Source organism: Rhinolophus hipposideros (genome assembly GCF_964194185.1).
Source record: "Rhinolophus hipposideros genome assembly, chromosome: 19".
NCBI classification, from domain to species: domain Eukaryota; kingdom Metazoa; phylum Chordata; class Mammalia; order Chiroptera; family Rhinolophidae; genus Rhinolophus; species Rhinolophus hipposideros.
This window is the reverse complement of record NC_138065.1, coordinates 4068238-4129185: the sequence shown is the minus strand read 5'-3', so window position 1 is coordinate 4129185 and position 60948 is coordinate 4068238. Positions and strand designations below refer to the sequence as shown.

The 60948-nt window shown below is 43.0% G+C and overlaps 2 protein-coding genes across 8 annotated transcripts; one reads left to right on the top strand and one right to left on the bottom strand.

Moving 5' to 3' along the window:
- Positions 1–1669: 1669 nt before the first annotated feature.
- PSMB4 (proteasome 20S subunit beta 4) lies at positions 1670–5870 on the top strand. 2 transcript variants are annotated; one of them, XR_013991700.1, is made up of 8 exons: positions 1670–1842; positions 2018–2224; positions 2495–2641; positions 2850–2931; positions 3316–3432; positions 3652–3740; positions 3945–4025; positions 5833–5870. XR_013991700.1 is itself a non-coding variant. In XM_081025670.1 (7 exons), exons 1-7 carry the CDS (start codon positions 1679–1681, stop codon positions 3955–3957), a joined length of 819 nt encoding a protein of 272 aa, XP_080881796.1. In that variant the 5' UTR covers positions 1670–1678; the 3' UTR covers positions 3958–4069. The 2 variants fall into 2 exon arrangements, 1 of the variants encoding a protein (XP_080881796.1); XM_081025670.1 differs by lacking the exon at positions 5833–5870 and having other exon boundaries at positions 3945–4069.
- On the bottom strand, positions 4896–45947 carry POGZ (pogo transposable element derived with ZNF domain). Of its 6 annotated transcripts, none has more exons than XM_081025664.1 (19): positions 45619–45947; positions 33169–33293; positions 32057–32215; positions 24366–24541; positions 23351–23459; positions 21764–22054; positions 21464–21682; positions 19400–19506; positions 18403–18740; positions 17896–18050; positions 13418–13518; positions 12815–12961; positions 10389–10523; positions 10120–10289; positions 9832–9972; positions 9327–9383; positions 9035–9147; positions 8753–8777; positions 4896–8621 (listed from the first exon to the last, which is right to left on the bottom strand). In XM_081025664.1, exons 2-19 carry the CDS (start codon positions 33290–33292, stop codon positions 6950–6952), a joined length of 4239 nt encoding a protein of 1412 aa, XP_080881790.1. In that variant the 5' UTR covers position 33293; positions 45619–45947; the 3' UTR covers positions 4896–6949. The 6 variants fall into 6 exon arrangements, with proteins under 6 accessions (XP_080881790.1, XP_080881793.1, XP_080881791.1 ...); XM_081025667.1 differs by having other exon boundaries at positions 21464–21655; XM_081025665.1 differs by lacking the exon at positions 45619–45947 and adding an exon at positions 44432–44513.
- Between the last annotated feature and the right edge of the window lie 15001 nt (positions 45948–60948).

Below are 60948 nucleotides of genomic sequence, written 5' to 3'. Positions count from 1 at the left end.
AAAAATATAAAAGAGGCTTAACTGGTCACATGTAGATAATAATAGGGGCAAAGTCGTCTTAAAAGTCATTAAAGAGAGAATCAAGCATTTATTCTGCCTTTCTTATATGAGCTTAACACTTAGTAACCAAAAGGTAAATAGGGTGTCTCTTTATGAACATATTCAATCTAATGAATGCAAATAAAATAATAGAATGAGTATCATTATTTTGTAACACCAAATAAATTAACTGAACAGCAGCAATTGCTAACATCACAAAAAAGAGAGACGACAAGGCACAATGGGCCTCCTGATGGAAGAACACACCACCACCTATACTCTTGCCAAAGGCATCAAACCTCAGTCTTCTGGATTGAATTGCTGTGCCCACATACAGGAAATGCAGAGGACAGAAACACATGTTTGGTCACACTCTTAGTATGCAATCAGCAGAACCCACAGTACAGGCAGAACGTAGGGTACACGGGTCAAACATCCTGGGGTCTTTAACATACAAAGTGATACAAAAAGAAAGGGATGGAGGAGGGAATCAGATTAAGAAACTCAAAATACATATCAAATCAAAGAAATGAGAAAGACTTAAGTATAGTATCCAGAGAGGCACACTTGGATGATAAAACTATAAAGAAATACAAGGGAGTGTTTATCATAAAAGTCAGAATAGTGGCTAATCTTTGGGGAGGGGAGACAATTGTGATTGGTCCTGGGGTGGCTGAAGAAGTTCCACTTCTTGGGCTGGGTGGTACTTTCTAGAGTGTTTGCCTTATCATTCATTAAGTCATACATTTGTTCTGTGTGGTTTTCTGCATGTGTTTTGGTTTTCAATTATAAAGGTATAAAATATCAAATCAGGGACTTCTAATTCCAGATATGGTAGGCTGATAATGGCTGACAAAGGTATATCCACACCCTGATCTCTGGGACCTGTGAATGTTACCTATTTCAAACAGGTGTGTTTTTTTGTTTGTTTTGTTTTGTTGTTGTTTTCTGAAAGATTTTATTGGGAAAGGGGAACAGGACTCTATTGGGGAACAGTGTGTACTTCCAGGACTTTTTTCCAAGTCAAGTTGTTGTCCTTTCAGTCTTAGTTGTGGAGGGCGCAGCTCAGCAGCTCCAGGTCCAGTTGCCTTTGCTAATTGCAGGGGGCTCAGCCCACCATTCCTTGTGGACTCCAGGAATCGAACTGGCAACCTGTGGTTGAGAGCCCGCGGGCCCATGTGGGAATCGAACCCGTACCTTTCCAAGTTAAGAGCATGGAGCTCTAACGCCTAAGCCACAGGGCCGGCCCCTCATGGGGCGCTTTTTGACGAGGATCCAAAGACGACAGAAGCAATGCGGCCTCCTCCCTAAGGGTCAGTATCTTGAAGTGGACCCCATACCTACCTCCCACACCGCTCTCTTCTTCCTTGAATTTGTGCGTCATAACCCTCTGACCTAGTCCATAACCCTCTGACCGAGTCCATAACCCTCTGACCGAGTCCATAACCCTCTGACCTAGTCCACACTCTACTGCGGAGTGATCTGACGTCGCGCAATTCCCACTCTGGTCCCCGTGGCTGCTCAGGAGGACGGTAGGCGCCCTCATGACCTCATCAATGTGGCGGCCGGAAGCGGCTCGCAGGAAGGAGAGGTGTGGCACCCCAAGGTCACTTCCGCTTCCGTTGGCGCAAGCGCGCTCATGTCTTCTGCTACCGTGACTAAGATGGAATCGTTCTGCGAGTCGCGGTCCGGGCTGTGGGCTGGGGGTCCGGCCCCGGGGCAGTTTTACCGCGTCCCGCCCACTCCCGGCTGCTGGGTGGACCCGGCGTCCGCGCTCCACGGCGGCCCGATTACGCGCACTCAGTAAGTTGTGGGAGGCCCGGCGCGGCCGGCGGGTTCCGAGAGAGCCGGGGATGGCGAGGGGCGAGCTCGGGCCGCAGAGGCCGGGGAAGGGAAGGGGCCACGGAGAGCCCGGAGCGGAGCCCGCCGCGCGGGCAGCGCACTCAGGCCCTTCCCCGGCCTCCCTCCCTCTGTCCAGGAACCCCATGGTGACCGGGACCTCCGTCCTGGGCGTGAAGTTTGACGGCGGCGTGGTGATTGCAGCAGACATGCTGGGCTCCTACGGTTCCCTGGCTCGTTTCCGGAACATCTCCCGCATCATGCGAGTCAACGACACCACCATGCTGGGGGCTTCCGGAGACTACGCCGATTTCCAGTATTTGAAGCAGGTTCTCGGCCAGATGGTGTAAGTCTACTGGAGAGCAGGCGAAGTTCCCAAGTGCGGAGGGGGATCCGCGCTTTGTTTCGTCCCCTTAAGAAGTGCTGAGGTGGGGGCACTTGAGGCTGCAGCAGCGGCCAGGGAGGCTTGTTGGGGGTCGGACAGGGGGCGTGCAGTAAATAGCTTTCCACATCAGGGAGTGTAAAGTGGGGATGACTGTGTGGACGTCTTTTTTTTTTTCGGGGTATGGAAATCCCGACTTTCATGCTGTCCCTTTTCTGACCATCTTTTCCTAAGGATTGATGAGGAGTTGTTGGGAGATGGGCACAGCTACAGCCCCAGAGCTATTCACTCCTGGCTGACCAGGGCCATGTACAGCCGCCGGTCCAAGATGAACCCCCTGTGGAACACCATGGTCATCGGAGGCTATTCTGATGGAGAGAGGTTGATTTGAACATAGATAACTTATTTCCTTGACAATCTAACCTCTGGTGCCTGTGTAGGGTCTGTGTCTTACCCCTGAGCAAATCCCGCTTCTAACTCAGATCCCATGAAATCCCGCTTCTAACTCACACCCCATGGCCCGCATCCTTCAGCTAAGATACAGGAACCTAAGGTGACATCAGTTCTTTGACGTGTTGTGTCCTGTTAGCTTCCTGGGTTACGTGGACATGCTTGGTGTCGCCTATGAAGCCCCTTCGCTGGCCACTGGTTATGGTGCATACTTGGCCCAGGTAAGCAGTCAGTTGAGAGATGCAGGAGGGGGAGAGACAGAAGGTAGTGGGGCTTAGTGGGTTGTGTGCTTGTTCTTCCCTTGAAATTCTGACGTGAAGAAAAGGTTAGGATCCCTACTGCTGGGCAGATGGTTCTCTTTGTGGTCCACTTATGTTCCAATGACAAGGTAGTACGTTCAGGAGTCAGTAGATATGTGGAAAGAGGACACCCTAGAACTTTCTTTTTAGGTAGGTCTTAGCACAAGTAAAGAGAGTTCCTACTGGTAAGGCAACAGGTGGAATGTCACCTTTCCACTGATTTGTGCATATTGCACCATGGATTTGAGACAAATCGCTTGGTATTCAGCCCGATATCTCCCATGTTTTTTCCCCCTTAATCTCTAGCCTCTGCTGCGAGAAACTCTGGAGAAGCAGCCAGTGCTGAACCAGACTGAGGCCCGAGAGCTAGTGGAACGCTGCATGCGAGTGCTGTACTATCGAGATGCCCGTTCTTATAACCGGGTGAGGAGGGGTGTGAAGAAAGGTGATGGGGCTCTAATTGGCAGGTTCTGGGTACATGCAAATGCCTGGGGTCTCTGTGGTTTGAAGAACAGATTGCCCCACGTTACTGTCTCCTCTTTTCATACTAGGGCAAGACCTTCTACTTGACCTTTGACCAGGCCCGAGACCCATTTCATGTGGGGGTGGGCATTTTCATTGAGAGCTCTGCTTTCTTTTCAGTTTCAAATCGCTACTGTGACCGAAAAAGGTGTTGAAATAGAGGGGCCACTGTCTGCAGAGACCAACTGGGATATTGCCCACATGATCAGGTGACTGAAATTAAAATTACAGTAGAAAAAAACAGGTGGTAGAGGAGCTGGGAGGCTCCTTGGCTTGCACTAAGCTGTGTTCTTCTGAAATCTCAACCCAGAAATTGTCTGGGTGGAATGTGTTTTGGTTGGAGGATAGAGCTGCTTTTGGGAATTGATTCCTCTCCCTATGGCTTCACAATTTTATGCTCTCTTCCTTTTTAGCGGCTTTGAATAAAATACCGGAGGATTATCCAGAACTGAAGTTGTACCCTTCTTCCAACTTTGAACTTGGCTGGTTCAAAGGTAGACTTTTCTTTTTGTAAAATAAAAACAACTCTTGAAATGCTTGCCGACTGGTTGTATTCTGTCTGACTAGGTCACACCAAGAGTGAAACCACTAAGTACTGCCATATGCCATCTCCCTCCCTGGTCAGAGAACCCTGGGGCTCTTGGTTTTTACAGCAAATAGTTCTCTGCATGACAATACAGAAAACCCACTACCAGCTTCATTTGGGTCTGTACTGAAGGCAGCTTTGTGTAGAAGCCAGGCGTAATCCTTGTGTGATAACATAATTGGCCTTTGTGTTTAGTATTTTTCCACCCTTGCGCTAGATTCTAATATAGTTTCTGGTTAATGTTGGCTGCAAATGTGGTTTTAGTTAAAACACCATTTCAAAGATAGAAATGTAGCATGTATTAGAGCTGCTCTGTATAAGGTTACCCCCAGGTTGGAACCTACAGCCTCAATCCCTCCCCCGTCCAACCTCCATATGGAGAATACTAAGTAATTTCAACATTTAACCTAAACGTGTCTAAATCTAATTTCTAGTGCTGTCACAAAACCTCACGCAAGTTGTTCATTAAAAAGTCCTAGTTGCGGTTGTGAGACAGTTGGGGGCATTAGCGAAATTCCACCCCTGGAATGGTGTTAAACCCAATTTTAAAAATACACCATAGGTAATTCTGATATATATTCTCTAAACCTTTTTTAAAAAGTAGTGTAGTTAGCAAACCCAAAACTGACAGAAATTCAGTGATGAGAGAGATGAGAAAACAAAACATCCCTCCATTTCTGACATCCATGATCACGAGTACATGTAAGCAAAAGAAAACCATGAGCTTTCAATTTGAATATTCTACACATTCAGTCTCAACACAGAAATTATTCAATAAATACTTGTTTATTGATTAAACTGAATTATAAAAAAAAAACAAAAAAAAGTCCTTCTACTACTAAGCCATGCAGGCGGAGTCCACAACGGTAACTTCCTGGCCAAAACCCAGCTGACCCCCTGTTGGTATTATGGTCTTAAAACAATGAGCCATTGAGAAGTCCTAGTGTGCAGAGGCCAGGAACTCAGCTCTAATGCTGGGGCTGCAGAGACTACCAGGGGGAGGATTAGGTCGCTGTAGACGGAGGTGACCATAGTTCTTGATCTTTGTGAAAGGCAAAGGGTTGACTTGAAAGTCCATATTCTGTCAGTGGCATCAGGCGAAAAGCTGGGGAAGGGAAACCCAGAAAGATCCTCCGTTCAGTTTTCAGATGTACAGAGCTGGCCAAGCTGTTTATGGGAGGGGTCAGTCCAGTTCACTATATTATAGTGTTCTGGGGGTTACAAAACAAACAAAAAAATGGGGGTGAGGAGAAACAGGTGGTAACAAACATCACACCTGTACCACCAGGCCCATCACATCTTGAACGTTTGCCAGTCTGTGAAAGCCTATTAAAATAGGGTTACCTAGAAAATAAAAACAAAACACATTGTTTATAAACCCATATCCCCTCATTTTATTAAATGTTCCACTTATGTACATTCTAAAGACGAACCATTTACAAGCCTGCAGGTTGCCTCCTCGGCTCACAGGAGGCAACGCTGCCGAAAGCCTCAGGATGGACAGAAGAATGGTGTAGCTGTGGGAAAAATGGACTTGGATTTTTGTTCCTTTTCTCTATGTTATAGTACATTTTAGTTTATAACCATGAGTACATACAATTTTTTAAAAAATCCCTCATGCAAACTGTAGAAAAAATTTTTTCCTTGAAGCTGGCAGTGAAAAATAAAATTCCTGTCTTTTTCTTTGTGCACATCCCCGTATGTTTCTTCTTCAGGTCAGATTCTTCTCTAAGCATTAAGAGAAACGGGAAAGCCACAGGGTAAAAGCAGGACTTCAACAAGTGGTCTGTCTTTCAAGTTCAACACTTAAGTTCTTGCACAATTCGCTCCTGGCTGTACGACATGTGGTCTCTTGAACAGGCACGCTGTCCACTCAACAGATGAAGTTCAAGGCGGGGACTGCCCCTGGGGGGTCTGCAGGATGAAGACCCCACACTGGGAACAATTCCTGCCCTAACTCTCGTGTGGTCACCTCAGTACCTCTTGCTTGCTAATGACTCGTGTATGAGGCTTTGTCCAGGGTGATGGTGTGAGAATGGGCGCAGGGGCCAAGGATGGCAAGTGCAAAGGATACTGATTCTGTCGTGTTTTTGTTGGAGGGTGGGTGGTGAGGGAACAAATTCTATTCATCATTCTGGATGACTCAAGGTGGTTTCATGCATTTTTAAAGCCACAATTTTATATCTAGAGTTGCTGTAGAAACCAACATCTCTGGAGAGGGAAGGTAAGAAAGGAGGAGAGAGTTCAGTGGGATTTTTTTTTTTCCATTTTCATTTTTATATAAAAGTGTTAAGACCACAATGAAAAAAGTTTTTTATCCATATATAATAAACCAGTTTGTGAGCTACATAATTTTATCTTTCCCATCTTCAGAAATGTTCTCACATTGACAATAGTTGGATAGCATCATGCCGCCGTTGGCCACACAGTAAAACAAACTAACAAACCCAGATGTACTATGATACAATTGAGGTAAAAGGGGAAACAAAAAGTTTAACATTCACCCACGAAGTATTTTTTTTCCTTTTCTTGATTTTGTCAGAAAAATACCAAACACAGTGATTTCAATTTTTAAAAAAAGTCACAAAAACCTGTTTTTAGCATAAGTGAATGACCAATGGGCCAGCTCCTCGGCTCAGACGTGATTACTATTGGTTTTCCTAATAATCCACAAATCCACAGGGAAATTAAGTCATTATCAGGGGCAGCGGTGGCATAAAATTAAAAAATATAAACCAAATACCCCACCTGGTATACCCCCTTTTCCCTAAACCCCTCACCCCTCCCTCACACTTTCCCACCCCCAACTCCACACCCCCACTTGACCCCCCCTCAAATCTCCATCAGATCTAGGTCAGCTTCTTCAAAGCCGTAGAAAGACTCGGTCTCGCTTTCACCCTCAAAGAGCTGGTGAAGGCTCTCAGGCTCAACTGTCTCTTCCGGAGATGACCTGGGCCGCGGAGTGGAAGCCGAGGGCTCCTCAGACTGTTCCCCACTCAGCTTCAGCTGCTCCTCCAGGGAGGCGATTAGCTCCTCCTGCATGTCAGCATTTCTCGTGGGGGAGTTCATGTTGCCATCGGGGCCAGGCAGCACGCTGGCCACCAGGAAGGACCGCTGCACCAGCTCGGGACAGTCCCCAATGACGGCCAGCACCTCGGCCAGCCAGGCCAGCACCAGCTGCAGCAGGACACCAGAATCACAGGCACTATCCGCCATTTCCCGGGCCTGCTCCTTCCACTTTTTGTGCAGGAAGTTCTTGACCGTTCGTTTGATGCACACATCTAAGGGCTGGATTTTGGAGCTGCAGCCTGCTGGGACCACCGCGGGGAGAGTGCTGGAGGCACTGAGCAAAGCCAGCACCTCCTCTGACAGGTGGCTGCGGTGGCAGTCCATGACCAGCATGCCTTTGCTGCGCTGGCAGGCCGTGTGCTTCCGCCACACGCGGGTGGCCCACAGCTCCATGATCTCGTCGTCACTGTAGCCGCTCTCCTTGGCCTCCAGCAAGATGGAGTCCGGCATGTCAGCGGGCCGGTCCACGTGTCCTCGGTAGCAGACCAGGGTGGGGAGGACCGTGCCGTCGGCCAGAATGGCCAGCACCACGTCACACCACGGCTCCCCCGTGCCCACCGTCTGCAGGGCGTTCTCCTTGCGGTCGTCACTGCTCAGCACCTCCGTATCCAGGAACAAGGAGATCTCATCAATGGCCACGATCATAGCCAAGGAGAGGTCCTGGTTGTGGATCTGCCGCTGGACGAACTCAATGAAGAGTCCCGCGCTCTCCGCCACGTCCTTCGGCAGCGTGTGCGCCACGGCGCGCCGCGCGTGGGGCGTCAGGTGGTGCCGCAGCATGAAGCGCACGGCCCACTCGTAGGAGATTTTAAACCCCCCCTCCAGAGCACGTCCTATTTTGGTGGCCTTCTGGAACAAGGTCTCCTCATTCACGGGCAGCTGCTGCTCTCGCTGGGTCAGCACCCACTCAGCCAGTTTCTCTTCCGCCTCGAAGCTCAGGTATTTGCCCTCTAGGTTCTCCCCCTGGGAGGCCTGGAAGCGCCGCAGCCAGCGGCGAATACGCCGCTGCGGGTTCCGGAAGTGCTCGGCCGCCTGCTCAGTGTTACAGCACAGGGCGAACAGCACCGCGCGGAGCTTCTTCACCGACAGCTGCTCCTTCTTGCCAACCCCACCGCTGTTCCCGCCCCCCGCGGTGGGCTCGGGATCCTGGGTGGCGGGGCTCCCTTCGTCCTGCTCGTCCACATTCAGACATTCGGCCCCCTCTGCGGCCAAGGGCGGAAGGGCTGAGGGCTGGGGCGGGGTGGAGGTTGGCGGAGGGGTGGCGGTGGATGCCGGGGACGGGAGTGCCTGGGCCACGGGAGGCGGCAGCTCTGCAGGATCAGCTGGGGCGGCCCCCGCAGACTTCACAGTGGCAGCTTTGTTAGGGGGGAGGGAAGGGGGAGGGTACATGTTCTTCAAGTTCCGGTCATGCACTCGGTCACGCGTCTGGCCAAGCCTAAGGGTCAGCAAAGACAGGAAGACTAAGTTAAACCAGCAAAACGAAACAACAACAGTAATAGTAATTAATAATAATAAAGACCAAACACACTGCGAAACAGAAACGAAACCATGAAGGGAGTCTGTTACCTTGAGTGAGATATCCAAGTCAGTCCTGTGACAAAATGAGACAATAAGAAAAAGTTAGCTCCGTGGAGAAACGAGCCTTCCAAAGACAGTGTCTGGGATTTCAACCAGAAAAGCAAAGCGACTACCTGCTCAGTCTTATACACACTTCAGCTTGGATCGCTCCCACTGGGTGGAGTATGTGGAAAGAGTGGATGGTCAGGCCCCGCAGGGATGCTTCTGGCGCACTGTCCCCTGTATCCTCCTCGCTTTTTCTTGCCCTCCCAAGCCCCCCCTCCTACTTACCTCGCGGCAGGATGCTGCTGGATCTGTGCGAGGGGTTGAATACCAAATGCTTGGCCATAGCATCTCCCACAGAGGTAACAAAGGTACAGGACGTGCAGGCCAGCTTGATTCCACTACGAGAGAGAGCCAAGAGAACCTAAGACACACGCAGCAGGGACGCTAGGGGAAAGCTAGGAGGCGTACTTAATAAAGGGGCGTCCCTCCTTATCACATGCCCACCCTCCCCGAACAGTTACAAGGCGCCAATGTAAAAACTTGAAAAATTAAGAGACCGTCCGTCACTTTTCCTTACCTCACAGAATTTTTAAACAAAGCCAAATACTTGGGGCTCTTCCGTGGAACATGATTGCTGAGAAACAAAGAAACGGTGGTGTGAGTCCCAGGGCTCTGCAGGTTGGACTAGAGATCAGCACCAGACAGAGGCCCCATCGAGACCCCCTTCTCGGCATCCTAGCTCAGCCCAAGCCCGTTCTCCTATCGTATTCCTCTTTTCACTAACACGCTTGTGAGCCACGGAGGCCTGTAGAAATGCACACTGGACCGCACAGGCTGGGGGGGGCCCGGCGGCTGCGCTCCTAACGTGCTTCCGGGAGCGGGGCCGGTCCTTGGACCACACCTGGAGAAGAAGTCCCGCCAGAGCAGAGCAAGAGCAGCCAGCCATGTGAACACAGACTGGCTGCTTCCCCTGCTCGGTGAGGGACAACAGCTCTAAGAGTGGAGGAGAAAACATGCTGTGTGAATAGGGGAGGGTCCTGAGGGAAACTCCCAGAGGGAAACCCTGGTTACTCGTGACTTACTTGATCATGTGGTTGGCATACGCTCGAGAGCAGCACGTGCTATAGCGGCACAGAGAGCAGTGAACGTAAGTTGGGAAATGATTCGGGAAATCCGGGATCTCAAAGCTGCACTCCAGACACGTCTGCCGGCCCATGACACTCCTGTCAAGCAACAGGGAAGATGCTCATCACTGCCTCTGGAGCCCCACCTGCAGGGCCTTCCGACGACAGGCGGGGCGGTGCACACGGCTGCCCCACTGCACCGGCCACAGGCACCCATCCCCCCAGCCTCCAGCAGGTGGCACTGACATTTTCCGGACTGCTCTCTTCTGGATGCTGCGCTGGACAGGGGGGTAGAGGAAGACGGGCAGAGGGTCTGTTGAGCTCAGCGATCCTGCCTCCTGCAAGGCGCTGGCAGGTGCGTCACTGGAGGAGACGGGGACAGTTCGTGGCTGCCCTCGGGAAGCCCGGATTGTCACCTGTGGGTCAAGCAAAGGGACGATGAGACATGCGCAAGCACAGACTGGAAGGCCCTCCTCCTCCTGGGTCTGTACGGGAAATGGTGCCAAAGGCTCTACCTTGGTGCCTGGTTTCAAACCTTCCAGCTGTTTGGGTTTACGGAAGGTTTTATGGTGCTGAAGCTTGTGTTCAATTTTGTCCTTGGCGAAGAGAAACTGCAGCCGGCATTTGTTGCAGTGATAAACGTTCCTCTTCTGAATGGGGGGAAAGAGCAAGAGTCTTTTAATGGTTCCCAGTGAATTTTCTTTCCTGAGAAGGCAGGCCAACCACAGCATTCCTCCCACCTTTCTGTTGGTGATTTAAGAATAAGAAAGTAATACGTGACCCCACAGCCAAACGCTAGAATCCCCACCTCCCACTCTGCCAAAAAAAGGTGGGCTCAAAATCAGGATGACTAGTTCCCCAAACCATGTCTCCCTAAGTCACTCTGGTCGCCTGGATGAGTGGTGAGGCTTTACCTGCCCCTGCTTTATCTTTACAATAAGGACATGCCACCTACTTCTGAACAGTGTTCGTTCTCAGTTTTTTTAAATGCAAGAAAATGTACATGGTGAAAAGAAATCATACTTCTTATTCTATGCTCCTTCATATTGTAAGTTTGCCTTCAAGTCTGGCCCTCGCTCCCTTTGCACAGAAACAACGCGTTCCTCGTTTCTTTGATGGACGGTCTGCATCTAATGATGTAACAGGCACGTATGTCTCGGTCACCACCCTCTTTTCCTTTTACAACATAAATGGCGGTGCTCTTCCACACCTTGCTGGTTTTCCTGTTAACACACCAGCTGACACGGAGATGCCTCCCTGTGGGCCAGACCCTCTGAGGATTCCAACGGCCGAGCAGTGAGGTCCTTCAACAAGACCCATGTCTGATTCTCTCCCCTAGAAGGGGAGGCTATAACCTCTGAGTTACAAGTGACAATTTCCATGCCGCTACATCAGAGGACGACCAGCAGTCACTACTGTGCAGATGAGTGCGTGCATGTGCGAGCGTGTGCTCGTGCACTCACGTGTACCCATCTTGTTCTCCATGTTATGCCCTCTCTGTTCCTTCGCTCTCCTCTAGCAGCTCCTTTCTTGCAGCATCTTACAAGGCCACGTCTATTCCATCTTAAAAACAGCCACGACAAATTCTCCCTGGCCGCCTCTTCCCCAGGTCACCCTCGGTCCCCGCCTTCCGAGACAAACTGCTTTAAGGAAGTGGCCTCCATTTCCTTCCCTCTCATCATTTGTCCTGCTGAACCCCGAATTCCACCCCACCAACCAACAAAACGCTCCAGTTAAAGGTCAGCCCCTAAGTTTCTACCTTCTTGATACCTTCCGGTAATATTTTGATCACACCCTTTTCTTCAAAACACTTTCTCCTTCCCTCAGCTTCCACTACACCAAGATCTGCTTTTCCTGCTGGGACTATGGTCCTGGCTTTGTGGATGGAGACTTAGGGCCCTAAGCTTCCATCTTATTCTCAGTGGTGGGGATGAGAAGACGGAGGGATGGCGGCATGGCACTTACACGTTTCAAATCCACTGGATTCATGTAACGATGGCTCCTAAGCACCTTTCCTACAACCCAGGTTCTTCTTCCAGGCCGACACGCCAGCTACCTGCTCGGTAAGCAGCCACAGAGCATCGCAGACTCTGCCACCTCAGGACACTCGTGTTTCTCTCACTACATAGTCCCACCACTCACCCACGTGCCCGTGCAGAATCTCAGGCACCAGGTTTTAACTACTCCCTTGCGACCTTCACCTAATCCGCCCCTGAGTCATAAATACCACTTCACTTGCCAGCATCTCGCAACTCTCCCCTTTTTCTTCATTTCCAACGCCAAAAGCCACTATCGTCTCTCTCCCAAACAGAACAGGCCTTTGGCTGGCTGGTCTCCCCAACTGTAGTCTTAACCTCCTTCAGTTCACTGTCCTCAGTGCAGCCCGTGTCATCATAACTAAAAGCGGATTTGAACACGTCACTCCAGGACTTAAACACCCCTTTAATGGCTTCCCAATGACTTAATGATAAGTTCTAACTCCTTTTCACAGTTACAAAATTCTCCACAGTGTTCCCTACCTTCCACCCTACTCCGTATCCTACACTCCAACTGTTCTGAGCTGTTCTCAGTTCCCGGAAGCGCCACTCTCTCGCCCGTGCCTCTGAGCCTGTGCCTCTGAGCACACTGTTCTGTTTCACTTCTCTGGCCCATCTTTGCTCGCCCTTCCGGTCTTCAACACCCTTCCTGCTGGAAGCCTCGCTCGGCTCCCAGAACAGGTATGTGCTTTTCTGTATCCTGTATTTCCCCAACACAACATTCGTCATGCTTTATTGTACTGTTTAGTTTCTCGCTTGCCACGTAGCCCAATGCAATGCGTATAACCGAAATTCAATAAACTTTTGCCAACGTATCTATCTTCTTCTGTACAAAAATAACTTGCCTAGCTTAGTAGCTGTAAGTTTAAAAAATGCGAGTATGGGAAGCGCTCGGTGCCTGGTACCTGGTGCCTCATGTAATGCTGCTGGAAGGCATTGCCGTTTTTGAAGACCTTCAGGCAATAGGGGCAGAGCAGGTGCCGTGTGTCCTCGTGGATCATCCGGAAATGGACGTCTACCTCAGAGTAGAGTGACGAGCGGTACTGACACACCTGAGGCACAGGACAGGGGACGTCAGCTAAGAGGGAAGCGAACAACCGAGGCCCCAACAAAGAGGAAGCAACAAAAACATTAAAACGTGAAAGAATTTTCCTGAATGTACAGGAATCAAATTCTTATTCTGACTTTGTAACACAGGCCTCTGTTTGGGATGAATTCAGCCGCGAATTGAGGTAAAAATGGGGAAGGACAGGGAAGTCTGAGAACAACCCAAGTTCTGTGACTAGAGGAGCAGAGTTTTCTCTGTCCAGCTCCAAAGGGCAAGTTCAGGAGACAGACCCTCCCTAACTACACATATATGCTCCTTTATGTTTTCTCCTCCTTCTGCATCTCCTCAACGTTCCTGAAACTGAGTGTGTGCGGTAACATTCAGCAATGCTCACGAATGGATTCTTTATATTCAGCCTGAGAGCAGGAGGGCTAATGCTCCCTGGAGAGATGGGCCATACCTGGCAAACGTAAGGCATCTCTCCAGGCTTATGAGTGTCCTTCATATGCTGGAGAAACAGCGGCTCACTCTCGAACGCCCACTCACAGATCTTGCACTTGGCTGTAAGAAGAAAAGCAATAGATAACTCCCCCTGAAAGTAAGAGCACACTCCTCCCAGCTCATTGGGTTTTCTCAGACTTGTCCATCTTCATTCCCAGTAGTCAGGAAAATCATTGAGTCTCTTCACATGTGTGTTGCTGGTAACAACTGAGCTTGCCTCAAGCTCCGACTTCTTACCAAAGCTCCATTCTAGATCGTGAACTGTCTGCAACACCTTTCTAATGGGACATTCTACCGTCAATCCTCTCCTGCTTCCCACTGTTTCCTTCCCACTGTTTCCTTCCCTCACCTACTCCTGGGCTCAAATCTTGAGCACTATCTGACTCCAAATCCCTGTGTTCTGTCACCATTATCTCAAAATGCATCTAGGAATTGTCTTATCTTCATTCCCTCAGACAAAAACTCGGTAGAAGTCCATATGATTGCCTACTGCTAATTGGCTTACTTCCAATACCTCCTGTTTCTCCAATGAATACAGGGACAGTATCTAGTTTTTCGTACCATTGCCAAATGAATTCCTTCAAAATACGTTACTTACTCCTCTGCTTAAGGACAATGATTACCTCTTATGAATAATTCAACAAACATTTATTGAACATCTACTGAGTACAAATAAGAATTTGTCCTCAAAAAGCTGAGTCATGAAGAGAAGTTCTTGCCTTGTTATGAGTTATTGTTCCAGTATTAACAAATTTAAGATAACTGTGAATTTGCCATTTTGTAGAGCTTTGTAAGGCAGCAATTCTGGATTTTTGGTAAACATTTTAATTGCTACACATTTTGAATTACATAAGCAAAATAAAGACAGGTATTTGTATTTTTCTTACTGTCACTGGAATTATTGTCACTTTTTTGTAACTATGGAAATTGTAAATTTGAAGCTTTGAGCACTTATGGACAATGTCAAACCCCTGTCCCCCCCAAAAATGAATGAAATCTAGATAAGTCCTTAAAGTAAAATAAACAAAAACCCCCAAGTTTTCAATCTGGGGTCCAGGGAAGAGGTCTCAGGAAATGTAGGGTATCCTCTGAAATTATTTGCAAAAGAGGAAAATGTCTCTTCTTCTGGGAAGAGAATTTACAAGTTTTGTGTTCATTCTCTTAAGGGTCTACAACCCACTTAGAACCACTGCCGAAAGGTACATTAGGTGTTAGGAGGACACAGATACAGAAATAAGACATTCTGCCTACAGGAATGAGGAAAAGCTGTAAGATACGTAAGCTGCACCTTGAAAGGAGAATGGGGGTTTGCAGACATAGGAGCCGCAAGAAGATCAAGAGCAAAGGCATGGCGGTATGTAAGAGCCTGACGTGTTTGGGGAACAGTAACCAGTGGCATGATGGCATTTTCTCTCGTTTTGTCTCCCTTAGCTCTTGATTCCATTCGCTCACCCACCTTCTTTAAATAATTTTTTTCCTTTTCTAGAACACTTGCGAGCATTGGTGTTTCCCAACCTTCTGTCCAAGCCTTTCTTACTCCATGTTTTCCCTGGGCATCTCCTTCAACCTCAAAGGTGTTTCCTACAACCTACACATCAGCTCCATTGTTACCCCTGTCGCACATCATCAATAGCGACGCTTACTAAGCAATTTCTAATGCAAAAATACCGTGCTCACAGTTATGTGTATTCCCTCACACCCAGAAAATCAGTGAGACAGGAACCTAAGACATCAGTGGGGTTAAGAGATTCCGGTAACCTTTCTCATCCGTTCTGCAGGAAGAAGAAGGTGAGGAACCAGATGCAAGAGGGAGAAGAGCTGACTTTCCCAAGTGGCTGCCCCAACACTGGCCCGGCCGGCACCCTCTCCCTCACCTCACCACCTAGCAGTGTCTCACTTTGAGAAAACAGGTGTGAGTACTACAGCTCCTGCTTCCTGTTCTCCAAATAACGGGAGGATGGGGTCCTTATGCCTTCCTAAGGCTCGTCTAACCTCATCACTCCATGTAGTCCAAGATTTTATCCAGCAGGTCGTTTCCCGTCTCGAGCCGTTTCCACACAGGATCCGCCCAACACCTGGGCAAGGTGAAGCCCCTCGAAACATCTGCTGCTCAGTCCTACCTACCTCTCTCTCAGTGTACTGCCCTTAAACAAGAATGAAGAGAAACACAATGCTGTTGTGATTCTACTGCTACCGTAATTAAACATAATGAGCCACTGATGTTTGGAGACAATTCAGGAAATCCGACAGTGGACTAGGTATTAGGTAATACTAAGGTTTTATGAATAATTCTCTTAAGTCTTGAAGATACTATGACTATATTGAGAAAATTATACTTATGTTTTTAGATACATACTGAAATATTTAGGAGCAAAATACCATTGTATCTATAATTTAATTTTAAAACACCAGAAAGTGAAAATAAAAAAAGTATTTTCAAAGTTAAAGAAAAGCAGTGGGTCCCAAAATATTAACATTAAAAACCACACTACTTGCATGCAGAATCCGCTATGGGTGCAGGAAAAGGATCCAAGAATAAAATTGATATGTAAGCTAACGGTCGGGGATGAAAGAGAGTAGTAAGCCAAGAGAGAAGGATCGATGAGCTTCTGCACTGCCTTTTTTTTTCCACAAGGAAAAACTTATCTTTCCTATGTATAGTCCGTATGTCCTCACAAACGGACTAACGAAAACCCACCGACCAGATTCTGTATTAACTGAGTTAGACATTGTCACTGGGAAGGGCAGGTAAGTTATGTGGGCTGCCTGTCACTGACGGTGAAGAACTCTGGGTCTTAACCAGACCGAGCTGGTTCCTCTGCTGCTACACTGCAGTGCCGTTATGGCTGATTTCAATACCCACTCTTCCCGCAAAGGCGTCGCCCTGTGTCCCACTGTGCAATATGGTAACTGCCGGTGACGTATGCTCAGGGAACACCTGAAACGTGTGAGCCCAGACCGAGATCTGCTCTGAGAGTACTAGTACATCCACCAGGTTTCCACCAACTTTAAAAATGGTTTTAAAATTCTTTCATTTTTAAAATTTTACGTAGTTGGCACCCAATATTATATTAGTTTCAAGTGTATACACAGTGACTCAACATTTCTATACCTTATGATGTCATCACCACACTGAGTCTAGCAATCATCTGTCACTGTTCAAATATATGAAAAATCTGTTAATGGGAAAAATTCATTTTAAAATCTTGTTTCACCTTTATTTAAAATGGCTACTAAAAACCTTAAAATTAGAAGTGTGGCTCACAGTATATTTCCACTGAGCAGCACTAGCCTCAGCCACCCATGGCAGCCCCAGTCCCCTTGCCGCTGTGACCAAGGCCAAGGAGGGAGGAAGGGGAAGCATTCGCCTTGGGAGAAACAGATTCTGGAAACACACAGGAGGGTACAGTCTGTTCTTCGTCTGTGTGTGTGAGTGCAATGCCTGGGACTCACACAGCCACTCTATGGGCCAGAGACAGGAGAAAGAAAGGTCGAGAAGCAGAGCCCTCAAGTTCTGGGCATGAGGCCCTCTCAGTGAGAGGCTATAACAGACGTCCTTGCTGTTGAATGTCTTTCTAGGCAAGGTTTTTAATTTGCAGCAGAAGCATCCAGAACACGCGCATATTTCTGGTCCCTCTGTGCTTGCTCATGCCATTTCCCATCACCTAAGAGCTTTTCTTCTCTCTATCCATTAAAACCTTCCTTGTATTTAAAAGACTAAAAATTTAAGCATGACTTTCTGGGAAACCCAGCCACAGGGATCGTTCCTCCTGTCTGAACTATTGGACTATTGAGAGCACACGACGCCTATGTGTATAATAAATATACTGTGCTGTTCTCACATTTCCCCACATGTACATAAGTTTTGTTTCTGCGACAAAACTAGAAGTCCCTTCCAGGACACAGGAAGTATTCTAGAGGACTGGGCTCAAATTCTCACAATGTCACCCTACTATGACTTGATTTTTCTGAGCTCGTGGCCAGCCCATGTTCCCTCATCTGTACAGTGTAGGTAACACTCCGACTCACACTTCACTGAAAGCACTGTCTCAACGTAAAGTACTTCGTAACATTATCTTTAATCTTACATACAAACTACCAGGGGACTAGCTAAGATGGAGGTCCAAATGTAGGCGCTCCTTCTATAAAAGGACTTCGGTAATAAACCCATTACAGGTATCTCTCTCCAGTGGTCCTGAACCGCAGCCCCGACTAATTCAGGATCTGGCCCTAAACTCAAGTCGTGCTGAACAGGACAGAGGTCAGGCTTGTAAGAAAACCGTGTAAGTGAAGTAAGGAACTGATGACACACATACCAACAACTTCCTCTACAGTGTTACCCACGTGACTACAAGTAACTAAAACCGGCTCCCCCTAGTGCCAATTACTGAGAAAGAGCTAAGTGCAGCCCTCGAGTTGAAGAGTTTCCAGACTTACTGGTTGATTCATAGGGACTATGGACATTTTCCAAGTGGCACTGGAGCTGGAAGGGAGTGGAAAACTGGCGATAACAGTGCTGGCAGATAGTGTGACCATCCACCTCCCCGTTCTGCTGATCGAGTTCTACGTGGTGCTTCATATGGTTCATGAACCTGCAGCAGCACAAAATACAGAAACCATGTAAAACTCAGTAGCCTCGGAGACATGACAGAATCACAGAACAGACATTACCTGCTCCCTCTCCCCTTAGTTCCGGATAGGGAACTAAGAGTTCTGTGGAAGGAGATACACGGGTCTCCCTGACTCTACCCAACGGTGTCTTTTATTTATTAAAAGATGACTACAGTAATAGCTAAGGTACTCGCTATTGATTTTATAATAATGATAATCCTTAGAAATACTGGATAACAGAACCATTCCCCAAAGGGAAAGACTTATTAAACAGGTAAGAAAATGTCAGCCTTCTCTTCTCCAAGGTAACATCCAAGGCTCTCTGACACTCACCGAATGTTGTTCTTTAGCCTTTTGGTACAGTGTGGGCATCGGAAAGACGTGGCGACCTTCGGGAAGTTTGTGAGTTGGGCTACTTTGCCACCATCCCGCCCATAGTAGAAGTCATCCACCAGCATGATGAGCTTGGTCTGGACAGCGTCACCCACATTCTCATTTGGCTCTGGGACTTTTGTAGGTGGTGACAGCGCAGGAATTGGTGTAGAAGAGGGTGTGGAAGCAACAGGAGCTGTTTTCTCAGGGGACGGGGGCTTTGCTGCTGAGGGGACACTGGGTTCAGAATCCAGAGACTTTCCTTTCTTCTGGTATTCGACCATTTCGGGGCAACAGTACTATCAAGAAAGAAGGCATCGATCATTCTGGCTCCCCTGGGGTCTAGGGTGTGCTACTCCCCCAAGTCCAGAACATTCCTTGGTAAGTTTGGCTCTAGGTATTCTCATCCAGCTTTCGCTCTCCAATTTTCCACAGCATTTCCAAGATTCACTTTTTCTAGTGTGTATATATTTACAGCCACGTGCCACTCCAAACACCGTATCTTGTACTTCTCTTTCCTGCCTGAGCTCCTATAACCACTCACTAGCTTAACTTGGTTCTGAGCCCCCTGGCAGGAGGAAGTTCCGACCTCTGCATGTGAACTAATGTCAAAACACAAAGGCTAGAAATGCAACTGGTTAGCAGCTCCTGACTCATCTGACCATACAGCCAACTTGGTTTAGGTTCTGATTCTAACACACCTGTTCTCCTGGGCAGTTTCAAGACCCTACCATCACTAAGGAGCCAAGGTTGCATATGTTCTGATCCAGCTGAGGGTCTTTAAGTGTATCCTACCACATTCTCAAACACAGCTCTTCCAACACAGTCCCAAAGAGAAAGTAACCCTTAAAAAGCCCCCATCATCGTAGAGCCCCTGCTTCACAAGCTCCCAATATGACAGGAGGTATGCAGTGGTATCCCTTTAAGTTGGATGCCCATCACCGGCCATATCACTTACACACATGTGACCTCTCAAAGCTTCGGTTACACGGAATTGAGCGTTACACCGTGGACATCTTTTCCGTCCACCATCTTGGAGGTCAAACACGGGGACGGAAGAGGTCACTGGAAGAAGTGAGAAGCATTGATGAGATTAAGAAGATGATACTGGAAACAGATTACTGGCCTTTTGGAAAAAGGTTCCACACTCCCTGAGGGGCCTATCGAGGTTGGTCAGCAAGCACGAGATCATTAGGAGGCACGCTGCTTTCATCCTTTCTCCTACTTCTAGGCCAAGGGTCAGCAAGCTATAGCTCATAGACCAAATCCAGCCAGCGGCCAGTTTCTGTTTGGACCATGAACTAAGAATGCCTTTTACTCTTTGTTGTTGTTATACAGTTTTTTTTTTCTTTAATTGTGGTAAAATATACATAGCCTACAACCTACTTCTCAACCAATTTCAAGCATACAGTTCAGCTGTGTTAAGTACATTCTCAGTGTTGTGTAAGCAATTTCCAGAAGTCCTTTCATCTTGCAACACTGAAACCCACTAAAAAACTCCACATTCCCCCCTTTTCTTAGGCCCTGGCAATCACCATCCTACTTGTGTCTCTATGAATCTGACTACTTTAGGTACCTCACTCAGATAATGGGAATCATATAGTATTTGTCCTTTAGTGACTGGCTCACTTATCATAATGTCCTCAAGATTCATGAATGTTGTAGCCATGTGTCAGGATTTCCTTCTGTTCTAAGGCCAAACAATATACAACAACAATATACAACGGTATGTATATACATTTTGTTCATTCATTCATAGGCTATCAGACACTTGGGTTGCTTCCACCTTTTGGCTATTTGTGAATAATGCTGCTATGAACATCGGTGGACAAATATCTGTTTGGGTCCCTACTTTCAATTCTTTTGGGTACGTACCCAGAAGGGGACCTGCTGGGTCATATGGTAATTTTGTTTCATTTTTTTGTAGTAAATATCAATAGTAAAAATCATGCTATTTTACATTCCCACCGGCACTGCGCAAGGGTTCCAATTTTTCCACACCTTCACCAACACTTGTTATTTTCTGTGTTTTAGACAATAGCCACCTTAAATGGGTGTGAAGTCTTACCTCATTGTGGTTTTGATTTCCATTTCTGTAATTATTAGTGCTGTTTAGCACCTTTTCATGGACTCAATGGTTATAGTGTATCTTCTCTGGAGAAATGGCTAGTCAACTCCTTTGCCCATTTTTAAATTGGGTTGTTTGTTCTTTTGTTGTTGACTTGTAGAAATTCTTTATACATTCTGGATATTAACCCCTTACCAGAAATACGATTTGCAAATATTTTCTCCCATTCAGTGGGTTGCCTTTTCACTGCTGATAGTATCCTTTGATATGGTCTTACTTTTCTATTTGTTTTTTGTTACCTGTGTTTTTGGTGTCATATGCAAGAAATCACTGCCAAACCCAACGTCATGAAGCTTTTCCCTTGTGTTTTCTTCTAAGAATTTATAGTTTTAGCTCTTCTGTTTAGTAGGTCTTCGATTCATTGAGTTCATTTTTGTATCTGGTAAGGGTCTACCTTCATTTTTTTTGGATGTGGATATTTGGTTTTTCCAACACCATTTTTACGTTTTTAAATGGTTGAAATAAAAGCAAAAGTAGTATCTTCTGCCATATGAAAATTATAGGACATTCAGAGTCCCTAAGTACTTCCGGTGAAACTCAGCCACGCTCATTCAGTTACACACTGCCTGAGGCTGCTTTGCATACAATGCAGAGTTGAATACCTGTGACACAGACTATGTGGTACATATGGCCTAACCTACTTACTATCTGGTCCTTTACAGAGAAAGCGTGCCGACCCCTGATCTAGACCGCTGAAAACCCTCATGTTCATATCCTTCTACACCTGAAAACCTCTCGACCAAATCCCAACTTTCAAACCTTGTTTGGAAATCCAGCTCCTCGATGAAGCCATCCTTTGATGGTCCCACCCACACCTGCTCAATCAATCCATTTCACCCACCTACAAAGCACGTCCACAGAATTCCTTGTTGCTGATTCGCAAGGTTACTGTACCTTTCACTGAAGACTCAGGTCCGCTGGTTCTCTGAGAGCCATGGGCAGAGCTGTTGTTGGATACCACCATCGGCCCGGGACTCTGGCCCAGGGAAGGGATGGTGTTAAGCGTATTCACCAGTTTGGCCACTTCATTGCTATTTTCACCTGTAACTCCAGGTCGCTTCACAGTGACAAAGCTGGTAATGCTCACTGCAGGTGGAGAGGGAAAGGAGGGAGCTATGTTGGCCAAGTGAGAATCATCTGTTCTCCACCCACCACCCCGTCCCAGCTCTGCTGTCTCCTCTCCCCAAGCCTCACCTAGCTTGGGATTCGGGGTCTGGTTGGACTGGCCTGGAGGCTGAACGGCTAGCTGCCCCAAGGAGGTCGGAGGTGTGGCGGTGGGAGTGGTGGAAGTACTGGGAGTGGACTTGGTCTGCTGGGATTGGGACTGTGGGACGGTGCTTCGAATGGTGAGAGTGGCTGGGATGACGGTGGTGAAGGTGTTGGTGGTGGGCCTCACGGGCATGGTGGAGCCTGGCCTCACTGGGGTCATCTGAGAGAACACCTGGGGGACTCCAACTGTCGGCTTCACAAACTGGGTACCTGGGGCTTCAAAAGAGAGACAAAGAAAAGTACCACATCTTGATCAACAAGCTCACCTAGAATACATCCCCGTCTCCACTGGAAATATCGGGATAGGAAGAGGTTATTTCCCCAAAATGACTGGTGACCATCAGAGCTTATCAAGAGTAGCACAGAGTCTCATATCTGAGAAAGTACTAGGCATTCAAGCCTACTACTAAAAGAAATTAGCCTACATAACCAGTCTTAAAAACATTTAACTGAAGAAAGAAGATTCCCATCAACTCCTCCCCAAAATCCCTTACCACGCTGCCTTTTCTAGTCTAAGACTACAACCAGGAGTAGCTTGACTTTGGTACTGCAAGAGAAAGAATGGGCATAGCATAGGAGGCAATATGGGTATGTACAGGCCCAAAGGGCAGACTTGGTCCTGGAAAAAGCAACCTTGCTTTCTCAGAATACTAAAGGAGTCTTCCATTCTTATGTAATAAACAAACTCAAACAGAAGCCCAACTATTCGACTAGTATGTCCCAAAGATGAGAGTCTCCTGGCTCAGCTATAGACAATTCCACTGACATATGAGTATATTTAAGAAACATCAGAACTACATAGGATCAATTCAAAGACTGAAGGCAAAAAAAAAACAAAAAAAACAACAAAAAAACTACCTCTGTGGGCTCTGAGAACAATAAAACTTAGGAAGACAAACTTATAGAGACACCCTTACAACAACTCAACTAAAGTATTCTTTTTTGCACCTGAATTGTAGTAAATTTAGACACTAAATAAAGAACTGGGGGAAAATTACAAGATTTTTTAAAAATTATCTTTCACTTCAGTTTCTTCAAAAAAAAAATACTAACTAGACAATATTTATCCTCAAAGGGTATGTCATTTGTTTAACTTACATCTACAATCTATGCTATAAAATTAAAGCAAAATAGAGTTTATAATCCCACCACATATATGAGTAGAATTATAAGGAATACAAAATTTGGGAGTTTGCATTAATAATATTACTCCAGGATAACAAACTTAATAGCTGACTAAAAGGTGAGAAATAGAAAACGGACTATATAAATAAACCCAGTTTTACTACCTCCTACAGGGTGGTAAAAAGTTAAAAAGAGAAATAAATAAAACCACCACCCTGGCCAAAGGTTAGAAACAATATTCAAAAAAACGGGCTTAAATCAATATGAGGTTTATAGTTTTAGATTTTCCTTAAATACACTTTGTAAATGACCTCAAGTGTGTTGAGACAATAAAAACAAATCTTCTGAATGTGAGTGGATTCCACATGGACAGACATTTTTCCTTACCTGGGACTAGTGTAATTGGTCTAACCGTTTGGCCTTGCTGTACGTTCAGCACAATTCCAACCTGATTCATTGCATTTTGTACAGGCCGGACATTTCTTACAGGAAATCCCTGCGTTAAAAAGCAAAGTGATCTTTAACATAGAGACCCGCTAATGCTAGCAGAGACCGTAGTCAGGCCTACATCCAAAAAACTTCCCACACTCTTCCCTAGTAGTTCCCTCTCTGGAGTCAGAGCTTTTAAATGACTGAGATGAGCAATTTAGGGGTTCTGGCAAACTTTTGAGTAACAAAATATAGAAACTGGAGAACAGACTTGGGTGCATATGAGCGAAAATGAAAATCTACTTCCTGTCTTAAAAAAAACTCATCCAAAGACTGGACCCTAACCTGCTAAAGACATAGAAGGGAAAAATAAAATGACAGTAGTAATTATTCACCGGAGTGATTCAACATACAAATAATTGTAAAAAATTGTTCCAAATCCACTTCAAAGGCCATGAACCTCGGGCAAATTTCTAAGAGTTTGTAACTGAGGAAGCCACAGGCAGAGGCGAATCTGCCTTTGCACCCCACGTCCAGCATTAGGTTTTCCACTTCAATGCACATGACGTAGCAAATAAGTCATCTTCCTTCTCTTCAAAGATCTGCCCACATCTCACCAATTTCACCTAGATTTCCAAAAGCCAACGAACTCACCCCATTTTAACAAAAACGGTTCAAGCAAAGGGCGAGAAGCCCTGAGGGGCAAGTTAAGGCTTCTGAACCCAAGCTTTCCCACTAATTTCTGCCCAAACCTCCATCAGATCACTTAATAGCCCTCTAAGGGGGATGAAGAGGAGATCAGCCAGCTGTAAGCTATGTTAGGCTTTCCACAAAAGTCAGCATCAATTTACAAAACAGCCAATGAGAAAGCGCGGTCAAAAGACAGGATGCAGGACCGTTTCTCATGATGTCACAGACTCTAAGGCAGATACTCTCCTCTGCACCAAGTCCCAGGATCCCGAGTCCTACTCACCTGTGTAGTGATGAATATGGGCTGTGAGGCCACAGGGGCACTAGTCACATGATTGGCATTCTGCATGACCTGGACAGGCCTCAGTACTGGCTGACTAACCATTGTGCCCAGACCCGGGGCTGGATTCTGGGTGAGGATGAGCGGCTGGCCACCTTGTTGGACCAAAGAATTGCCAGCTAAAGGGTGAAAGGGAGAAAAAACAGCAACATAAGAAAACAAACCCACATTTTGTGAGAAACATTATGATCTTAGATAAGAAATGGTGTCCCAGATATCAAAATATCCAAGACTATCACTCACCTCAGGTTTAACGTCACCAAATTCACCAAAAATTTAAGCTTCACCCAAATCTACAACTAACAGAAAAACAGGTAGGTAGGGGAGGTTCACTAACATCTCCCCTATGTATCTTAACTAGGGATGTCTTAAAATATTAAGACCGCTACATGACTATTACTTTGACTAATTATTTAGGTGACCACACATAATCTCCCCATACCAAATCAGCCAAACAAAATAACATATAAGTTATTTTCCTAAAAAAAAAAAAAAATTTTCTTAAAAAATCTGAAAAACCAAAAGCACCACGTTTAACCTATTTTGTCAAAATGTAGTTTGCTGCTAACCCACCTTAATCTTTTTACAAGAGGAATACTCATCAACAAACATTAATTGAGCGAGTATACAGAACTTAAAGAATGGCGTCTCTTCCTAGTGAGTCAAATCTCAGAAATGCAAAACTCTAAACAAGCACTATCTTTTACAGGTATGGGAACAAAGAGAGTGGCAGGCTACCTTCTCTCTATCTGGTCAAAAACTAACCCACATCGAGTAAGGATGACATGACTTCAGAAGATAATGATTCATTCATGAATAAATATTAATAGATATTATAAATACTAATAAGCTGGGCAAATTATTATTGAAATATTCTAAATTCTTTTTCATTTGTGAGAAAAGCAATTTTGTAAATATTTTTAAGTCCTCTATTTACTACACAGGGCTGAAAAATCCTTAATACAAAGAATACAAAGTTTCCTAATACTTCAAAAATACTTCAAAACCAGACAGAAAATTTCAGGGAGCCAATATACCTATATCAAACATGAAAGCAACACACTGCCTTGCCTTTTTTCCTCCAATCACCAGAATGGGAAGGAGTCCTCTGAACTGTATGTTCTACTTGACAATGGAGTCTCTGCCATTAGCTACAAAGTTAGGCCAGGAGAGTAGGTTTACAGGTGACTATTAATGGGCCAACCGTGGCTTGTCCCACATTCTCCCAGAAATTGAGAGCCCATCAGTGGACTAGACCCTCACAGTTACTGGGCCAGCAGACTAGTGATTATAGAGGTTGACAGATAAACAAAAAATTCAACAAGTTCTATCTATACTAACTATGCTGGCAATTTATTGACTATATAGATTTTAAATCTAAATGTTTTATTATGGAGAAGTTAAACACACACACACAAACTCACACACCACTATAATAAATCTGCATGTACCCATCACTGACTTTCAACAATTATTAACTTAATGACCGATCTTGTTTCATCTATACCTTCCACCCACTTACCAGCTCCCATATTATTTTGAAACATGTTCCAGATCATATCATTTCATCTGTAAATATTTCAATATATACCTCTAAAAGAACTTAAAGAGCAAGTATCAACACCATTATCATTCCTTTAAAACTGTAACAATAATTCTGTGACTATAGTTGATAACACTGTATAATAAATTGAAATTTGCTGAGAGTACAACTTAAATGTTCTCACTCCTCCCTCCCAAAGATAAATATATGAGGTAACGGAGGTGTTCATTAGCTAGATAGTGGGAATCTTTTCACAACGTACGCGTGTATCAAATCACTACCACGGACACTTCAAGTATCTTGCAATTATATTTGTCAATTATACTCTATAAAAGTTAAATATATAGTAATTCTTTTTTAAAAAAATTTATTGGGGTGACAACTGTTAGTAAAATTACATAGATTTCAGGTGTACAATTCTGTATTACATCGTCTATAAATCCCATTGTGTGCTCACCACCCAGAGTCAGTTCTCCTTCCATCACCATATATTTGATCCCCGTTACCCTCATCTCCCACTTCCCACCCTCCTTACCCTCTGGTAACCACTAAACTATTGTATAGTAATTCTTTAATATCAAATACCAAGTCAGAATTCAAACAGATGATTGTCTGTAATTTTTAAAGAGTTTGTTTGAATCAGGTTACAAAAGGGTTCCCAACAGATATTCAACTGATGGACATATCTCTTAAGTCTCTTTTCATCTATACGCATATGTTCCCCACCCATCTCGTTTACTCCTGTACAATCTATGGCGGAAAAATATTGACTAAACAAAACATACATTATCTATTCATTATTTCAACTGCTATGGTAAAAAAAGAAATTCTGTTATTTATCTAAGCCTAAATATTCTTAAGATAATCACTGACTCAACATCCCAACTAAATACAGGAGGGGAATGATGGAAATATTTTGCATTTATGTGAAATCAACCAGCATTAGCAAGTCTTGAAAGAGATCCTGTTCCCATGAAATCTGCACCAATTCTTCTATTATAAAGAATGTCAACATGGGCATTTTCCGCAAATATTCTCTATGACACCAGGGTCATGTTTGAATTTTGGTGCATCGTTAGGACTTTTCCAAAAATACAGTGCAAACAAAAAAGTGGGTTTCTAAGCTCAGATTAGGTTCACGATGCAATTGAAAGTAAAATCCAGCATAGGGCAAGTCACACTGAGTAAATTATACTTATCATTTTTAATGAATTATTTGAATTTGAATGAATTCTAACATTCTAATGAATTTTTTAAATGATTTCTGAATTCTTATTAATTCTTTTCTCAAAGAAATTCTAACAATTTGAAGGTCGTACAAAGTTCTAGTTCTAGAGAATGAAAGTGACAGTGAGAATCGGGAGGCTTAAAAAGCCTTTAACAGAATTATCCAGCCAATCAATCTCCTGCCTCTAAGTTTACTCTCGGCGCCCAAACCAGGCACCACAGCCATAAACTGATTAAATAAGGGAAGGAGCTCACTGCAGCTTCTCTCACAGTATGTTCTGTTTGTTGGACAAATCTGAACGTCTTCATTTTTTTCCTTCAGTCTTTTAAGCTTACTTACATAGTCTTAAAACCCTTAAGAGGGCTAAACTGGAGTTGAAATGAGCTAAAGGGGGATGAAAATCCTAACTTGCTATGCATTAAGAAATGTATAAAATTAAATTCACATCTTTCACAGCTCAGAATTAAGTTCTGGTTTATTTCCCTTCATAATGTTTCTTTCCAATGCAAACATATAATCAGTCAAAGCTATAGGACTAATTTCCCAGGGCTGAGTGACAGATTACGGAGAACGGCAAAAAAAAAAAAAATAATAATATTCCAAAATTTTATTCCTGACACTTTCTTAAACAAACAATAACCCCTAAAGCCAAAAACAGCTTTACTGAGATATAATCCACATGCCATACATATCACCCATTCAAAGTGCGCAATTCAGAGGTTTTCAGTTTATCCACAAGATTTGTGCAACCATCACCACTATTTAATTCCAGAACATTTGCATCACCCCAAAAAGAAACCTGCACCATTAGCAGTTATTACCCACACTCCTCTCTCCCAGCCCTGACAAACACTAATCTACTTTCTGTCACCATGGATTTGCCGATTCTGGACATTTCATATAAATGGAGTCATACAATATACGGCCTTTTATGTCTGATTTCTTTCGCTCAGCATTATATTTTCAAGTTCCATTCATGTTATAGCATATATCAGTATTTCATTCCTTTTTTAGGGCCTAACAGTATTCCATGGTATGGCTATACCACATTTTGTTCATCCATTCAACAGCTTGGGTTGTTTCTACTTTTTGGCTATAAAAAAATAATACTGCTATGAACATTTGTGTGCAAGTACTTGTGTGAACATATTTTCAACTCTTCTGGGTATATAACTAAGAGTAGAACTGCTGGGTCACATGATCACTCTATGCTTAACTTTTTGAGAAACTGCCCGACTATTTTCCATTTTACGTTCCCCTCAGCAGTATGTGAGAGTTCCAATTTCTCCACATTCTCACCAACACCTGCTATTGTCCGTCTTACTGATTACAGCTGTCCTAGCAGGTATGAAGCAGTTGTGGTTTTGATATGCATTTCCTTAACAACTAACGATGTTGGGCCCCCATTCATGTGTGTATCGGCCATTTATATATCTTCACTGGAGATGTGTCTATTCAGATCCATTGCCCCCAAAATTGGGTTATTTGTCTTTTCATTACTGGATTGAACTACTTCTTTGTATACTCTAGATACAAGTCTCTTATCAGATATATTATTTGCAAAAATTGTCTCCCATTTTATGGGTTATATGTTTTCACTTTCTTGATTGTGCCCTCCCTTTGAAGCATAAAAGGTTTATTAAATTTTTATGAAGTCCAATTTATCTAATTTTTCTATAGTTACTTATGCTTTTGGTGCCCCACGTAAGAAACCACTGCCTAAGTCAAGGTCATAAAGATTTACACGTGTTTGCCTTTATAGTTATAGTTTTAGCTCTTACATCTAGGTCTGTGATCATTTACAGTTAATGTTTGTATTGGTAGGAGGTAGGGGTGGGAGGTACTTCATTTTTTTCAATGTGGAAAAAAGCGTTCAGTTGCCCTGGTGTAACTTGTTAAAAACAAAACAAAACAAACAAAAAAACCTATTCTTTCTCCATTGTATAGGAAATGTTTTTTTTTTTTTTTTTTAACTATCACTCTCCATGGGACAACAGGTATTTTGGAGTATAGGTCAAAACTGTGTCCATCCCCATGCCCTCGTCCCATTCATTATTTTGAAATAGTTTTATCTTAATTATACCTTAACATTTGATTCACACAGACTGTTATATAAAACTTAGGTTATAAAGTGTAATGATAAAACAAACACCACCCAGTTTCAGACTAGACCATTATAAATATACCCATGTGCTCCTCCTACTCTTTCCCTCCCACACACATAAAAATGTTCCTTAAAATCATGAGCCATGTGAATGCCTTTTAATGTAGAGAGGGCAAGGAAAATAAGAGAACCAGATAAATGACAAAAGCCAATCGATACCCCAAAAGGGAGTCTTTTAAAATGTGATTATTGGAGGAGGTGGCTGTTGGGAATCAGGAGCCAGAATGGTTTTCAAACGGGTCTTACAAAAGGTGGGGAGTAGGGGGGTGGGAGGAAAGACAGCTTTTTAGTTTCCAAAGAACCTAGTGCACTAGGTGAAATAATACTAAATTGCTGAAAAGTTATTCTCCCTTGCTATATTAATAATGTAATAAGTAGACAATATATCAATACAATTAAACGAAAGGCTTATTATAGGTGAACTGGGTTGTAAGAGGAACGTTTTGTATCCACTCTATTGTGAAGTCTTATCCCTCTATCTTATCCCTATGCTGGCATCCAAGAGAATCTGATAAAAAGTTACAGACCATATTTTTATATGGCTAGACAAACTGACCTATTAATGTGTGCTTATCTATGCATGGACAGTTTTTGGAAGAATATAGACACATGTAACTGTGGTTATACCCTTTTTTTTTTAACCATGAAGTTGGGTTAACATTTTATTTTGAATACTAGTGGTTTCTGAAATAAATGAAATCAATTTATATATACTCTATATTTAAAAATTAGCACACAGGCCTGAAGAGGGCTCGGGAATCGAGTCCATTCAGAGCCAAGGGGACTAGGTCATGTCAGTGTGTCATGAGATGCTCATCACGGCCCTGGAACCCTCGGATCAAAGAAAAGTTTAGCTAAACTGGTTGCTAATAGAGCTTAGAGCTTTGACAGATTATTTTAAGAGAACCTAAGGATAGCAGTAAAATACAGTAGAAAGGCCACAAGCTTTAAAGTCTACATAATTCAAGTCCAGTTTAGTCAGTTACCAATTATCTGACCTTAAGCAAATTATTTAGACTCTCTAGGCCTTGGTTTCCACATCTGTAAAAATGAGAGAATTCTCTAGATAGTGGTGCCTCATCTTTACATATATATGAGGGTCTTTATTTATAAGTTGAAAAAAATTCTAAGTGCTTTCCACATGATAAAAATCATACTTTCAGTGACCAGAGATTGAAAACATATGGGGAAAGAGCTGCTGGTGGTCACTTCTTTAGAGCAACAGATCAGGACAATCTGATGCTGTCTTATCAAATCTTAAATGCCCGACCCAGCAATCTCACTTTGTACCGCAGATGTGTCTACACGGTGAGTGATACAACGCCTGAAAATGTCCACATAGCACTTTGTAATCACAAAAAAATGGGATCTTTAAAAGATAATAAATAAATAAAACAAAAAATCGGGACTCAAAAAAATGTCCAACAATAGCGGAATAAGTGTTACATGCAAAAATAAGAACACCATGTGCACTTCTAATGGAAAACTGACGGCCAATCCAGGAACAAATATTGATCAAAATCCTTAAAATTATGACCTTTGATTCAACAATTTGACATCTGGTTCTATATTCTGAGAACAACCTATAGATGTGAGAAAAGACACAGAGACGCTCACAGTGGCTCTTGAAAATAGCAACATACCCTTTTACAACCTATTATTAATAACAGTTAACCAAACATCAGTTAGTCATCAAAAATGTCAGATACATATTTAGTCAAATGAGAAGACAGTCACTACATTTTGAAGGAAAAAAGCAGGCAAAGAACAATGTAGAGACTATACGATCCATTTTTGTAAAAAGTAAATCACTACACATAGCATGTAGAATATATAAAAGTACATACATGTATTTTAGAATAAGAGTTACAAAGTTATCTCCAGAAAAAGTGAGATATTTTAAATGTTTTTCTTCCTTTTATTGTTTTTCTCTACTTTTCTACAACGCACATATTATTCTTACATTAATAAAGCAATCTCACTTTGTGCCTACATAGTGGGTGATATAACGCCTGAAAATGTCCACACAGCACTTTGTATTTTTAAAGGAAATAAAATAATAAACAATAAAGTCCTTTTTAGCAGTGCAACAACTCTATGAAGGTGCTTCTTCTAGTTTTGAAGCTTGAGACGTAACTTGCCAATAACTCACATTCAGAGTGTAGAAACAGTCATCAGAAACAAAATGTTAAAAAAAAAAAAAAATCAATACTATATAGCCTCTCTAGTCAATAAACACACTAAAACACTACTCTTTCACCATTTCCTTCAGCTAGGCAACCACCCTACCCTATTTTCTATACCCAGGAACCAATAACCAAATGAACCTGCCAGAGAAAATACAGAACAAAGCTGCCCTGGGGGAATTCTTACCAAACTAGTGGCAATTAAAAAACAAAATGAAACAAAAGCAATGAAACAAAAAACCAAAAACCCCAGATCTCTTTAATAGTTACGAGTTTTGGGTTTACGTTTTCTCTCCTCGGAGTGACCAGCAGCCAGATCGGGCGGCACTGACTCGAAACAAGCCGCATGAGTTCAGCACCAACTCAGAAGGGACAGCACCACCTACTGATGGCTTCCCGAAGGGGATTGTCGCTCAATTCCCTCTCCCACTAACAGAACCACATCGGTGCCTGAGGCGCAGCTGCTCCTAAAACCTCTGGTACGCTCGCGCCCCTCCCAATAATCCCACTTACCATTGTTGTTGGCAATTAGTGTGACAAGAGTCTTCTTTGTACTGTCGCTGTTCTGTGCCCCGCTGCTACTAACGGTGGTGGACGTAGAGAGGTGCCCGGCCACAGAGGCATGGGCAGCGATGGGTACTGGAGCCGAGACTGGCTGCTGGCTCACAGAAACTGCGGGGAAGGGGAGGCACAGTCACTCGGAGGCAGGGACAGAGGACACTAAAGGACACTGCTCTACTCTTCCCTTTGCATCTCGTTGTAGGTCTCCATTGCCAAAGTTGCCTGTTTATTCGTAAATCCAACCGCTCCTGTGATTTCTCCTGCTTGTCCCTCACTCCACCAAGCAGCCACCATGGCTTCTTCTTTGTCTCACATTTCCTGGTCAGTTAACTCCCAAGCTGACCGATCGGAATTTTAGTGTGTTGCTTATACAGAAGCAAACCTTGAGGACTCAAAGGTTTCTTATCACCACTGCTGGTATTCAGAGCCATGCACAGTAAGCCGTCCACAACGCCCTGAACTGTGTCCCGTTTCGGCCCAATCAATAGCCAGGAAGAGGAAAATACAGAGCAATGGGTACAATGTGGGGTCCGGGGGGGAACTACCACCCACTTTCTGAATTCAGGGCAACCCAGAACTCGACCCTGCAATATCACCTTGCTGAAAGAGAAGCTAACAAGCCCAAGTTTGTAAACTGTCCGTGAAGGCAGACACAAAGCAAATTCTGCTCGGCTCACAGATGAAACCAAGTTCAAGTAAAACAAAGGAAAAAAAGCCCAAGACTATGGGAACCTGTGATTTGACTGGGTACATAGATGAGCAATGACACAACCACCACTCTGCATTCTCGTCGTGTATCAATCGGTAAGAGGATCGCTAGATGTTTGGCAAACACTGGTTAATACGAGGCTCAATGTTTGTAAGGAATTAAATATCGTGCTTCCAGCTTTATGTACGAGAAAACCGAGGCACTTAGGGATTAGAGCATGGAAAATAAAGGTGGCATGAGAGCCATAATGAAGCATCCCCAGATTCTTACAGTCTTTCTCCACCTCACACTGTCTTAGCAAAAATGCCGTTCAACCAAGTCAATTTAAACAATGTTAAGATAGAGTTTCCGTTACCTGTAGTAGTTTTATCCACGGAATTATAATCTTCTACTACAGAATCCTCAATGACATCACTGATCTTCTGCCATGGCTCCAGCTCCTCCTCCTCACATTCCATAAACAGGTCGGTGTCCGCCATGCTACAAGAAAAATGATGAAATAAGATATTGGCCTCCGAATGGAAGAAATTGTTTTGTACAAAATATAGAATCAGATTTTTGAATCCACTGGTAACCATTTCCTCTAACCTCCTATTTTCAAGGGTCCAAATTCATAACTTTTATTCTTGAAAAAATTTTTTGTGGAAGAATCCACAGCAAATTCTTCAATAATTAGGATTATAAAGATTTAACCTGTAATACCCAGGGTGGGATTAGGGTAAAGTGAATCATGCAAGTGCACGGTTGGATGCTGTCTTTACTTAAAATGGATTATTTCATTATGAGATTTTCTGTATTAACATTGAGCTTTTAAAGTGATACATTCAAATACTGTTTCTCTTTATTACCGAGCCTTTCTGCAATCTCTGAAATTCTGCACCTAAGATGAGAACCTCGTCACTGGTCACATCTAGTCCCAGCCCCACTGCTATCCTGTACGCCTCACCATGATTCTAGAGTCAGCCTTTAATTTGAAAACACTGCCACGGTGACTGCTTCTTTTAAAAATAAAGCCTACATCTCTTCAATACAAAGAGAGAGCTTTTGCTATTCTGCCCTCCATATTAGTTGACGAAAGGTCAATTTCTTTGCCTTGGAATGGGAGTAGCATTACAGCTCAACGTTCAAACAAAGCCTATAATTTAATGCAAAGGGTCTCAGAGCCCTTAGTGTCAGCAGTAAAATTTTCACCATGTCCGAAGTCAAAAGCAAAACAAAACAAAAAAACCAAAACGACCAACCGAAGTAGTTAGGTCCATATGATGGACAACATTCATTTGTGAGATGCCCAACAGATGACGGCATCAGTTTCCTTGAAAATTTAAAATACCCAGGCTACGCCTCAGTGAGTTAGCAAGCTACAGCCAAATACCCACAGTTTTAATGGCTCAAGTGCTTAACTTGATTAAGTGGTCTCTAACCCTCTATTTTAATTATTTTGGTCTTCCCAAAACCTTAAAGGGGAGAAGGAATGAGCAAGGAAAGAAAAAGATCTACAGTATCAACTTCAATTTTCTCAGTTTCGTATTTAATTTATGTACACAAAGGACAATGCTAGCCAGAAACTGAATTAAAAAGAAACTAAATCCATATCCCAGTCACTCTGAACCAAGACTACAGAACACACACTTCTGTATTTTTCAGTCTAATTCCACTTTCGAAAAAGATCACACTCAAAACTTTTTCCTAACTACTTAATTTTTACATTGTTCTTTGCTGTATAACTTTCTGAGAGGCCGCAGCCAACAGATGACTAACAGTGATTAACGCATAAATATCAAACACTCAGCAGAAAGAATATAAACTATGGATAACCTCTACAGATGGTTTTCAAGGATCTTCTTTCAGCTCTGGCCAGCTGCAAGCAAACTCTCCATACATATGCTGAACAATCTGTAGAAAATTTCCTTTGGAATAAGGACAGTTATCTAAATGCAAACTGTGGTTTTCAATGGTATGCCTGTGGATATTAAAATATTAGCATATCCAAAAGGCTGGTCTTTTATCTCAAGTGTATATTTATCTCAAGTATGTAATATTTTAAGTTCATGTTTTATTTCGTGAAACAAGGAATTTTAATAAGAATATTGAAAGTTTCTTCCATCTGACCAAAGTCAAATTATATTATTCCTCCCATGAAAAAGGTACTCTAAGAAACAGAGTGGGAAGGGTACATTTTGAAAAGATAGCAAAGAAGGATGTTTGTGTTCTAACTAGTTTTTAACAAGTGAGAAGGAAAAATAACTCCTCAGGTAAATGCTTTGCTAAGAAAACCAATGTAAATTAAAAGATTCAAAACTGAAAGAAAACTCAACTTAGAAACTATTTTCAAGTGTTTTATAGCAAACTAGAGGGAATTAACTAGCAAGGTTTGTCAATTCAGAAAATAATAAATCTGCAACGGAGCCTATTTCACGGACTTGCACCCAAAACATCTTTGAAAGACACCAAAGCCAAGTTTTCAGTTAGTCCTCAATTCTGACCTAGATTCTCAGAACGTGATCATTCCTTTCATTCCAACATCAATAGCTCAGAATCCAAAAATTGAACTCTATCAAAAAGATGGCCAGGCCACAACAGGTATCAACCTACTTTAAAACTTGAAAAATGAAAAATGAAAATTTAGCATCCTTCTTGTGATTTTCCAGTCATGAAAAAGAAATCATCATTAATATGATGAAATGCTGCATTTGATATCTCCACCAGATGTTCAAGAAAAAAACACCATCATTCTCTGTGATCCACAGCATACAGTCACTTTTTTTCTTGTTCTTTTTTTTTTTTTTTTAACTTTTATTTATTTAAATGTGTTTTTCCAGGACCCATCAGCTCCAAGTCAAGTAGTTGTTTCTTTCTAGTTGTGGAGGGCGCAGCTCACAGTGGTCCACGTGGGGACAGAACAGGCAACCTTGTTGTAAGAGCACCCGCTCTAACCAGCTGAGCTAACCGGCCCCATCTTGCTATTTTTAAGGTGAGATACACACATTTTAACGAAATACAAAAGTAGTCAGACATGTATCCATCATCCAGCTTCAAAAATTATCAACTGAAAACTAATCTTGTTGCCTCTATGCCCCCTTCTCCTTCCTATTATTTTCAAGCCAATACCTAATATTGCATTCATGAATAGAGGGTGCCAAAAAAATGTACACATTTAAGACAGGAAAAAACTGCATTAAAATTGTCATACTCAATCCACACCGATAACAAAAGATGAATACAAGTCATATGTATACATCTTTTTGGCACCCCCAGTATTTTTGGCATGTAGCTCTAAAACATGAGGATTTGAAAATCACAGTACCATTACATGCCTAAAAAAATGGAGAGTCCCTTATCAAACAAGTATCTAGTCAACACTCAAATTTGAAATTCTCTCAAATACCAACTTTTAGAAGTTTATTGGAATTAGGAGCCAAACAAGGCCCACATGTTATGACTATATGATAAGGTTCGTGAGTCTCTCATTTCTAGGTCTTCTTTCATCTCGTTTCCCCCTGCAATTTATTTCCTGAAGGACCCAGTCACCTCCGGGCGTTTCTACAGTCTGGATATCGTTGCTCACACACACAGGGTATTAACATAGGCCTTTGTCCGCTGCACATCCGGAGTGGTAGCTGGATCCAGAGGCCTGACTGCATACAGGTCCAGCTCCCTTCTCCCTCTCAGACCACTCTTATGGGTGGTGTTTTCTTACAGCAGGAGCCATGCGCAATGTCTGGATACACTCATTCTAAATTTACCATTCCTTTCTTTCTTAATTGGAATGCTTCTATAAAAAAATTAAAATAAATCTATTTGGTCACCCTGTGATGCAGTTCATATAGTAAAAGTCTTGATTCTTCCATCTTGCTTGATCCTTTCCCTCTATTTACAGGTTTTCAAAATAATGAGCCACTGCACTAGCATTACCACAAAGTGACCAATAAGCTTGTTCTTAAATTATTGTTATGCTATCACAGATTTAAACACCTTTTGATCCACTGCAGTTCTCTTCACTGCGAACTCTAAGTGTCCTATTTTGGCTAGTGAAAGCGTTTTCAGTCAGCTCCTGAGTCCCGACACAAGCCTTTGTAGTGTTTGATAAAGTGCTTGCATCTGATAAGACGAGATGTTCCAGGCTCATCTCACACACGTACATTTCCTGCCCTACACCAGGAATCAGCCCCTTTTCCAAGGAGCTCTGATTCCTTTTGGTGAGGAATGATATTCCAAGGCCAGTCCAGATGTCAGGGGCCTTTCTGCTCACTTTAAATATAAAATTACCTCTGTAACAACCCCGACTATTAGTTGGCTATCTTCAGTTTCACTCCTGTGTCATCTGGCAGAAAAATTCCACATCCACAAATAATATTTGTCTTAGAAACTTTAAACAAAATTATATTTTCTTCTGAAATTCTTGAGATGTTTCAGTCTTATAACTTACATTTAAAAATTCTCATTACTTCCACTCTTACCCTACCGCAACTGTATGTATTCCCTTTCCTTTCCTGTAACAAGGTGCCTAGAATTTCATTTTCATGATTACATATAGTTTAAAATTTTTAGGGGCAATCAAAGGTTAACAAAGAGGACACATTTAGTTTAATCAAGTCCTTTAGCAAGTAACTACTTTTTAAAAAACTGTCTTGGGCAGCCGAATGGCTCAGTTGGCTAGAGCGGGAGCTCTCAACAACAAGGTTGCCTGTTCAATTCCCGCATGGGATGGTGGGCTGCGCCCCCTGCAACTAAAGATTGAAAACGGCGGCTGGTTTTGGAGCTGAGCTGCGCCTTCCACAACTAGACTGAAGGACAACGACTTGGAGCTGATGGGCCCTGGAGAAGCACACTGTTCTCCAATATTCCCCAATAAAAAATATATTTTTAAAAAACTGTCTTTTCTTGAACCTTCAAGATATAGACAGACCACCTAAAAGACACCAAACAAATTTCTCAATTACTCCTAACAAAAACTTTATCCATAACACATAGCTAATAAAGTTCTTTTCCAAGTAAACTAGGAGGTGGGGAGTGGGGAACAGGTAAAGCAAAAGGCCTAGACCTTGACTTATAAAGGAAGAGCCCATTTCTACCTTCAATAAACTTTCCAAGACAGCTAAAAACTTTCATCATATTCGCGTGTTCTCTAACACAGACCAGGCACAGCCCAAGCTGTGCAGCACACCTGCAGAAGGGGCTGGCTTTGAGAGCTGTCCACAGGTGCTAGCACAGGGAACCCAGTGAATACAGGACATCATGAAGGAATTGTCACAAGTGCCAGTGGATTTTATCCAACTCGGTGATACTAGTAGGGGATACTAGGTGTTTGCCCCCAGAAATCATTTGGCAAGGTCTGGAGGCATCTTTGGTAGTCATAACTAGGAATGGAGGTAGGGAGAAGTCCTATTCGCATCTATCTATTGGGGAATGACAAGGGGTGCTATTAAACACCCAATCATGAACAGGCCAGCCAGGGACTTATCTGGCCCAGAATGTCTGAAGTGCGAAGACTGAGAAACTGATCAAATTGAATAGGGAAATTAAAAAAAAAAAAAAATCATGCCACATTCCATGCATAAAGAACTATCATTTTTTAAAAAATATTTATCCTCTGTGCAACAGAAAGGATGAGTGGAACAGGTTCCCACAAATTGTTCGAATGGTAAAAACTTAAAAAAATTTTTTTTTAATTTTTATAAAACTCATATACACCTCGTTTGTTTCACCCCATAATCATCTACCTATGAAACTTGATTTTACCTTCCTATTCATCTGACAACTTCTGTGCCATTCTTGTTCTTGCTCAACTACGTAATTTCTCCTCATAAAACTGAAGCATATTAGCTCTCCAAACTTATGGCTAATATTGGTATTTGTTATTACCAGTACTGACTGGTGAATAATTTTTGTGAAAATAACGTCCCAAAGACCTTTATCTAATCGCCATTTCTAAAATTTCTGGTTGTGAGCCCTTTACAATTCTTTTGTGGATTGCTTTTCTTAGATATATCACCTCTTTTTGCCTCTTCTACTTTTCTGAATCATTTCCTGAGGGCAGTAAACCAATATCATGATACCAACCGATTTCTATGTTCTTTCTCAACGTCTCATTGTTATGCTTGAACTTAGTTACAGAAGTAGCTCTACATATCAGACGCCAATGGTGATATCAGTAATAAAGTTAAATGGAAAAATGTTAGCCAATAATCCAAACTCTGTCATCAGCTCTTTGGTCTGTGACTTGTTCTTTTGTAAAACGCAAATAGGAAAAGTCATTCACAATGATGTTTATCCTGAATCAAAAACAGCGTTTCAATTTGACTTCCAGTTTATAGGAAATACAGCACTAGAAGAGGTTAAGCAACACCACAAGAAAATAATGAGATAAAGCCAGAAGGTGAAACATTCTATAAAGAAATAATCAGACAAATGCAGAATATGAAATATTACAAAACATGGTCTCTTGGGGTGGCTGGTTAGATCAGTTAGAGTGTGGTGCTAATAACACCAAGGTTGCCGGTTCGATTCCCACATGGGCCACTGTGAGCTGCGCCCTCCTTAAAAGAAAAAAGGAAAAAAGAAAAAAAAGGTCTCTTTACACACACACACACACACACACACACACACACACACACACAGTTAGAAGACCAAACTACATTAAAGCAAAGAGACATAATAAAATGTAACATGTGAACCTTTATTGGATTCTGGTTCATAAAAAAGCTGTAAATGACATTTTGGGGATAATTAGAATATTTGAATATAGATTACAGGCATACCTCAATTTACTGCACTTCGCAGAGAATGCGTTTTCTACAAATATAATAGATGGTCTGTGGCAACCGTGCGTTGAGCAAGTCTATCAGAGCGGGGTCCCAACCGGCTCAGGTGATAGGTAGCATTTTTTTCAGCAATAAAGTATATTTAAGTAAGGTATGCACGTTTTCTAAACAAAATGCTACTGAATATTTAATAACACACTACAGTATATGTAAACATAACCTTTTACGTGCACTGGGAAACCCAAAAATTTGTGTAACTTGCTTTATTAAGACAGTCTGAAACCAAGCCGGCAGTGTTTCTGATGCATGCCCGGAGATACTAGATGACATTTGGGAATTATTTTTAATTTTCTTAGAAAGGATAATGGTATAGAGTTATGTAGGAGAATGTATTTATTGCTACCAAATGCTTGAAAGTGTCATGCCTGTGACTTTCACGTGGTTCAGCAAATACACAGATATTCTGGCATTTTCTTATAGACATCAAATATGCCAACATGTAAAAAATGGTTGTGTGTAGGTGGAGTAGGCACCCCTGTAGTATTTGGTTACCTTTTGCACACGCATGAATCTTGCTTAATAAAAAGTTGGGGGATCAGGTGAACAAAAGTCTGAGGATCTAATGTAAAACATGGCCAATGTCTGACAGTTGGTTAACTGTATCATAGAATTGAAATCAATTTGCTAAACGAGTAGAACTTAAATGTTCTCACCAAAAAAAGAAAAAGAAAGAAACGTGAGGTGATGTGTTAATTAACTAGATGGGGGAATCCTTTCACAGTGTACATGTACATGAACTCACCATGAGGTATATTTAAATATCTTACGATTTTGTATGTCAATTATACCTCAACAAAGCTGAAAGAGCTGGGGAGAAAAACTACTTACTCATATTTTGGTTGTCATATTTTATACTACTATATTCTGTCATTATCTTTCTGCCATTTACTAAATCAAACTGGTAGTCGTGCTGGTTGAATTTTCGGTTAACTTGTCCTTATTTCTAGGAGCAATTTTCACATAGATTGCATATACACATTTCTTAAGATGTGGCACAATAATGAAATATTAGAAAAAAGAAACGAATCTAAGGTGGGTTATACAAGCTACCAAGAAGGAACTGTAAGATAAGGTCAACACTGCCATCTTCGATTAATCCAATCCCTGATGTGACATGTTGGTAACCTACATGGTTTCCGTATTTTACAGCAATAACTGCACTAGTGACATGATTTTGTGCACCCAGTAGGCTTTACTCAACACAGCAGCTCATACAGGACTATTGGCAATTCCCATAGCCTTTTAAGTTTTTGGCATTCATCTTTCCATCCGTAATGTGGGTGAACCAGATACATACCTTTTTAGGGAGGAGTGGTTTGTATCTTAAATGCTGGCAAATAGGGTAGTCTACTTTCTACTCAGGTCCTATGTAATCAGCTAGTCAGTAAAAGTCTACGTAATTGAAAAGGCAAGATACAAAGAGACTCTTTACAAATGATGTTATGTAAAAGCAGCAGAAAAAATCCTGCAGATATACCTGTCGGTCTACTTTTGAGGTATTTAATAGGCAGCAAATGTTTACTTATCTTCATCTCAAAGAAGATTAGGAAAACATCTGTTTTCTACCAAAGCTTCCCACAAAGATTTGGCTCTTGAAGCTTTGAATTCCTTTAATTTGCCTGATTCTTTCATAACTGTAAAATAAATACCAGGAACAAACAATTCAGAGTCTAACATTTTCAATTCACTGCTAGTACACACCCGCCCATAAATCAAGATAAAAAGAACATATGGAACAGGAAAAATGTTTTAAAAAACAAACAAAAAAATTGAAGAATATCTCTCTCTTGCTTCAGGGTGAGAAACAAACAATAATAATCCTCAAAACAACTGGCATTTGTTTTCAAGTTACCTCAATTTTTGGATTAATTCCAGAAAACCTACAGGGCTGAATCATTAATACGGCTATAAAACAAAATTATTGTTAAGCCTGTAATAAGCAGCTTTTATTTATCCAATCCTTTGTATGACCCATTTTGTCCCTCACAGGATGTTACATACAGTATTCACCGTGTATCCTTAAAAAGTCTTAATCGTCTAGTACCCCCAACACAAAACACTTCCCACTTATCAGGCAGTGAATCTATCAGGAAGCACCCAAATATCAGGAACGTGCTGTTTACTAAAACAACTAAAGTAAGCATTAAGTTCCCTATTTTTAAAGAGTTTACCATTCAAGAGTCCCTCTCCCAAGAAAAGCTTTTCTTCACTCACAGTTGGATGTTGTCTAAATTCCATTTCTGCTCCCTGGATTGCATCTCACTCTGGTAAATACCAGCAATAAGTTAGTCTATTTCCCTTCTCCTCTCCTCCCCTCCGTTACCTGTAAAAACGTTTTTGTGGATATGGCTTAATATCCAGAAAGCAGAATGTCAAATAATCTATCCAAGTCTTACCATATTGATACAACAAAGACCCCCAACCAGCTCTACGGTCTGTAACTTAAATCTGCAATCTCCACCTTCAACAAAAAGACATACATGATAAAGATTCATTATCTGGAAATATATTTATTTTACCGTGATATGGCCAGGCATTATTACGTACTTTACATTCATATCTCAGTGATTCTCACAATTTTATGCCCTAAGTACTACATTTTACAGGTGAGGTCAAAATGGAAGTTTACAGAGATTAAGTAACTTGCCCAAGGTTACAGTTAGTAAATATCCCAGCCAGGATTCAAACCAAGCTTTTTTGCTCTAGAATTCTTCCCCAACTCACTGCCTCTTCTATTATTAACTCCAACTGACATTTTGTAAATTCTCCAGATGTTCTTGCATGGAGGCAAGTTTGGATGATCTCATGAAAAGCAGAGGACAGACCCTTATTAAAAGTCTCTTAAAAGTTTTCTTAACAATTTTTGGTCTCAGAACCCCTTTATACTCTTCAAATTATTGAGGAACCCAAAGAGCTTTTATGTAGATTGTATCTTTTGATGTTTACCATATTAGAAATTAAAACAGAACAATTTTAAATACTTAGCAATACATTTTTAAAAACCCATTACATGTAAACATGTTCAATTAAAAATTACTCTTTTTCCTTAAAATAGCGAGGAGAGTAACACTGTTTTGCATTTTTGCAAATTTTTTATGACCAGCTTAATAAGAGTCAGATGTATTTTCATAGCTGCTTCTGCATTCGGGGACATAATGAACACCTGGCCTCACACAGGTAGTCGGAATAGGGAGAAAGTATTCTAGAAACCTGTACAGATAGCTGTGTATATTGATGCAATACTAAAACTCAACAAATGGTAGTTTCTTAAAGGATAGTTGCGATCTTGGAATCGAAACCCTATCAATGAATTTTTTGTACTTTGCTATATTAAAATCCATTGGTATATCCTGCATTTTGAAAGGATTTTTTACCCATGGTGATTCTGAAACATCATGCACAGGTCATTTGGAAAATACATATTTACTGAGCTATGCCCATCTTCCAAATGTTGACATGCATCATTATACAATATTTAAAAAAAACACACAGTCATTCACATTGCTGTTATAAGAAAAGTTTTAAATACTGGGAAACTGTCAAACTTGAGATGTCAACTTTTAAAGAATTCTAATTTTCACCCTCAAATTTTTATCATTGGTAACAAACACTGTCAACTGTTTTCCTGGAAGTAACAAGCTCACTTCATTAATTTTCAAGAAAACTTCCGCCACGCACTCAAGTGTAAAAAACTAGCTTGTGAGTCGTTCTTTCAAGTGAAAATGCTGTTCCATGAAACATTCAGCTCACAAGTCAATCTCACAAGTGCTTTTCTTTACGACAACGACCATACGATCAACAGTAGGAACGGTAGGCAGTATAAGTGCTTTTTGTGTAAGATTCATAATGAATGAACCCTCTGATATCAAAAAAAGGTTAGCCACCTTGTTGCAACAAGTTCGCGAACTTTATTTTCCAACCCCGCACTTCCCAATTTATCACAGATTCTTAAAAAATTAAAAAGATGTACTCGAGGGCTGAGATTTAATAAAATTAATCATTTTTACTGCTTCATCAAGGACATTCTCAAGTAAGCACAAGAGTTTCACCCCACTTCTTTGCTTTGTGCTAAGGCACCACCAGTAGTTTTTACCGCTTTTGGACCACGACTGCAAACGTCAGTGAAGAAAATAGCGTCTTAGTGTCATTCTGAAAATTGTTATATCCTCACAGATCCCCTGAAAGGGTCTGAGGGGGCCCCTAGGTGTCAGTGGACCACACTTTGAGAACCGCTTTCCTAGATTATACCACTGGTTCAACGTGGAATGGAAACACTACCAAAATCCAGTTTAAGAGTCTTCATTCCTTAGTTCATTTAGTTTTGAGATACACCCCCAACATAGCTGGCATGTTATAACCATAATATAGGAAAGGGACAGGAAGGGCATAGATTGCAATTTAATTCTGTTTAAAGATTCTATTTTGACTACCTTTGTGCTACACCAATAGTTCTCTACGTGGTAGTTATCTTAATCCGTCTCAGCTGAAGGACCGCAGGTTAAAAATGTAGAGGTGACACCTCCCTCCCCATCACACCCAAACAGACTTGGGGATGAGGTCCCCCAAATTGCATTTTTTTTTTAGCAATCTCTAAGGTACCTTTTTTGCACCCCGAAATTAACAACTTTTGTGCTAAGTGGTTCGAATTCAAAGTCCAACCTCCAGACCCAAGAGCAATTAGGCGTCTTGTAGCCCCTCCTTTCCCCTTCACCTAGGTGTGAAAATTCCTGAGAGTAAAAACTCCATTCTGTTCATGCTAAGAATCATCCTTGTTCGTTCCTTTAGTTTGAGACACACCTTCAGGATAGCTGGTCTGTTCTGTGGGGTGTTGCGCTCCGGCGGGAGGTGTCTACACTGGGTGGTGTCTATTCTGAGATTGTACCATCTCAACTTGGTTCCTCGATTCCCACCTCAAAAACGAGACTGGGCTCCGTGCTTTACGAGCCTCCTCAGCTCTACCTTTTTCTGAGCAAAGCACGTCCGCGACTCGTGAGCAGCCAAACGTGTTCCCAACAGTTTGAAGGAATCCCGCGTCTAACGGGGGAAGACACCAGGACAGGTCGCAGGGGAACGGAGGGACAGCAGGTGGATCAACCTCCCTCCTTTTCACTAGGTGCTAAGAATCCAGAGAAAATAGTCCCTAGAATAAACATGGCGCCCACCGCGGCAGGATATAATAATCGGAAAAAAAAAACAGATTTTTTTTTTCCGCCTCATCCCGTTTTATAAATCACGGCGCCATCCCAAAGAAATCTGGGGGCCGGGGGAGGAGACTTGGGAAAGGAGCCGCAGGGAACTCCGACTTGGGATGTACTACCGGGCCGAGCGCGGATTACATAACACAGGGGGGCAGCTAAGCCATCACGCCTCCTCCTCCTCGCGCTCACCACGGGCGCCCCACTCCGTCCCCGGTGCGGGGGGCGCGGAGGGCCGAGCGCCCCCCGGGACGTCACCCGCCGCCCGCCTCCCCGGCGCGGCCTCGCCCCCTGGCCCGGCCCTCCCGCCGGCCGGCCGCCGCCAGCGCCCCCGCCCCTTCCCCAGCGGGGAGCCGCCCGCGCCCGCGCCCGCCCACTCCTCCGAGACGCCTCGCGCCGGGCGTGCGTGTGGACGTCGGCTGTGTGCGGGGCCGTGGGGCGCGAGTGCGCGCGCGCGCGCCGCGGCGGGCGCCGGGGGGCGGGGGCGCCGGCAGGCGGGCAGGCAGGGGCCTCCGCGGCCCGGGCCGCCGCGCGGCTCTCGCGGCTCGCGGGGCACACGCACTCCCCCACGCGCTCGCGCGCCGCACCCCACGCCCGCCGCCGCCGCGGGCCGCGCCGCCACTCACAGGGGGGCGGGGGCGCGCGCTACCGGGCCCCCGCCCCCACCCCGCGCGTAGCCGCCCCATCCCCCTCTCATTGTCTCGCCTCGCAACGCCTCGCCGAGCGAAAAGATAACGGAACCCCCGGGAGAAGGGGGTGGGGAGAGAGAAGGCGCTCGCGCTCACTCACCTCCCGTGGTCGTCGCCGCCGGTAGTCTGACCCGAGGAAGGCGCCGTCGCCTTAAAGGGACCTACACCCGGCGCCGGGAGAAGGGGGTGGGAGCAGGGGAGGGAACGGGGGTTTGGGGGGAAGAAGGGAAAGAGGGGACCGTTCAAAGCTCGTCTCCCTGAGGGTGCAAGGAAACCTCCCTCGGGTTCGAGTGATTTGAGGTGGTTTTTTTTTCCCGAGGGGGGCGGGGGGCCCCGAGGGAGGGGGGTGGGGGGGCCAAGGAATGCGGCTCCGTGTACGGGAGCTGGCGCGGGGGAGAGAGACGCCGACTCCCCCCACCGACCCTCTCGCCCCGCGGAGGGATACGGCTCGTCACTTCCGCCCTCCCCTTTTCGTGGCCTTTCCATTGGTTGGGGCGCCTGGGACGTCACGCGCTCATCCTAACCCCTGCCCGGGCTTCTTTTCTAGTCAAGTTTGCCTGGGCCTGCAAATAAATAAATAAATAAAAACAGTTTATAAAAAAAAAAATAATAATGAAATAATAATTAGCTTCAGTAGCCATATCTACATTTTGGTTAGAAAAATGGGATTTCCAAAGAAAATATTCCCCAATCCACTTGCCTGGACTTTCCAGGGAAATTTTGGGCATCACCCCACTTTCTACCCAAGGCTTGTACCTAAGCAAGAAGGGGACCTCATGCCACAGGCCAGAGGGTGAGGCCCAATGGCACCAACAACTGTCATTTGAACAAAGGCAGCAAAATGGCACTCTTCCTCAAGAGATGCAATCAATTAGCCTTATGGTAGTCGCCATAAGTGAAGAACTTTTAAAAGCCATTTTACCCTGAACCCTTCTGGATTCTGAAAAGAAGCCACACATGATTGCTTATCGGGGTGATTCTTGTGTGAAAACTGCTTTGAAACCATTGTGAATAGACTCAGCTCCAAGACCCTCAATTCTAAGAAACCATAGACTCCACATTTGTGCTCTTTGCTTCAATCGAGGCTGAGGTAGGTAGGTTGGCCCAAAGAAATTGCTTAGTCCATTCAAGACCATCCACCTGTTATTTTCCCCCAGACAAAAACTAACCTCTTTTCCAAGAAACTAAGAAAAATATGTCCTTTCTTACCTTCCGAGATGATAAAACGTTAATATTTTCCTTGGCTATTTGAGGAGGATATTGCTCTCTCAGCAATACACAAAAATTTGCTCCAATCCAAATGCTAAATCCAAGTGCTTGGTGCGAGGTTGGGGAGATCCAGAATCATATTTCTTCCTTCTCTTAACATACACACAGCACTCAAACCACCAGACTAGGAAAATAAGCGGTGTAAGTGGGCATTCCACATTGCACACCCATGTAATGAGTTCCCATACCACCATCCATTCTCATTCCACTTCATCCCATTTCATACCAAAAACGTGAGTGATTTTCAGTGGTCATTCTCAGAAGAACTTCATTATCTGAAGGGAAAGAAGCACTAATCCTTTTGAAAATACTTCTGTAGCCTTTCCAGACCTGATATGGAGAAGCCTATGGTAAGATTACGGAATCAATCAGCAGAAGACAAATTCTACATGAAGCTCTAATCCCATTCTATGCTTTCCTGCAATAATTATTGTAACTTATTATAATGTAATTTGCCTCTGAAATAGTCTTGTTGGAACATATATTTTGCCACACTGTAAGTGCCAACTTACGCTCTCTGCCAATGAGGCCTAGCCCAACAGACTGGACCACACACTGTTGACCAATAACCTTTCGCATACCATACTGAAAATTCATCCTGCATCCATTCACTCAACAAATATTTATTGAGTACTTGCTATATGCCTGGCATGGTTCTACGTGCTGGGAATACAGCAATAAAGAAAACAAACAAAATCCCTAAACTCATGAAACATCCTCTAGTGAAGAGAGGCATACAATATACTAGGTGGGTGCAAAAGTAATTGCGGTTTACAAGGTTAAAAATAATTGCAAAGACCGCCAACCTAATACACAGAAACAAAGTGTTCCAATATCTATTGTTAGATAACAAATGGCTCCGAAACTTACTGGCTTAGAACTAAAACAATTTTATTATTATTTCTCATGGCTCTGGGAGATGATTAGTCTAAGCTAAGCAGTTCTCACTTGGAGTCTCAGGCAGTAGCTGGGGCTGAAGTCATCTCAAAAGCTTCCTCAAAAGTCTAGAGGTTGATGACTGTTGGCTTGGATTGCAGCTAGAGCTGTTGGCCAGAACAGCTGCCTATTGGCCTCTCAATGTGGCCGGGGCTTCCTCATGTCATAGTGGCTGAGTTCCTAGATTGTGTGGTCCCAGAGGACCCAGCAGAAATTGTATGGTTTTTTTGTGACCTAACCTCAGAGGTCACATAACATCATTTCCACCACAGTTACAGACCCACCCCAATTCAAGGCAGGTGGGGAACATCTCTCAAAGGGACTGGTAGAAACATCACATGGTCAGAAAAGTGCGCGGAATGGGAAATCTTGTGGCCATCTTGGAAAAAGTGATCTACCACACATTCTGTAAATAAATATGTAAATGTGATGCGGAGATAGATGCTGTAGATGGGGAACAGGGCAGGATAGGGGGAATTGGGAGTGTGAAAGAGGGGGATGGGGAAATTGTTATTTTTATGTGGGATGGTGGGAGGAGGTTTCATCATTAAGGTGACATTTGAGCACAGATCTAAAGAAAGTGAAGCCAAGTTCAGGTTTTACTCTTAGTGAAAGTGAAGCCATTGGAAGATTTTGAGTGGAGGACTGACATTTTAAAGGATCATTCTCGCTGCTTCTAGAGAATAACTGGTAGGGGCAAGGGAAGCCACAGAGAGCAAGGTTGGGAGGCGAGTGCAATAATGCAGGTGAGACACGTTGGTGGCCTGGACCAGGGTGGGAGCTGGGGACTTACTACTCTGTGACTCGTTTTTCTATAATGTAGTTTGTGCCCTGCGAGACAGTTTTGACCCATAATGGTTAACAAAGTGTGTGTGAGTGACGGTGCTATGCCTGCCACAAAGAAAGAATATTGTGATGAATGTTAACATGGGAGTTTTGCAGGGACTGGAGACACCTTTGAGGAACGAGTTTGGGGAAACAGGGTAAAGGTGAACAACCAGGGAATGGAGTAAACTCTTTGACATTATAAAAGATCCCCCAACTGTGCTACAGTCTGGGAGGACTTATCAACGGTCGAATGGCTGGGGCAGAGTCATGTATAACTTCAGAGGATGTGAAGAAAACTCTATCACCTTGCACACTGGAGCACCATCTCTAAGCGTTCCCATTTCCAGAACGTATTCCCCATGCTAACGAGGGAATGCCCATATTAATTTGGACAGAGCTGGGACATGTTCCTGTCTTCAGCTAACACGCAAGTTTCTAGAGTGAAGTAACAGAACTGATAGCTGTGATCGCTCTTATGTTTGAACCATCTTGGTAGTCATGGGAAACCAAAGCAGCAGAACCATCGACCTGGATGGAATCCTTAGAAATCCATTCGCATGCGCCTCTATAACATAATGGGGAGGACTCTGAAAGCCAATCCAGATTGGCCTATTGAAGAAATGGAACCCCGTGATGCTGCTGAAAAGCTACCCCAGTCTTCAGTAGCCAACTTAGAAAAATTGAATCCTCTCCTTATGAGTTTCTTAGAAAGAGGGTCAAAAGTTAATGGAAGTACCAAGTTGGGCATTTCACAGGTAGGTAGTAGGAGAGTGTTTCTTTTCTACGGTTTATGGAAACACTTAGTTGCTTCCTTGGCTTATGGTTTCTGCCACGAGTTGAAAATTGGAACCACCTGTAGCTTGGAGAGTGTCAAGGCAGAAAGACAAATTGTTTCAGCATGTCTTCCAAAGCAGTGAACCACGGGGCCCTCTGCTGTCATTTTGCTAATATACAGACCCAACCACTGATTGTTCACATTCAGTGTCAAGTTGACACGTAGGTGTCAGGGTGGGGGATGGAGAGGATTGTGAGGTCAATCCAAGCAGACAGCAGCTCCGCGGGAGAGAATGCCAAGTTTCCTTTACAAACCAGCATCCTGTTCCCTACAACACACACTCAGGGGCGTCGAAACCAGGAGCTCAAAGGGAGCTACTCATTTGGGAAGACCTCAGAGCTAGAAAAACAGTGGAGAAATCTTCACCATCTGAGCATCTCCTAGCTCAAAAAGGTTGACAGCAGATTGCACTGAGCCTGGGAGTCAAAAGAAATCAACACGTAGGGGTGGAAAGGAGGACTCGAAATGCCTCGCTTAGCAGGAAAACTGTCATGGAATAAAGGGCAAGTGAAGATCTGTGTTTGGCCAGGTGTCAAGCAAATAATGGGAACTCGGGGACTGCTGTTGGATTTTATTTAAGTAAATCATTTGCTGCCTCCTTATGTTTAGAGGAGTTGGGGACTTTTCTAGGGCCTCAGAAAATTCTCAGGAGGTGACACATAGCCAGAGGAACTTTCAGACTGGGCATTTAAAAGAAGAGTTCCTCATGAGACTTGTAAGAAGCAATTGATCTCTGTCTTCAAAATATATTTTGCAATTGAAGGTCTCTGTCTTCAAAATATATTTTGCAAGAAATGCAGGAGCAGCAACTGCATCAAGATTTCTCTGTAAGTTTCAGTATGATTTCATGGGAGATAATGATTTAGTTAAACTTTGAATTAAATTAATATTATCAAAGAGACACCCATTAGCAAAGCTATATATCTAGGTTGTTGCTGCGGAGTTGAGCAGGTATGGTTATAAAGTAATTGAATTGATTCCATACAGCTTCATGGAAAAATGAATTGGATTCCTTTACAGACACACTTGTTATGTGGCTTGTTCATTATAATAGATTGCAAAGTAAAATTTAATTAAAATTTTATTTTTTTTCTCTAGGATGCATTCTTTTCTAATTTAGCAGTGTTTGTATTTTATTATAGTCATGGATAATCTCCAGACCACAACTGTGGATATTAAATAACTTCCTGGTTCATTCTTTTGAAGGACATAAGGATTAATATTATTTTACAGGTGAGAAGACGGAAGTCTCCTCCAGAATTAAGTTTTAAAGGTTTCTGGTGTAGAGAAGTGGTCAGATCCTTTTGGGTATCTTATTGTTGAGCACGTACAGTAGGAGTGAGAAGTAGCAAGGAGGCCATCTCCTAAAACACTCAAGGATTCATTTTTAATGTCTTTACTATTGCCTGAAACATATGGGTAATAAAATCTGAAAATGTGAAAGAGCCAAAACTCACCGATTTAAAATCATTTAACCTTCATTCATCCAGGAAATAATTCTCACTTCTAGGTTTGTGTTGAAATGCATTGGTGTGTAAGCACTGAGTCAGGTGTGAATGTGAGTTTCCTGCTTCCTGGCAGCCTCTGATCTCTGCTTCTTCTATTCAGAGATCTTAGTCCTAGCCTAGAAAAGCAAATCGTAAACTTTTCTGCATCATGAACCCCTTGAAAAATCTCTATGAAAACTATGGATTATCTCCCCTAGAAAAACACATATTTGCTCACATATACAAAATGTTGCCAACACTTTCAGGCTTGAAGGCCATTCTTTGCCTGTGCAAGAATCCCAGGGAAAGCCTCAGGCCCTGGACTCATTGGAAAAGATAGTTCACTTCCCGTCTTCCCAGAGAAATGATACATCTCGCAATAATCATATGAACATGTATGCTCAAAGAACTAGAGAGTTTTCTCACTCTAACAAGTGGTTTATTATTATTATTATTTACTAATTATTATTATACTAGTATTATTTTATTTATTTTTGTCCAAGATAGTCTTCAGTGTCTGGAAGTACACACTGCAGGAACTTCTAAAACCTGAAAGACAATCAGATGGTCTAGCTACCTTGGCTAGTTGAATTGATACCATTGGAACTGAGGTGCTTATTTCTGATTCTCCTCCCTTGCAAATAAAGAGAGCTTCCTAGGATGCCTGGCCCTGTTTCACCTGATTCAGTCATTGACTATGGCTCATTGAATATTCATGGCTTTCGACATTTCCCAGCCTCGCCTGCAGCTGTATTAGGTAGGGCCTCAAGCTTGAGTCCTGGCAAATGGGAATACAAGCGTAAGTGATGGGTTACTTCCAGCCCAGAGAACTTAAATGTTGGTGTGGCTCTTCTCTGCCCATTTAGGGAGATGGTAGAACCACAGGATGGAAGCAGCTTAGATCCCTGAGTCACCTCAGGGAGGAGAGATATACTAGTGAGTTGACCAATATACACTGGACTGTACCAGAAAAATAACAACAAACTGTATTGTTCTAAGCCAGCAAAATTCCAGGATTAATTTGTTAGTTCAGCATCGCCTAACTATACTGACTAATACACTGGTATAAAGATTGGATTAAAAAAAAAGAGGGCTGGCCCGGTGGCTCAGGCTGTTAGAGCTCCATGCTCTTAACTCCGAAGGCTGCCAGTTCAATTCCCACATGGGCCAGTGGGCTCTCAACCACAAGGTTGCCGGTTCAATTCCTCGAGTCCCGCAAGGGATGGTGGGCTTCACCCCCTGCAACTAGCAACGGCAACTGGACCTGGCGCTGAGCTGCGCCCTCCACAACTAAGACTGAAAGGACAACTTGACTTGGAAAAAAAAGTCCTGGAAGTACACACTGGAAGAATCCCAGGGAAAGCCTCAGGCCCTGGGCTCATTGGAAAAGATAGTTCACTTCCTGTCTTCCCAGAGAAACGATACATCTCGCAATAATCATATAAAATTTTTTAAAATAAAAATTTAAAAAATAAATAAAAAATTTTTTTAAAAATCCTGTTTAAAAAAAAAAAAGAAAAGAAAAAAGAAAGAAGGAAATTACCCCAGAACACTTTTATGGTTAAGAATGGGAGTCAGTATGGTTAACTGGATAGAGCTTGATATTATTCATATTGCAAGGTTATTGTATTAGAAATATATAAAATGCCTAGGATGGTACCTGGTTTATATTAGTGACTCTGTAAATGGTGTCTTTTATTATTAGTTCTTAAGATATCCTATACCATAATATAAGTATTTTGTGGGACATAATAAAATCTGACTATACTCATAGATGACAGGCTCCCTATTCTGATTCTTTCCCATATTTCTCACCTTAAGGTATCTCTTCTAAATAATTTGTGTCTCAGGCTCAAGCATCTTTTACAAAATTGCTGGAAGTAATAACTTCCAAGAAATAAGTAGTTTATTATCTTTAATCAGCCAAATATTTAGTAAAATCCTATTATTTATTCTACATGTTAACTAACAAAATAACCAGTAACATAATATTGCCAAGCTCTAATTTAAGTGATCCAGACAATTAAAGAATATGACGTATACAATGATACTAACTGTGCAAGTACATTCTGGAAAGAGAAAGGAAAGCTCTATGCAAACTCAAGTCTTCAGTGCAAACTTCTTGAAAGAAGTGGGGCCCAGATCTTGCCTTAAAGCATGGGTAGGAGGATGTGGACGAATGAGGGGAAGGAGCAAGGCATTGCGAGTGGGCGACAGAATGATCGAGGTACTGATCAAAATAAAATATTAGGTAGAATCACAAAATTGCTAGAGCGTTTCCGTAGGTAAAAACACAATTTATTATTGGCAATTTCATATGGTTCAACCTATTAAAAGTAACATTTGTGGCGTGATACACTGGAAGTTTCAACTGTATTGGTAGTGTTTATTTTTTATACTGAGTGGTATGTATATAGGTTCTTTATATTACTTATTATTTCTGTGGTTCTTAAATATTTCATATGATTGAAAGGAAAGCACACACACACACACAAAAGCTAAGCCATCATTTAATTTAAACAATCCCTTTAGGGAAGACTGATTCTCTTTAGAAAAGTAACACTTGGAGTTCTCAGCATTCTCAGACTCTCACCCTTTTCTCCAGATTTTCTCCAAGTATATCAGGGGACAAGCATGGCTTATGTAACCATGTGACAAGGGAGAGAGTCCACAGACCCCCAAGAGCAGTGTTCCCTAACCTCTCACCTTGGGGGTAGTGTGCTTCTTTACCTGGCCCCCGCTTGTCCTGCAGCCGAAGTCTGTGGCTTAGGACTGTGTGGCAGAACTTGTGGGCTGGCCGCCCTGACGCCGGTCAGGCCTCATGGCTCTCCCTCAATCTGCCCTCAGCTCTCCGGCTCTACAGGTCCCATTACAGTGTGTCTGTGGGGCCCATTTGACCTTGACGGTGGTGGTGGACGTGGTTCATTCTGCAGTCCTCACTACAGAATCATCTTGCTCCACTAAGGTCACCCCTCCAGCAACTCAGCCAAACTTTCAGCTACTGTGGCCCTCACTGACAGCACCGCAGGAAAGCCAGACCTCAGGGCCTCCTGCCTGCCTACAGTTTGTTCCTGCTTTGCCCTGATGTGCCATGTGAGAAGAGGACACAAAGCATCCTGTGCCTCCTTGCAGGGGTCCAAAGTGGCAGGTCCCTGCTACGTCCTCCAGTTATCTGATGCTCCGTCAGGTCTAGACAGAAGCCTGGAGAGGAGAAATCAGGGCCTACTTCTGACAGTTTTCCCTTTGCCCCTTTTCTCTCTCCCTCTTCTTCTTCCCATTATCCCCCTGCACCAGAAAGCACGGGCTCCCCATCTTCCTCCACTCTACATCCTGCCTCGGAGCAGCAGGCTTCGAGGCCTCGTACTGCATTCTCTGGGAGAACACCCTGAATTACGTCCTCCAGGCTGGGCCCTTGAGGGAGTTACAGAATTTTTTTTTTCCAATCATAAAAGGAATTTAGGAAATCTTTCAAGCCACTAACCTGGCTTAGAACGTTCTTATCTTGCTGTAAAATCCTATTTGGAATGTCAGAAGCTGAAAATATCAGTATTTTGCCCCCATTTGTTCTGTAATGAATCCTTATCTCCCTCAGGCAGATGGATGCCAAGGGCCAACTAAGGATGAAGTCGTTTATTCAGAAAGAAAAAAAGGAACGCATGCCATTTTTCAAAATATCACTTTTCTAATTGCACTGACGTTCTCCCCATCCGCTGTTCTTCTCCCCCAGAAATCTCCAACTGCCCATGACCCCCGTAGGTCAAACTCCAAGATTTATTGCGGGTTGATGCTCAAAATATTGAATAACAGGCCTGACCCATGATGAGCACGTAGTGGAAATAAAACCAGTTAGGTTCACAGTAGTGGCTTTTCCTCTCTCCTGTGGGCACATCTGCGTACAGCTTGGTGAACCTTTTACCCAGGGGCTCTTCCTCAGTCCACGTCTGCGACGACCCCCTCCTGCGTGGTAGGTGAGATCGGTGGGGTGCGCCTGTGCACAGATGCCAGTTAACAAGGCATGGCTCCAAGGAACGTAAAACAGCTCACTGATGTCATAACTGCCGTTTAGGTGGGAGGTGGGGGGTGAGGTGGGTGCTCAGGCACAACATTCAGGAAAAACATGGAAGGACAGCCTGGCGGTGTGTGAAGAGTCCTGCCCAGCTCGTGAGCACATTCCCTAACCTTGTCTCAGCTCCGTTTCTTCAACTATGAGATGGGGTTGTGAGCAGACTTGACTGACCAAATGCATAGAAGACGCCTAGCACAGAGTAGTGATGAGGAAATGTTAGCTACCAATATAACTGTGAATATGATGATGATCATATGAATATATGAATATGATTTCTGATGGGCCTGTGGCCCACGATCAACAATGAGGAGTTTCCCCTGCCATCAGCATCCTCGCCCACACATACATGTGGGCCATCGAGACAGATTTGAACTAATGAAAATGGCAAGAATGAAGAGAGTGTGAGCAAGAGGGGGGAGAAGGGAATAAAGATAGAAAATTCAGTCACAGACTGCAGCCCTGGTTGGCTCAAAAGAGAGCCTCCCCTACTGAGAAGGGACAAAGCCAAATTCAAGCACTTCAGGCTTTCATATTACCTACATGGGAGGATAATATTGTCTAAAAGAAGCAATTAGGATATATAGAAATATAAAATTTACAGTTGACCCTTGAATAACACGGGTTTGAACTGTGCAGGTCCACTGACACGCAGAGTTTTTTCAAGAAACATACAGTTGGCCCTCTGTATTTGTGGGTTTCTCACTGATGGATTCAACCAACCATGGATCCAAAATAGTCTTTTCGAGGTTGGGAATCCATGGGTGGAGAGCCGACTATATGCATTCTTCTAGGCTATTTTACATAAGGGACTGAGCATGCTCAGATTTATCCGTTGGGGTCCTGGAAACAATCCCCAGGGTACTGAAGGAACACTGGGGAGTCAAAAGATATTCAAGGGTTTTCGACTGCTAGGGATTGGGGCCCCTAACCTTCCCAATGTTCAAGGGCCAACTGTATTTTAAAATAAATAAAAATAAAATAGATCCACGGGAGTAGTTGACTACATGAGATTCCAGGCTTCCTGAGAATGCACTGGAGACAGCTCTTTCAGACACAATAGAAATATGTCCACGGCCCCAAGGTCATGGGATAAAAGAGGAGCCATAGAAAAAAGGGGAGTTTGACAGATTTGCCTTCACATTTTAAGTTATAACTTTCTTTACTGAAATAGTAGCTTTAAAGAGATAAATTATTCACAAATCATTATAACAGATGTTGAGATGGGAAGATGATAAGAAAGATAATTAAAGTCTGCACTACTTTTTTAAATGAAATACTGTCTAAATATAGAGGAATAAATTAGATGATTTTTCAAACCTTTCCAATCTAAGCATCCAAAAATAATTCCACTGTCTAGTGGAGTGGTTTTCAACATTTTCTGACAGCAACCCACAGTAAGAAATATATTCTACATCTTGACTGGGTTCATGCAGAGTTTCATGAAAGAATATTGCTTCTTAACTATGCAATATTTTTCTATTCTTTTATTCCGACTCCTATCTTTCTTTCCTCCCTTCTTTTCCCCCCCCTTCCCTCCCTCCCTAATACTGCTTGTCAAACTGATTTTGCCACTCATAATGTGAAAAACAATCTGGTAGGCTTTCCTAATTATCAAATATGGCTAGTTTTCCTGTCCAGAATTAGGATAGAATTCATCAAAATGCCCCCAAAGGGCAGTTTCTAGGTTTCACTTTTGTCTCCAGGATTCACGAAGTCATTCTCAGGGAACTTTGCTTTTCCCTGTATCTGAACATAGCATTTGGAGGTGGAAGGGAAAGACAACGCGAGAATCAATGGAAGGAACTATTTCTGAAGACAAGAACCATTTGTCTCGTGGACTCTATTTTATATTAAATATTTTTTTTGAATCTCCATCTTAAATATTTAGCATCACCGTGCATCTTTTACAATTAACCCAACAAACAAAACTCTGGTTTGCGGGCCCAACTATTCGTTTTCTTGGAAGAGAGACGTCTCTTCTAACATCCAGGCTCCCGCGGGTCCCCCTGCACCCCAGCCCTGCTCTGGCCTCGGGTAACTTTTCCCTCCAGTTTGGTGGAAGGTTACATTAGAAGAAAATAGTCCCTACCGTCTAGAAACTTTTCAGGGAAAAGGGGACGTTTGACATACAGGCGGGTGGGCAGCCAGGGCCCGCACAGCGGGAGCCCCTGGCGCCCGGGGCTGGGTGGCACGTGGGTGCGGAGACGCGGGGTAGAGGAGGCGGGACGGGGCAGGAGGGAAGGGAAGCGGGAGGGGAGAGAAGAAAGCCCTGAAGTCCAGGGAAGGGCAGTGAAAGCCTGCGCTCCTCTGCTGCGCGCCCACCGCCCGGGAGGGGGCGCTGGCGGCCGGGAGTTGAGGATGGGGCCCTGGGTCCCCTGAACCCTGGAGCATGCTCATTGATAACTTCTTTTTGTCATCATGATCTCTTGGCCTCAGACTGCGTTAAGGAAGCCATATTAACAGTGCAGAAAATGAGGTGACCTGGAGAAAAAATTAAAATGCGATCTAAAAAAAAAAAAAAAAGAAATTTTCCTACTTCCTTTTTCTTTCTGAAAATAATTTAGAGGGAAATTATATTTTGAAAGGCCTCAAGAGCAGGCTCCAAGGCTCTGTCTTCTGCCCTCTCCTGGCACTTAGAATCTCAGATTTTGGTGTGATGGAAATTTTGCCAAGTGGAGGTCTCTTCCCACTTGGCAAAAACATCACCCTAATTAGTAATGAACATTTCCGTGGTGAGGACTTGGAGTTTTTGTGTTGCTTCATTCTAACACATTTTCCTACTTCAAATGGGTAAGGTTATACCTAGCTCAGCGCAGGTTTAATTCAGATTCTTTTTAAAAAAATCTCAACGGTGGGTAATTTACTTAGTTTCTCCCGATTCAGATTTAGAAATTTTTGCCTTACTGCTACATGCATGGTATTTTTTGCCATGTTTTTCATGCAGAGTGAAAACAGCCTCTCTCTCTCTCTCCTGGTTGGCACTATTAAACATTTGGGGACCGCTTAGTTCAGGATGCTATTGGATACTCCATATTAAACAATCTGACATGCCTGTTAATTTCATTAGAAACAGCATTTAGGTTTTCATATACCTATAATCTATATCATACTATGTACAGGAATCTTTGTGAAATGTAAGCTCCTTAAATAAAACCATTTTATTTGTCACTGAACAGTTAATCTCCTTGCAGTTTATGCATTTTCAAGGGTCTAGAATATAATAGGGACTCGTTAAACGATAGCTGATAGTATTAGTTATCTTGATAGCCTCCAAAGTGCTTTGCACACGGCAAACAATGAATATCGGTTGAATGAACATGCCACATCGCATGCTATACACACAGGGAAAATACCGGGATGGAGGCCCTCTAGCACAATGACTTCATTTCATCAATGAAGCTTAGTGTGAGGTGTCCATCCTACAGCCCTTTTAGCAGACACAGGCTCTCTTGACCTTGGAATGTAGACCACTAAAATTTTTAGGAGAAAAATGTGTGCTTAATTAACTTGTAGGGCCTAACCTCTTGTCAATATGGAACTTGAGAAGTTTGTTTAAATATGGAAAAGCTAAGCTCACTTGACACTGATTGGGGAGAAAAGGTTTTGACACACTCTTCAAGTTATTCAGGTCAAAAGCGATTAGTGGGCCCCAGCTCCATTATATCATTCATTAGGAGGTTGTGGGCTGGGAGCTCCAAGTCACATGATTTGATGGAAGAATTAAGAATGAATTTTCTTTGTGTTTCTGCCCTTAGCCATATTCAGTTTTTAGTATGTAGTATGTTTGGAAAAGTTTAAAGCAGAGCGTGGAGATCCAGTTTATTTTAATGCTATCAGACTGCTAAGCAGTGGAAACTTGTTGAAGAGATTTACTGAGCTATTTCTTTAAAGACTTCAGCGAATGACTTAAAAGGATTCTGAGATGCCAGACCCCTACTGACTCATAAAATCGTCCTTTCTGATTGATGTGATGTGACGGCGGGGTACAGCACATGTATGGCTGGAGGAGAATGAAACAAGGGCTGTGCTGATGTGTTCAAAGACACGTGAGGGTTGGACTTGAATTGGCCGTGACAACAGAGTCGCCTGACCACTGTGCTCCTTTCCTTTTGCTCACGCACCTGAGCTCAATAGAAGCACAGACTTTGGCAGGTGCTGAACCAGTTGGGGCAAATGAAATCACGACTTCAGAAGAGCTTCCCAGATTTTGATGTGTGGGCATTATGTTTCATGTTTTCATTGTTGCTAACAACACACACCTGAACATGATCTTCAATTATGGAGCCACATCTGTGCCACTCAGTTTCCAGAGCGATTGACTGAGCTGAAGGTGAACTATACCCATTACGAGACAAATATCCCTGGAAGTTTTGATGAATCACAAGTAGATGAATTACAGAAGTGCTCTAAAATTTTTGGCCAAATTCTGGACAGTGTTTGGGGGGCGGGGCTAGCTGGTTTAGAAAATACATTCTTTTTCAGCCAACGGTGACATCACCAATGTCAGCCACCATTGAAGCTGAAAGATGTCATCATTAATACATTTCTGTAGTTAGAAATCAAATGTGCCCCTGCTTAATAGAATAGATTTATTCATTCAACACGTATTAATTAAATACTAGGCCTTGAAGATACCTCAGTTCTTATGGTCTATAATAGTGCTGTTCACTAAGAAAATAATTTGAGCCACATACATAATTTAAAATTTTCTAGTAGCCACATTAAGAAATTTAAAAGAAACTCATAAAATTAATTTTAAGTTTCTTTTATTTCACCAAATATATCTAAACTATTATAATGTTAATATATAATCAATATAGATACTATTAATAAAATATTTTACATCCTTTGTTTTGAGTTAAGTTTTTCAAATTTGAAGCACACCTCACTGTACACTTGCCACAACATACTGGACAGCCTAGGGCTAGAGGGAAATGCAGATGAGTAAACAGATAATTTCAGTCAAATGTAATAGGCTATGATGAGAGAAGTACAATGAGAACATAGTGAGAGGGCTTAGTTCCTTCAGTTCTTTCTCCTAAAAATCCCATAATTCTCTTTGCTTCCCTGCATCCTTCTTGCCACCATACTAATCCTAGCCAGTGTCATCTTTTTCCTAGACTTCCACAACAGCCTTCCAAAATCGTTTGCATGCATTCACCCATCCCCCTCTCTGCAGCTAGAGTGATCTTTTAAAAACGCACATTGATCATGTCAGTACACTGCTTGAAACCTTAAATATATGATGAGTGCACATTGAACAAATGTGCAATAACGGACATGAAGCGCTTGGCACAGAGTTCTGCTCACCGTTTAATTCTCCTGCTTCTCCCTTTCACCCTCTAGTTTCTGCCTCTCTTCCCTCTCTGCCTCTCACCTCCTCTTTCCTCTTATCATCTATCAGTCTCTTATCTAAATGTCGGTTCTCCTTCTCGCCTTCTACTTTCCTTCCATTTTCTTTTCTTCCTGCTTTATTCTCTCTCCTTCCTGCTGTAGTTTATTATAATATAGAATTTAAATAGATGTAAAGTGTTGGGCTATCGTCATTTATTTCCGTGGTTCAAGTTCTTCATTTAAAAATCAGAAGAGCTTGACCTAGTATCAGGATTAAATTAAGATGCTTTTTGTTTCAGCATGGTCTTCGATTAACATTTCTTGTAGATTAGAGAACTTCTATAGAAAAACTACATACGATCTTCTTCATCTGGAAGGAAAACAATCCCCTTTCACATTTTGTAGAGGAGGAAAAGGTACAGCTACTTACACAGGATAACTTAGTGATTTGAAACAAGTCAGAAGGAGAACCCAGGTGCCTGCCCACAGCTTACCTCTCAGGTAGAACACTGCTGCCTCCTGGCAGTAGGGCAATGAGGCAAGTTAATTATTCAGTGTCTGTGGAGATCAATAAATAAATGAAATACCTAATTAAATCAACCTTCGGGGTGCGGAGAGCTGGCAGTTCCCTAACTTTGCACACATTCTTTGAAGTATTGCCATTCTCTTGCCTGA

Bases quoted from the DNA above. Each gene is read 5' to 3' on its own strand.
- PSMB4 (XM_081025670.1), top strand. From the start codon at position 1,679: ATGTCTTCTGCTACCGTGACTAAGATGGAATCGTTCTGCGAGTCGCGG. The intron at 1,843-2,017 runs GTAAGTTGTGGG...CCCTCTGTCCAG, and splicing joins GGCCCGATTACGCGCACTCA to GAACCCCATGGTGACCGGGA. The intron at 3,433-3,651 runs GTGAGGAGGGGT...CTTTCTTTTCAG, and splicing joins ATGCCCGTTCTTATAACCGG to TTTCAAATCGCTACTGTGAC.
- POGZ (XM_081025664.1), bottom strand. From the start codon at position 33,292: ATGGCGGACACCGACCTGTTTATGGAATGTGAGGAGGAGGAGCTGGAG. The intron at 23,460-24,365 runs GTGAGTAGGACT...TTTTTAACGCAG, and splicing joins CCATATTCATCACTACACAG to GGATTTCCTGTAAGAAATGT. The intron at 8,778-9,034 runs GTAAGTAGGAGG...ATTTTGTCACAG, and splicing joins CAGCAGCATCCTGCCGCGAG to GACTGACTTGGATATCTCAC.